General features: G+C 35.5%; 6 protein-coding genes and 2 pseudogenes across 8 annotated transcripts, besides 2 other annotated features; 3 read left to right on the top strand and 5 right to left on the bottom strand.

Annotated features, from left to right (window-relative positions):
• Nucleotides 1-5,655: 5,655 nt before the first annotated feature.
• On the bottom strand, nt 5,656-6,186 carry NCS54_00873200 (Hypothetical protein; the record flags this gene model as incomplete). Its single annotated transcript, XM_053154105.1, has 1 exon — nt 5,656-6,186. One exon carries the CDS (start codon nt 6,184-6,186, stop codon nt 5,656-5,658), a length of 531 nt encoding a protein of 176 aa, XP_053010080.1.
• Nucleotides 6,187-7,239: 1,053 nt separating this feature from the next.
• NCS54_00873100 lies at nt 7,240-8,671 on the top strand (annotated as a pseudogene). Its single transcript has 7 exons — nt 7,240-7,279; nt 7,347-7,528; nt 7,588-7,627; nt 7,681-7,748; nt 7,800-8,188; nt 8,247-8,314; nt 8,370-8,671.
• Nucleotides 7,240-8,671: a sequence feature.
• A 3,454-nt stretch (nt 8,672-12,125) lies between these two features.
• Nucleotides 12,126-13,187, bottom strand: NCS54_00873000 (Oxidoreductase; the record flags this gene model as incomplete). Its single annotated transcript, XM_053154104.1, has 3 exons — nt 12,126-12,240; nt 12,290-12,806; nt 12,857-13,187. 3 exons carry the CDS (start codon nt 13,185-13,187, stop codon nt 12,126-12,128), a joined length of 963 nt encoding a protein of 320 aa, XP_053010079.1.
• A 3,971-nt stretch (nt 13,188-17,158) lies between these two features.
• Nucleotides 17,159-20,794, bottom strand: NCS54_00872900 (annotated as a pseudogene). The gene is made up of 7 exons: nt 19,783-20,794; nt 19,301-19,731; nt 18,332-19,253; nt 18,140-18,258; nt 17,988-18,089; nt 17,819-17,932; nt 17,159-17,767 (listed from the first exon to the last, which is right to left on the bottom strand).
• Nucleotides 17,159-20,794: a sequence feature.
• A 1,340-nt stretch (nt 20,795-22,134) lies between these two features.
• NCS54_00872800 (Fungal-trans domain-containing protein) lies at nt 22,135-24,258 on the top strand (the record flags this gene model as incomplete). Its single annotated transcript, XM_053154103.1, has 4 exons — nt 22,135-22,176; nt 22,247-22,350; nt 22,422-23,205; nt 23,266-24,258. 4 exons carry the CDS (start codon nt 22,135-22,137, stop codon nt 24,256-24,258), a joined length of 1,923 nt encoding a protein of 640 aa, XP_053010078.1.
• Nucleotides 24,259-47,723: 23,465 nt separating this feature from the next.
• On the bottom strand, nt 47,724-48,768 carry NCS54_00872700 (Putative oxidoreductase YhdF; the record flags this gene model as incomplete). Its single annotated transcript, XM_053154102.1, has 4 exons — nt 47,724-48,060; nt 48,111-48,476; nt 48,525-48,644; nt 48,707-48,768. The coding sequence occupies 4 exons, from the start codon at nt 48,766-48,768 to the stop codon at nt 47,724-47,726; spliced, it is 885 nt and encodes a 294-aa protein (XP_053010077.1).
• An 822-nt stretch (nt 48,769-49,590) lies between these two features.
• NCS54_00872600 (Hypothetical protein) lies at nt 49,591-50,656 on the bottom strand (the record flags this gene model as incomplete). Its single annotated transcript, XM_053154101.1, has 3 exons — nt 49,591-50,166; nt 50,220-50,337; nt 50,403-50,656. The coding sequence occupies 3 exons, from the start codon at nt 50,654-50,656 to the stop codon at nt 49,591-49,593; spliced, it is 948 nt and encodes a 315-aa protein (XP_053010076.1).
• A 2,327-nt stretch (nt 50,657-52,983) lies between these two features.
• Nucleotides 52,984-54,074, top strand: NCS54_00872500 (Hypothetical protein; the record flags this gene model as incomplete). Its single annotated transcript, XM_053154100.1, has 2 exons — nt 52,984-53,317; nt 53,377-54,074. 2 exons carry the CDS (start codon nt 52,984-52,986, stop codon nt 54,072-54,074), a joined length of 1,032 nt encoding a protein of 343 aa, XP_053010075.1.
• Between the last annotated feature and the right edge of the window lie 10,423 nt (nt 54,075-64,497).

The following is a 64,497-nucleotide window of genomic DNA, read 5'->3' as shown; positions in this document are numbered from 1 at the left end:
CCCTAACCCTTGACCCCGACAGCGCTTGACCCCGACAGCGCTTGACCCCCCCGCCCTTCACCTCGACCCAAACCTCAGCCGTTAGCCTTTACTACTCCTCCCTACCCTACTTCCTGCTTCCCCTTTAACAAAGCTTTGCCTTACCCTAGCCCCTGCCCTTGACCCCGATAGCGCTTACCTCCCGCCCTGTTTAGCCCCTGACCTTAGTAGCGCTTACTCTTGTCTTACTTACCTAACTAACTACTTATACTAGCGGTTTGCCTTTGCCTGCTTTATATTACCCCTTACGTTAGTGGTTAGCCCCTTCCCTCTCCCACAATACTTTTATCTTTACTCCTTAATTCTTTTCTTACCCTATACCTTGCCTTACTTCTCTCCTACCCACTAGCGGTTAGTTTTACCTTCTTACCTCTTACCTTATACCCTTTATCCTTTTCTCTCCTCACCTACTTAATTAAAACTTACTAGCACTTAGCTTTACTTCTCTAACTCTTCTCTCTTAGATAGTAGCGGTTACCTTTACTTTCCTAACTCTCCTCTCCTAGACCGCAGTAATTACTTTTACTTTTCTAACTCTTCTCCCCTAGGCACTAATAATTAGCTTTACTTTCTAACTCTTTTCCCTTAGACACTAATAATTAGCTTCACTTTTCTAACTCTTTCTTCCCGGATATTAGCGGTTGGCTTTACCCTTTTCTAACTCTTAACCCTAGAGGCTACTACTCCTTAATTACCCCCGTCCTTATTCCCCCTTCTTCTTTACCCTTATAAACCAATAAGCCTTGCTCTCTAGTAACCTTTATAACCTCCCGCTTACCTCTTAACTTTCTGGGTTAAATGAAAACCTAAGGTTAGGGTTAGGGTTATAGGTAAATACCACTACCTCTACCCCCCTCTATAACCTCTTATAAATACCTATTTCTCTCTCTACCCCTTTTTACTCTTAACCCTTTATTTAAATATAACCCTAACCCGATATTAGGTTAGGCTTAGGCTTAGGCTTAGGGTTAGACTTAGGGTAAGACTTAGGGTTAGGGTTAGGCTCTAACTTACTCTTTAGTTTATACTTACGCTTATGCCCTGCCCTTACTCCCCGCCTCCCTACTAACCCTGATACTTATACTTACCACTACTAGCTACCCTCTTAACTTTCCTAATTAATCTAAAAATTTACCTTTTAGCTTAGGGTTAGGGTTAGGGTTATAAGTAAACTCTATTTCCCTTATATCTCTCTCGCCTTAATCTAGTTAATCTAGGGCTAGTAGTAAGTAAAAGAATAATCTAGCTAAAAGTAATAGCTATTGCTAAAAAAAAAAAAAAAAAAAAAAAAAATATTAACTACTTAGCTAGCTATCTCTAGAGCCTAACTCTTATTAAGAACCCTAGAGTTAAGCTTACCTTTTCTTTATTTAGCTAAGTTAACTATAGTTAAAGCTTTTTAATTATTATTATTATTATTATTAATTAATTAAGTTTCTTTTTTATAATAAAATATATTATACTTATCCTATATTTTATTACTTAAATCTTTTTTTCGTCTTTATCTTTTTCTTCTTATTTATATTTATATTTTACTAATATAGATATATTCTTATACCTTATTTACTTTATCTTTGCCCTCCCTAGGTAAGCTTTTAATTCCCTGCCTTTTATGTCTTACCTAGACGCCCCGTTATAGTCTTCTAGATAGCCTTATCTTCTAGCGCGATCTTAAGCTTAGTAACTTTAAGAGCCAAAGGCGCTTTAGCTTAGTGGCCAGAGTGATCCCTCTAACTAAGGGATAGACCCGGCTTTAAGTCTCGGAAGCATCTAGCTAGCCTCAATAAGCTTCTTCTTTGCCTATTATAATACTAATGCTTTTACCTACCCTAGATTATTATATCCTTCTCTTTTTCTTCTTTTTTTATTTCTTTTATATTTATTTCTTCTTTATCCTATTTATGCTATCTCCTATAAGCCTTTTAATTATATAGTTAAAGCTAGTAATTATCATTAAGTCTTATTTATATCTATAGTTAGGTACCCTTAGTTAACTATTGCGTGGGTAATATGCCCGCTATAAGAGCCAGCTCTTATAGGCTAATAATGCCCTCTTCTTATTTATTTACTGCCCTCTCTCTCTTGCACTTTTTCTTTTTCTTTTTCTTTTTCTTTTTTTTTTTTTTTTCTTTTTCTATTACTATTATAATATTATATATTAATCATATATAGCCGGTCAAATATATTATACTATACTAGTATAAAACCTTATATATGCTTAGGCGAGAACATATTATGCGGGGAACATAGTAGTTAAGTAAGTCCTTAGGTTTATCTCTACTTAAGTACTAGATCGAAGATAGCTATAGCATTGGTTATCTCTCGCCCGCATATTAGCTTGCTATACTTATGGCCTAGCTAGTCCGTATAGTTATCCCTACCCTTAAAATCACGATTAGTAGCATCCCGGACTTATAATTATATATCTGCCTCTGTCACGGCGGTTAACGCCATAGGGATCATAGTATGCTTCTACCGATATAATGCTCCTTTGGTCTTATAACCGTCCCGACAGAGCTCCTGCGATATATGATAGTAGAAGTAGCTTAAGAAGCGTGCCTATAAATCCTTCTTATAGTTAACTAGGCCCTAAAAGTCTATATAGCTAGAGAAGGATAGATCCTTCTCTGTCGTAGTACCATAGGTACCCCACTAGTGCCTAGCTTCCTTAATGCCGTTAAATATCTAGTAAATACAGTAGCCTATCTTACTAAGCTCCTCTATCTCCCCTAGGGCAGCCTTGAATCTTTCTAAAGCGAGGGCATCGCGCCTCCTATAGGCATATAATGCTATGATACCCTGCGAGGGTAGCTTACTCTTCTATAATAGCTCATCGCGACAGCAGTTATCGCATCGGACGGTATCGAGATCTTTATAGTCCTGTAGGTCATCGTCTAAGCATTGGCCTAGGAGGCGGCGGCGGCAACCTTATATCCGGATTAGCCTGTGTACCTTATGCGTACTTAAGTCTAGGTAGCTATCGCGGAAGTAGTCCTTAACCGGCTAGTCCTTCTCCTCGATAATTATCTCTGCGGTAATAGGCTCCCCGGCTTGCCCGCCCCGCCCCGCCTCCTAAGCGTAGTCAATAATGCTAAATAGGGCCTTAAGATGGATAATATAGACGATGCCTATAATATCAATGCCTGTGCCTAGAGCCGTGGTAGCTATAATGTAAGGGGTTTCGCCATTGACCTATGCCTAGAAGCCCTACTCGCGCCGGGCAATAAACTACGCATAACTATTATTACGCTAAGCATGATAGTAATGGCAGCTAAGCTGCCGGGTAAGCGCCCTATATTTCGCGTGGCTGGTGTAGTATATAACCCCCTTCTCCCCTGGTGATAGACGCGGGAGCTAGGCATCTACTAGCTTCTTTACCTCTATGACGCCCCGTCTATTACAGACGCGAAGGACAGAGTACCGCACGTTTAGCTAATAGCTCGAAGCCTATATATAGAGTAGAGCCTAGAGCTATATGGCGTCTTTAAAGTCGCGTTAATAGAGCGGCGGTAAGGTCCTAGTGAGGAATATAAAGGGATACCCTAAGCTCCGCAAGAGAACGAGGCACTAGAGCTTTATATGGTAGGTTTTAGCGGCTATGAATGATAGATGGTACTTATTAATGACTACTCGGTCTAGCCTTCCCCTGATACTTAGATTAGCGGCCCACTATAAGAAGTTATTAATAATAGCTGCCTCGGCTAAGATTAGTATAACCCTGGGCTAAGATTTACGCGCCTCGGGCCAGGACTTGTAGTCTAGATCGGCGTCGACGCAGTATGTGACTAGCTGCCTCTTTAACTCGGCGAACGGAGCTACTACGATGGTTACGCCTATACCTACTAGCATAGCCGGGATTATAAAGACTAAGCTCTTCCTGCTACCCATTAGCAGCATGGTAACCAGCGGGCTTTGCTTCGCCGCGGCTAGCCTAATGGCCTCTTCTTACTGGGGCGACTAGAACTAGGCAGCGTTATTACGTAAGATAGCTCGGAGTGCCCGTAGGATTATATTATCCTTCTCCTTGTCCTCTATTGCTATCATGCCTGCCCTTAGCTTCTCAAGCGAGGCGATCTTAGCCTGCTTTTAGGGAAGGTAGCACTTCTCCTCTCTGCTAGGCTCGACTATATTCTTCTACTTCGAGGATAAAGCTAGCAGCGGCGGCTCTAAGGCCAATAGCTGCTACGCGTTGTAGCCGAGGAACTTATGCCAACGATGACTTACTTAGCCAAATATCTCTAGAGACTTAGCTATTAAACGCTTTAGTATATTAATCATAACGCCATAGTTGGCGGCTATCTAGCCGGTGTAATAGGCAGCTAGATCATCCGGCGCCTTATATTACTTTAACTCGTTATTATTGTCGCTGTCATTAAAGTCTGCCCGCGTAGCCCCCCGGTTATGGGCGTATTTCTTGCTAATAGCGATAGCAATATAGCGCTAATCTTAGAGCGTAATCCTATGGCTGATATAGTGGGAGGTCTACTTCCCTATAGCCCTAGATATATAACTGCTCTCCTATAGCCCTATCTTGTTATACTAGATAAAGTCGCTTGGCGGTGCTATCTTACTATATAGCTCTTATCTATCCGCCTCCTAGCGATTTATTAGCGGTCGGATATAGACCATATATATCACGAGTAGCTGCCTGATCCTCTCTGGTAGGAAGCGGGGGATTACCTTCGGCGAGTCGAAGTGGGCTAGAGATTTATAGTATTAGGTGACGAGCATAATATCGCTGTTAATAATAAAGATGTTGCGGTCCTTATTAATACTATTAACTAGGCGTAGGCCTATGATCTCTTTCCCTCGGCTAGGCTAGCTGCTAGTAATATGGGAGAGGAGTAGTAGAAATTCCTCGAACTTTTTTACTAGCTTTAGGTACTTCCTAATACCCGCCTATTTCTACTTGCCCGCTCGGTCTAAGAACTTTGCCTTCCGTGAGCCTATAATGAGGTCCTTAAGTATCTTAACCTCCTTGCCTATGAGGTTATTAGTATGGATAAAGGACCGGCCTCGTCTTATCTAGGTGAGATTATCCTTAATGCCGGCTAGAGGAATAATAAAGCGCTTATCGTCGCCCTCCTTAAATATTAACTAACCCCATAATAGGTCCTCGGCGTCTTTTATTATCCTAGCCACTATATAATAAATCTTCTCTATTAGGATCGGCTTACCTATAAAGTATATTATCTCGCCGTGCTTGCTCTAGGATACTATTAGCCGGCTACTAGTCTCCTGCGCGATCTTCCTTCTATATAATAGCAAGCTAAGCATATAGCCCATGGGAGAGTATATTGCCTTGTAAAGCTAGGCGTCTCGAACCTGGGCGAACTATTGCGCGAGGTCTATCATCCCGGCCCGCTCCCGGGTAAGTATGGCCCACTCTCCTAGCAGCGCCCGCCCCGTGAAAACAAGACCCATAAGTATATAGGTAAATAGATAGGCAGGTCAGAGCTGCCCTGTCTCGCCGTTGATTCCTAATATGCTGATGAAATGCCATAGTGGGCTCACAAAAGGGTCCCTATCGAGCCGCTGCATCTAGAAGTCCGCTAGAATCTATAATATCTCTTCCTATAGCCCCTCGCCCAACTATTCCTTATCCTGCAGATGCGCCTAGAGTAGCTCGAGGCTGGCCCTTTGTGCTTGCGTGAAGCGAAAGCCATGTTCGGCAAACAGCGCATCCTCCTCTAGCGACAGCACGTTAAGGCAATAGCATAAGAACCGCTTCACATAGACCAGGTAGCGATCCATACTGGTCTTCTCCTGTAGCGGCCCAAATGGTTGGCTGTGGGCATCGTGAGGGTGGGGGCTGGCCAGGAGCAGGCGGGTCATCAGGGGCATGCTCTTTAACCCGCCGATGCAGCGGTCGAAGAATAGACGATCTAGAGCCGTGGCCATCCGTCGTAGCTCGTCGTCGTCACGGCCGGGTATCCTGCTGCAGGCTTGGATATCCACCAGATTCCTCCCGGCGAAGTGGGCTGACCAGCCGGTCCTCTTCAGCCAGTTCGTCGTCTCGTGCCTAAGGATCCCTTCCTCCATGACCTTCTGCATCTTCTCCTGCTCCTCCTGCTGCAGTGACCACCCTTGGGTGATGTCGGCGATTATCATCTGATCTTCCGGGTGCGTCTGCTGCCTATCGGCCATCGTCGCTCTTCTCCCCTTGCCCACCGGCGTCGGAGGATCTCCTGCTGCCGAGACAGCATCATCGTTACCGCTGGTCGAGATGCTGACGCAGAAGTAGTAAATCGCCCTCTTTGGTCCTGTAAAGAAGGTCTGCAGATAGACGCTGGTCTAGAGGCCCGCCTGTGCCTTGGCTCCCTTTATGTTGTGCTCCTCGTTGAGGTGAACCCGTAGGCACTTCTAGCTCGGCGTGAGGTGCCTGCAACCCGGCCAGGTGCAAGCGAAGCCCCGGTGAACAACAAGACCCTTGACGGCCCGGGTCGGGTTTGACGCACCGTGCTAGACGAGCTGCTCCAATGCCGGTCCTTGCAGCTGTAGACCCTTATGGCGGTGGATGATATCGCTGCGGGCCCGATGGTCGATGTCTGGGTGACGGTCCCTCAAGTGACCCTCGAGGCTGCAGACCGCATAGCCGTGAAAGGCGCAGATCAACGACCGGTATTCGCCATTATATATAAGCCACCCTTCTCCCGGTTTGGTGGCTTCTGCATGAATACAGCTGGCGGACTCTCCTGTATCTCCTTGCCGCTCCGGTCCGTTGCCGCCGGGCGAGTCTGTGGGACGCCCTCGGGCCATTGGCTGCGATCTGGACTATGTCGAGCCCTTCCCTACCTCTCCCTCTGGTTCCTCCTCCTAGGATACTGTACGTGCTGTCTTTGTTTCCCTTCTTTCCCTCTTTTCCTGATAGTCTCTCTCTCGAATGATTGCCGCTGGCTGGGAAACTGCTCGGTCGTCCTTAGTTGCGCTCATTTTATGGACTCATCATGGTCCATGTGAAAAGAATATCGCTTATTCACCCGGTCGGTCGTGAAAAGGCTGGCCTTGGAGACGCGTTCCGTTGTATTTCCCTCCTTTGCTTGCTTTTTCCTCAACCCTGAAGTTGCCCTTCCCTTATCCTGATTGGCTGCAGCATGAAATGGTAGTTTGGGACTGGTAGTTTGGCCCCCCTGTCCGCGTCCCGGACCCACCCCCGCGTGCATCCCTGCATGGCCATTGGTCCGTGCCCCTGACCCCGAAATGGTAGTTTGGCCCAAACTACCACTGGCCTCCCGGTTAGGTGAGTTACCATGATTGAACCCGTGTCGGCATCAAAATGGAGGAGCGGAGCTGACCGGGCTTCACAGCGACCCAAAACGCCACCGCGACCGCCTGCCACTACCCTCGCCGGGATGAACGTCGCCAATTTGACATCTTGACAGATACGTTGCTCATATTAACATCCATTGTTGTTGGTCTGCGCTTCTTCGAGCGGCTTAAATTTGGCCCCGGGCTCTGTGCCGATGACTACATTGTCCTTTTCTGTCTTGTATGTTAATTTTATTAACCAGCTTCGGGCTTCCGGACGTCAAGTTGACGGAACAACAGTGCGTCGATATTGCGAATTCTGTTGTCTGCACTTATGGGCGTAAGTACACTCCCGTTATCCTTACACCTCACCTCAGCTAAACGATTGTCTAGTTTCACCGAATGGATTGGGAAAGGATGCCTGGACTCTCGAACCCGACCAGATCACGGGCTTTCTGCGCGTAAGACACCCCTCTTCCCACCACAATATGTCAGAACATGTACCAACACAGCCAAAGTCTCTCTATGTAGGCCAGTCGTTATATGCCTGCGAAGTATTCGCAGTCAAGCTCTGTGTCCTACTATTCTACCTCCGCATCTTCCCCGGCGTGCTCGTGCGACGACTGATCTGGGGAACTTTTATCTTTTCTGTTGTCAGTCTTATTATCTTTGTCACCCTGGCGCTGGCACAATGCCAACCGGTGAGTTTCTACTGGAAGGGCTGGGACGCGCTGCATGAGGGGAAATGCATTGGCATAAACGCTTTAGCCTGGGCCATTGCTATCGTCAGCATCGTCCTAGACCTTTGGATATTAGGACTTCCATTATCACAGATTATTTACCTTCAGATGCACTGGAAGAGAAAAGTCGCCGTGGCTTCAATGTTTATCATTGGCACTTTGTACGATCCCCAAATCCCCATTGGCAACAGAATAAGCTACTAATATGCAAATTCCTAGTGTTACGGTAGTGAGCGCTCTTCGACTTCGGTTTCTCGTAGCCTTTGGAAACTCCATCAACCCTACCCGTATGTTTCCCTTTAGATTTGGATTTTTGAGCATTGATACTGAAGATTCCGACAGGTGATGGCTACGCCACCTGTTACTGGTCCATTATTGAACTCAATGTCGCCGTTTGCTGCGTTTGCATGCCCAACCTGCGCCTGCTGCTTCTCCGAGTTTTCCCAAGGCTCGGTGGATCGTCCGCCAGACAACTGTCAGAAGCTCAATACGGCACCGCAGCATCTCGAAGGAAAAACAGCAGGGCTGCTGTTTCAGGAGACCAGAGCGACAATGACCTTCACCCGCCCGCCTACTACAGTTCGAACCCGTCCATCGACCGATCGAGTACTACAGAGCTAGTTGAGCTTGAGATACGCCCTACAAGTAAGGGCATGAATGTGGTCTAAAAATAGTCTATTCTAAAATATGAATTTGATGTCAATAATTTTCCTTTTTTTGCATGAGCCGGACGTTGGATTTGCTTCAGGCCGCACCCCCGCCACCCGAAAATGGACTGTTGTTCTCTGTACCCTTCTAGTAGAGCGAGTATGCTACTGAAAGGCCCCATCTCAAGGATTCATGTAGTGGTGTCGAATAATAGAACTGTTTGATAATAAATTTACTTGCAGTATAAGGTGAATTTCTTTAGGTAATCTCTAGATGCGGGCTGGTATGTTTTATCCAACTTCTGAAGTGTAATTTAGTAACTTCAGCTTCAGATCGCTTTAATCACGCTATACTTACAGTTATCGATCTAAAAGTAGTATAGAAATTAAGGGTTGAAATAGGCTTGATTTCTCTAGTTCCTTCTTGCCGCCTCTCGGGTCGAAGTATTGGCCGGGTACTGGGCGACTGCATGTAATTCCACCTGGTGCTGACAAAATATGCAGCATTTTTACGACTACATGTAGGGATGCGCGACATGGCATTAGTTATGCTCCCTATAAGCTACTACCACACTTGCTAAATCCTGAGCTCATGGAAAGCTCAACTCCCTTAATTAAACCACAAACCACTACTCAGACTTAACCAACAAGGTAGAAGTGGGAAAGACCAGGGAAAGAGTTCCCTGACTTAATAATAATCACAAATGGAAATATCACTTTCCCACTGTCTAGCTGACATCCTGCAAGCGAAAGTCGCGCTTAACGGTCAGAATATTAAAACCGGGTCTTAAGTAGACCTTTGGTGCTTAATCTGCCGAGGTATATATAAATATCTAAAATCCGCCTAGCTATTTATCGCCGTCATATCTCCGATAATACACTTAAGATAGGATTAGTTCCGATTCTGAGAGCGGAGATAGGGTAGAAATTCATGGTGATTTACCAGATTTGTCATCGCACATTCTGAGCGAATCTAGCTCTTATGTTGTACTCCATTATCTTGCAGGCTGGCGTTGGTGCTGAAAAAGTTCCATAATGATGCCGTTTATTAGAACTGTCAATGCTGGAGAAGATAAGGAAGACCAATGTAATGTAAGAACGTGCGGGACCTAGATATAAAGGGGAGCTTTTTGGCCCTCCAATTGATTCAAGTCTTAGCAGTCCATCATCATGCAATGGAAATGCGTATTGCACTGCGCCTACGCATCCCTTATCTGCAATTCAATTGCAGCTCCGACGGCAAATGAAATAGGCCCACACCAAATCGTGTTTGACAACGATTTGACGGTGTCCCCAAGTGCCGGCAAAGCCATTGTCCTATTATCGAATATCACAGCCGAGGAAGCTTCATCTCGCTGCAAAACTCTGGGCGAGTCACTTCTGTCAACTCCTACCGATAGTGAGGATCTGCAGGGTCTGAATGACCAGCTGAATTATTTTTCGTCCTCAAATATCACCTCTCACCTGCGATTGTGGACCGCCTCCGGCAGCTCTACTTGCTTTGCCTACTCGCCGCAGACTTCAGATGTCATTGAGCAAGAATGCGACAGCACTTTCAATGCTTTATGTTCAAACAGTGGAGTCCTTTCCAATGATGAGAACGATCCAACAGACCTCAAAGTGGTCGTCAATTCTTCTGGATGGGAAATAACCAGATTTCGTGACATCAAGACCTTCAAATTCCTGGGGATACCATTCGCTGACTCGACTGCGGGTTCGAATCGATTCGCTCCGCCGGTTGCATTTTCTGGTCCCAAGAAAATACAAGCAACGACATATGGGAACGTTTGTCATCAACCAGAGAACTCAACGGGAACAACTTCACGTTCAATACAGTCGGAAGATTGTTTGAATCTCAACATATACAGTTTTTTTTTGCCAGGAAAAAGCGGCCCAGCAAAGGGAAAAGCCGTTGGTGTCTGGTTCTACGGCGGGGAGTACGGATAGCTGTTCTTACCATTCGAACTCTGCTGACAAAGATCTATAGCTATATCTACGGCAGTAATTCATTGCCACATGATTATGGGGGTCATTTCGCTAGTCGCGGAGACGTCGTGATGGTCACAGTCAATTATCGGCTTGGGGCTTTGGGGCAGCTTGCCTCGAAGACATTGCTTACTGGCAATTTTGCAATTCAAGACCAAGTTATGGCTCTGAATTGGGTGAAGAATCATATTGCCGACTTTGGTGGTGACCCAGATCGAGTGACAATCTTTGGGTGGTCTGCAGGATTACAGAGTGTGCATGCATTGCTATTTTCTTCCGCAGCGACCGGCCTGTTTTCCGCAGCCATAGCCCAAAGAGATCCAATCGATCTCCCATGGTTCAGCGCTGACTTCTATCACAACATTGCGACACCGAATGTAGCCTCAGCTGTTGGCTGTCCTACTTTGTTGGGAAAACACGCTATGGTCAATTGTCTCCGTTCTGTTGACGTATCTAGGTTCTTAACAAACTCGACCTTAATCAACGTTGCGGCGGCGATTGATGCTGTTGAAATTGCTGTTCCATATTGGAAAGTCAGCCCAGTTCATCGAATATTTCTTGCCCCACGTCGAAAATGTTATCGATGGCCAATTCTATGATTTGCTGGCCAACGGTACCTTGCCTAACCCGGTTCCAACCATGTTTACGCAGGTACAGGAAGAAGCGGGTTTATTCGTCAATTCAATCATACCGAACATTGGGTCCAGTGGTGTTCTTGACTTCCTCGGGCTCGCGCTGACTGTATCTCCTACCGCGGCATTGGACCTGGCGGCTCACGGTGGTTTTGACCCTAGTACGACTGATCCAGATGGGGTCCGTGATTTCCTAACCGAAACGTTTACTGCAGTGAGTCGATCTACCAATACTCGACAGTATATGACTGACGCAGGGCAGCGTGAATGGTTATATCCCCAGGAATACCTTCTAGACAGATATCACTCCATCTTTCCGGCAGTCTATCAAGCATTGTTGACGGATGGTCACCAATTGTCGACAGTCTATATAGGCAGCGCCCCAATGCCGGAGAGATATCTTCAGCAAGGCTACTCATGCCACGGCTCAGATCTTCTTCATACATTTGGAACGCTCAACTACGCGACCGAGAATATGCAGCCATATTTCAGCAAGGACGACGTAGAGTACTCGCAGCTAATGAACGATATTTGGTCCGCTTTCATCAAAACTCATGATCCGAATCCGTCCAAAGCATACCTAGAGCTCCGAGGCTCATCATACAATTACACAAAGAGTGTTTTTGAAGGGTTTTCTTTGCGAAAATATGTTTCTTCAAACGATACAAACTACTTGGGTAATAAAGGTCATATCGGTCATAATTAGCAGCAATCGGAAGGAGCTCAGTGTTATGTTTATTTCGGACTAACATCAAGTGGTCCAAACATTCTAGACAAATCTAATCTTCTTCTATTTCCCATGTATTAATGGCAAACTTGAAACCCGTCTAATTTCAAGGAGCAGTGTAACCTCCATCAACCATCAGATTGGCGCCCGTGGTGTACGTAGACGCGTCTGAAGCCAGGTAGAGATAGGCACCTTGTAGCTCATGTGGCTCGCCCTCACGTCTACTTCAGAGTTAGCCTAGATTGAGGGTTCTGACTGGGAGATTCTTACCCTAGCGGAATATTGTCCTTCCAGATTTCCTTCATCTCGCCGGGAACAAAAGTAGAAATATCCGTGATGATATACCCCGGAGACACAGAGTTGGCCCTAGCGAATTGTGCCCATTCCACGGCTAGGCTCTTGCACATATGGATCACCCCCGCCTTGGCAGCGTTATATGAGGCCTGAAGTTGAGGAATATTGACAATTGAGCCACTCATCGATGCTGTAGCGATGAAGCTTCCCGAGGTATAGTTAATAAGCGGCTGTCCCGATGTTGTTGTTCCTTCCAGCTTCTGCCGGCGCCAATGTTTCGCGGTGAACTTGGCACAGAAATATGTTCCGTCCAAGTTTGTCCGGACAACGTCCCTGTAGTGATCCAAGGGGCCATCAATCATAGGACCCTTAGTCCACGGGATCCCGGCGTTGGCTACGAAGATATCAAGCCGTCCGTTAAAGTCTTGGACCACTTGATCAATCGTCTTCTCGATTTCTCCAGGGTCCCTCACATCTACCTGATATGCTCGGCCTGATATTCTGTCAGCTCCATGCGCCAAGTGCTGATGGTGGATTCCTCACATTTTATGTTGTACTTGCTGGCGAGGGCATCGGCTGTTGCCCTAGCCGTCTTGTTAGTGCTGTACCAAATGGCGACGTTGGCACCCATTTCAGCAAACGCATGGGCGACAGCAAGGCCGATTCCAGCGCCCCCTCCAGAGACGATAGCAGTTTTGTTCTCGAGTGAAAGTCGTTTCAACAGAGAGCCGCCATCGCCGACCCTCTTCTCGTTATGGACAAAATGCCCTCCGTTCAGCGGGTTCAGAGACATGTTCGCAGCTGAAGAAACTGGTGGTAGCGGTATGGCAGGTGAAGGGTTCTGTGGCGGAAGCAAGTCGACAAAGGCGCTCATGCTCGGGGTTTAAATAGGTTGTGGGAACTCCTCAGATCGACCGCGATGGAGGTTTCTGTTGTCTGCGGATTGAGGCCAGCGGAGTCGGTTCCTACATAGGCAAGTCCGTCCTCGAGGCCGTGAACTCGGCATTAGACTCGGAGTTGTTTAACTAACAACAGACTAGCCACATTCAATCAACACTGGAATGGGATTAGCCTAGACCTTGATGATCTGTCCAAGTGCCAGTTTCACATTATTCAATGCCAATGCTTCCGGATGGGCTTCCTTTTGATACAGCATCCGCCATGCTTGGGAGCTAGTTGGAAGGCGTTCCTGATACGCGCTGGCAGCGCAGCAGCCAACTCCTTCGAGAGCTCATCAGCCTCCAGGGACGCCAACAAAACTGTTATCGGTTTGACCCTGCGGGTTGTGTCCTCTTGATTTCAGCGGCTGTTGCGGATATTCCAAAAACAGTAATTCCGATACTCTCCACATAGGGCATGTCAATCCAACTCCCACCGAACTTCAGCCCGTGGGGACTGGGTTGAATTCACGAAGGCCGTTGCCAGTGATAGATGTGGCACTAAAATCAGTGAACAGCCTTGCCGAAAGATGTTGACTGGGGGAAATTAAGTGGTATGTATGAAGCAAAAACAAAATCAATAGATATAATAATACATTTAGGCTTTTTTCCACACGGCTTCCCACTGATGGTGAAGCATTATCATCCAAGTCACAGGCCATCCAAGACTTTCATTTTCATGCGAGCCGCCCTAGCCTTTTTTTATTAATAAGATATTCCTTTTAATATAAGATCTTATTAATTATAATAATTCTAATATTTATTATTAGTTTATATTAAAGAGGTTTTTAATATTAACTTTATTTATTAGGGATAAATTACTATAAGGCTAGCCTATAAATAGTAATAAATTATAATATTTTTTAATTTCTTAGATTTGCTCCTTAAGGCCTTTTAAATTAAGATAATTTATTAAGATATTTCTTAGATTACTTTTTATACTAGCTTATAAAGTAAATAACTATCCTAGGGAGTAATAAAGTTTTCTTAATTCTTTTATCTTAATTTTATATTCATTATTTATTAAAAAGAAAATTAAAGAATTATGAGATAATAAGGCTTAATAGCTAGATTAAGATAAAATTATAACTTAAAGGTAAGTCTCTAATATATATAAGTCTTTAATTTACTAAGCCCTCTATAATAGCTCGGCTATAGAGGTTTTAGAAAGTCCCTATATATATAATATCTAGCTAGGGCTTAGCTAATTAGTTAGCAGTATAATAGCTACCTTATATCCTTATATTAAGCTTAATTTTATTTTTATAATATTATTTAATTATATTTATAAGGTTATAATAGCTTAAAATAATAAGTTTCTTAATTTTTTATTATATTTTTTATATTAGGCCCCTGTAGCCTATAGCCCTATAGGGCCTGATTACGCTGTGATCCGTTAACTAAGACAGGCGCGGCAGACCTTTTAGACTAATAGCCTAGAGGTATAGGCTATTAGGGCCTATATTTTCTTTTGCGTAATATTTTATAAATCTTATTAATAGTTTTTTAAGTAATATTTTATAAATAGCTTAAAATTATATAAGAGTTTATTTAATTCTTATTAATTTACTTAAAGAGATATTAATATTTATTTAATTATTTAATAATAATATATAAGTTAATTTTTAATTAAACCTTATTAATTATTTAAAGCTTTTTTTTTATTATTTTAATTTAATTAAAATCTATATTTATAAAAAACTTTTTTAATTTTCCTAGGCCTTTTTTTATTATAACCTTTTATACCTTATTAAATTTCTTATTTAATATTAGGGCTAATATATAATATAAAGAGTCTTAGTTTTTTATATTTAAAAATATTTATAAGTTTTACTTATTAATTAAAGTTTTATAAATATTTAATTATATTTTTTCCTTTAAAGATAAAAAATAAATAAAATAATATTATAAATAAAAAGTTATTTAATTCTTTAATTATAAGTTCTTAATATAAAATAAAAAAGACCTTATTAATAATTACCTTGGTATTATTCTTAGCTATTATATCTTAGCTAATATTATTTTTTAATATAAGGTTAAGGCATTTATTATTTTAAGTAATTAATATAATATTTATAGTTATTATTATTTAATTAAATAATTCTAAGGTATTATTATATATTTCTTTTTATACTTATAAAAGGGTTAAGGGTTTTTATTATAAGGGTTTTTTTTTAAATATTATTAAAATTAAAATAAAAGTTATAAGAATTTCACTTTTTATTAGCTACTAAGTAAATATTTTAATAATTAAGACTTTTTATAATTATATTATAAGTATTTTTATAAGTAATTTAAATAAATATAGCTTATTAGCTTTAATAAAAAAAGGTTTCTTATATATTAGCTATAGGTTTAAGATACTTACTTTTTTTATATTTATAATAAATAACTTCTTTTTATAATTAATATTTATTTTATATAAGGTATAAAAAGCATTTATATTAATTTTTAATATTTAAGGTATAAAAAGTATTTATATTAATTTTTAATATTTAAGGTATTTTAATTAAATAGTCTTAATTTTATAAAAGTAATTATACTTATAATTTGTTAATTAGTAATATAAAAAAAAATTTTTTTATCTAATTAATAAATTTAATTAATTAAGGTTTATATTAATTATTAAAAAAATAAAAAAATTATAATTCTTATAAAGAGATATTAATTTATTTATAAAATATAATATATTATTTATAAGTAAAACTTAAAATATAATTTTCTTTATATAACTTTTAAAAAAAGAATTTTATATATTTTTTTATAAATTAAATATTATATAAAATAATAAGGGTAATTAATTAAATAAGAGCAATAAAAGTTATTTTTAAGAAGAAGCCTTAAAGCTCTTTTATTTTTAAATTAACCTTTAAATAAAATAATAATAATTAAAGGTTAAAGGCTATTAATTCCTTTTTTATATATAAGAATTTACCTAATAGTTTAAAATAGCTTAGGACTTATTTTTCCTAACTTAATAAGTCTATAGCATAGCTATTTAATTTAATTATTATACCTTAGTCTTAAGATAAATAGTCTTAATATTATTTATAATATTTAACTTAAAAACTATAAATATAGCGCTTATAAAGTAATAAATAGATATATTTTATATATTATATTAATTAATTATAGATATAAATAAAACTTTTAAGTTATAAACTATAAAGGTTTTATATTAAATAAGGTTTTTTAAAGGTCTTTAAGTTAATTTAAGAAAGAATTATTAATAATAATAAAAGGCATATAAAACTTAGTAAAGAATACTCTTACTTAGGCTTATAACTATTTTATAGAGTGCCTATAATTACCTTAAAGTATAAAAAATAATAATTAAAAACGCGTTATTTTTCTAAAAATAAAGGCATCGCCTAATATAGTAATATAAAAGCGCATAGCCCCTTTAGTGGGGGTGCTCTGACTAATCAGAGCGCGCTATTGTTCAACACCAGCTCAACGCGTCTGCACCCACGAGCAAGAGTCGCGAAGGTAGAGGAGACTCAACCCGCAAGCTGTAGGACGACGGGGTATTAAAGTGGCAATAGGACACACCCAAAGCCTTGCATTCATAAGAAAAAAGGTCCCAAGGGATTTAAGTCACTATTGGTCCAGCTGCATCAAATTTTTTATATATGGCAATTACCCACCCTTAACAACTCTAAACTCAACGTTCATGCAAATCCAAACCCGAATTTCATACCATATATATAAGATAACTCCGATTACTGATGGGGTTTTACATGGTTCCCTCTTCTCATCCTTCACGCTTGCCTTTCCAAACTCTGCGAAGTCACCCAGCCTCCCGTTTTGTCGTTGCCCCTACCCCCGGTCTGTGTCAACCGGTTCTCCTCCCTCTAATTGCGACAAGGCCTTTCTGTTTCGCTGACATGTTCCCAAGGCAGGTGTTCTAAGCCCGTTCAACGATGATTGGCTCAACTGTAGATGACTTCTCCTTGTCTTGTGTTTTTTCCTCCGAGGAATCGCTGTCTTCTCCACGACCCAATTTCTTAGATTGTTTAAAAAGCCTGGCAAATTTGGAGCAACCATTCGCAAGAAACCTATACGAGATGACAAAGGGTGGAGCCACAAAGCAGACAACCTTTGCAAACCACTCATCAGGGAAAATGCGCACGACCACACCCCATGGCAGACTGAATGCCGCGACGAGGATTGAAATAGCCCACTGAGGACCGTCGAGACCATCAGGATCAATATCGAAGACTCGGCTACCCACGAAGACAATGGCAACTTGTAGGCCGATCATGATGAGGTTGATAATAATAAAAAACCAGTTTCGGTGGACTCCCACGAAAATATTAAACCTGTTGTCGAGCCGACGGCAGTTTAGCTCGTTGAAGATTTGCATCCAAACGAACATATTGAAGATGATAGTATCAAGCTGAAGCTTGTCACTTTCAATGCTGACATTGTACTTGAGAATGGCGCCGCCGGCGAAATAAAGGACGAGGACAACAACGAGCTGGAAAATAGATTGACCGATGATCATTTTCCACATCTTCGGTTGTTAATATTGTCATAAATTAGGTGGAGGTGATGATGGACTTACGTTCATGGTGATGAGCGGTGCAGACTTGGGTTGAGGAGGCCTATCGAGGATGGCATCTGTGGGGGGGTCTGTGGCCAGAGCCAGGGCAGCCATTGTATCCATAATCAAGTTAATCTGTTGAAAGTCAATATTCAACCTGGGTATGCGCTGAACTTGATTGCCGACTTACCCATAGCAGCTGCACGGCTTTGAGAACTGGCTCGTAGTCATCATTGTACATGGAAGTAACAAACGACAGGATGACCGCAGTGATATTGACAGTGATTTGAAACTGTTGATATGTCAGCTATGTATATGGTTTCTCAGATAATAGTAAAATACCTGCAAAAACTTCTGTACAGCGTCATTAACAGCCCGGCCCCATTTTAGGGCAGTGATGATCGAGGCAAAGTTATCATCCATAAGGATAATCTCGGAAGCCTCTTTCGCTACTTCGGTACCTGAAATATCGTGTGATTAGCTAGCTTCCGTAAGCCCATTCGACAACGGGCCAATAGAGTCGGCTCAACATACCTGAAATACCCATAGAGAAGCCAATGTCGGCAGCCTTAAGAGCGGGTGCGTCATTTGTGCCATCGCCTGTCACAGCCACGGTTTCTCCTAAGGCCTTGAGACGTGTAACCAAGATGCGTTTATCGTCTGGCGATGAGCGGGCTAGAATCTGTAGTCGGGGGATGATATTGTCGAGTTCCTCCTCGGACAGTTTGCGGAATTCAGGACCTTCCATGATAATGCCACCATCAGTAAAGATGCCGCATTCCGTGCCAATAGCTCGGGCAGTGACCAAGTTATCTCCTGTAACCATCCGAGTCACAACGCCAGCACGCTTGGCATTTTGTACAGCCTCAGGAACGCCAGGGCGGACCGGATCCTGGATGCCAACGACACCAAGAAGAGTCAAGTCGCTCAGGCTTTCAAGATCAGGTACCTCCTCAAAGTCCTTGTACGCCATTCCAATGGTACGGAGAGACTTGCTTGCGAATGCAAGGATGGCTTCCTCCGCAGATTTGCGGTCCAGGGGTTCAAGGTCACTGGTGATTGGGTTTACCTGCTGTGTGCAAAACCCGACGATGATCTCGGAAGCTCCCTTGATGAGTAATCTGTAGCCAGATGGAACCTTGATGACTGCGGTCATATACTTCTTGACAGAGTCGAAGGGCTCGATGATGACGATTTGTTCGTTTGCCCTGGTTTCCGAAAGGGACTGCATGCCAAGATGGTCCCTGGCAAGCTGTAGTAGCGCAGTCTCCGTCTTGGAGCCGATGAATGTTGTCTCTCCTTCATGTGTCCCTTCAAAAGCCGTCGAGTTGATGGCTACTGACTGAGTGATGAGTTTTTTGGTATCCTGAGACAAGCTCGAGGCCCACGAAGAAGTATCATCGGTAAAGCTGGAATCACCAAAGCGGCCGGCGGTGACGGTCATTTTGTTCGTAGTCTACAAATTATTAGCAAGGTTTGTTCCTCTTGTCTAAGGCGCCTTACCAGAGTTCCTGTCTTGTCTGAACAGATGCAAGTAGCATTACCCATAGTCTCGCATGCCCTGAGCACTCTGACGAGATTGTTCTCCTTCAAAAGGCGCGTCGTAGCAAAGGCTAGCGCGAGGGTGACAGCAAGAGGCAGACCTTCAGGCACAGCCACAGCAATGATAGCAATGGCCACGACCAAAAGGTCAACAAAGGTCGATGCTTTCTCCTCCGCCGGCCTGTCATCCCCAGGGAGATGTGCACAGAAGCGGAAAAGGAGGATGAAGAACATGAGCACTGAAGCACCACCACCGAGCTTAGCAATAGCCACTGCTAACCCTTCTAGTTTCTTTTGAAGGGGCGTCGACTCAATATCCGTCCGAACTGACATCATGATTTTGCCAAAGCAGCTGTTGATCCCGACCGAAGTACAGAGGAATGTCCCCATGCCTAGCCACAAATTAGTTACACTTCATGGTCCCTAGTGTACGTGTGCCTTACCTTCAAGAACCCTTGACCCGGAAATGATGAATGGGTCAGGATCTTTGCTGCTATTCCAATCTGGTGCAAAGACCTTTGCGCCGGGCGTCTTTTTCAGGGAATCTGACTCGCCGGTTGCAGTTGATTCATCGCATTTGACATTGTGCCCATCGATAAAGATGCCATCAACAGGAATCAAGTCACCCGGCTCAAGGTAAAGAACATCTCCGACGACCACGTCGACAACGTTGACAAGCATAGACTTGCCGGACCGAAGCACCTTGACTTCTCTATCGTCCTTCTTGGTGTTCAGCTTGACGAAAGCCTTTTCTTTTTGCCAGTCATTGTGCGAGGCGATTACCACGACAATGACAACAGCGGACAAAATAGCAACGCCTTCAACCCAATCAACGGGCGTAGGGTCGCCAGGCTTGTGGGCTACACCAAAGGTCTCGTAGAGGCCGAGCGCAAGGGATATGACGCCAGCCACCAATAACATGATCAGAACTGCTTCTTGAAGAGTGATCCATGCCAACCTCCAGATTGACTTGGGCTTTTTCGCTGGGAGCTGGTTGCGCCCATACGTGCGAACTCTTTCAGTGGATGGGCCGTGCGAGGAAGTATGCTGTTCGAGCTCATCCACGCTGAGACCAGCTTTGAGGTCTACACGGAGACTGCGAGCGAGGCCCTCGAGACCACCAAAACCCTTGAGCACATCGAGTGATTTGGGGTCTAGTAATTGGCCGAGTTGATCGGGGCTATGAGGGAATGGCCTGTTGGGGTCTCCGAGGTCGACACCTTTAGGCTGGTCCGGCTCGTAATACTGCGGTACATCTGACAGGTAGCTGCTAGGCGCAACAGTTGTCCCGTCAGTGAAGGAGATGGTGTCTGCGTTGCTCGTCGACCGCTGGCGTGGATCCAACAGTGCCTTTGGATCGAGTAAATTGTTTGACATGTTGCAAAAGTATAAGGTAGGCCTTCCGACCTTATCTGGGGCCCTGGATAAAGGGAATGAATCGTTGTGAAGGGAGTCGGCTCAAGAACCAGTGAGCTATGGTGGAGAAGGCATCTTGGTCAATACGTGGGGCGGTTTATGTTATTATGTACCTACGTCTACCTGCCTGTCTCTGCAATCGCAGATCGAGGTAAAGCTGCATCGCAACCATGTTCGAAAGCTTAGCTCAAGTCTCAGCAGGGGAGCTGTTGTCGAGATCAGCAAAGGGGGGGGTCACGGGGCTCCTCTTCCCAACCAATGACTGCACTTGGAGGGATCTGATAAGCGCCACGTTGGCGGTTTTGACAAAGTTGGAGAAAATGTGCATTACATAAGCGGACACGGAAATCCGTCTTCTTGATCGAGGGAAGATCAGCGATTACGGCACGGACCACAGCGTCCATGTCACTAACACATCCAATGATGGAGCAAGTTTGATATTGGTAATCGGCGACGGAAATGAAGAGCTTGGGCCATATCTTGTTTGTCTTGCATGCACTGCCTCTCCTCGATGATGCGACGCGGTTAACCGAGCCTAATAAGTACCGAGGATCGGTTGTATTATCATATCCCCACCCATCACTTCGCCTACAATTAAGCTTTGGACATCAAACCGGTATTGTGTTAACGTGAATATACGTCAAGGCAAAGGGACAGATGGAGATTGAGATGTGAGAAAAGAAAGAACCAGGCCCGATAGCGCGACAGGCAAGGGCTAACAAAGAAGGCTCCGCACGCCTTTCTTCCCCATCCCTCGGCCCAAGACTGACTTGTCACATACAAGGTTTGGTAAAGAATACTCATACACTGAGACGCCTTGTATTATCTATATTACACTTGACTGCCCTCTACTTCTGCTACCCGCTGTCAACCATCCCATTCCTCAAAATGCATTTGCTTCTGTGCTACGAGCTCAATGATCTCTTGTGTATGTCGAGACTTGCGAAAAGGTGAAACGCCGTCCCATGTTCAACAGCAAAAAGAGGGTGAGGAGTACTGTGTTGGTTACACTGTAGAAAATGGGAGTGTGGGTGCTGAGTTGCCATGCGCCATGATACTGTAGTCTCTCAGCTGTATCCGTCATTTGATGACGATATTTGTCGCACCCTTTTTTGCACGAATCCAGTCAACATGTCCGTCCATCATATTAATTGAGTCCGTCGGTGCTGGCTCACCAACTCCACGCGCAAGCTGTTCCAACCGGGGCCACTCTATCCATACCCTAGCTCCTGCGCGCTCGGACATTATGCACCGATACGGTGTGTCATCGGACTTCCGGGTCTCCGATACATTCATCCCGGTCAAATTTTCCATCCTTTCGTTTCCGTCGGCGCTCCGTCTTTCCGATTACCTCAACTTCTTTATGCGGGGGCGATGCAATGCCTCCCCGGCGCGCCTGCGATGTCTGCTACAAGCGAAAGGTAATTAATCACATGTTCCATCGTCCAAGTGACACTGGCAGAGAATGTTTGAATAACGCCAACTTGTTAGATTCAATGTATCATCAATACTCAGGGCGATCCCTGCGACTGGTGCGGGAGCCAGGGCGTGGCCTGTACCTTTGACAGAGTCATTCAAAAAGACCCAAACAAGAGGTAAGCTTTCTTCAAATGACTTTGTTTATTGCCGTGATAGCATAGTTTGGGAGCCTGACACAAGACCCCAGAACCACATCCGATGTCGTCCAAGAACTGTCCCGACGAGTAGAAACGCTCGAAGAAGCCCTCCAGTCTGCACTATGTACGAATAGGCCCGTTGGGGGCGCTTCGCCTTGGCCAGAAAGGTCATTTCCCGAGAGGCCATTTGCCGAACCATCGAGAAACCGCCTGAGAGCATCTCCCGTCGCTACGATCCTCGGCCAACCGTCCCCCATAAGCCCTTCCGACCTTGCTGCGAATACCACGCGGGCCCAGACAACTTCGCCCAAGTCTACCTCCAAATTGTCGCGATGTCAAATCGGTAACAATTGGTACTTCAAAGGGATAGGGATTTTGTCTGAGCGTGGTCAGCAGTGGATATCAGATGGTGCAGGAGAGCGTGTGTTTCTGGAGAAGTTTGACCTATTCTCCAACCCGCTGGGGACTGCATCACCGTTTGGCCTTGCTATATTTCCCGAACGGCCGAGAATGCTGCCCTCAAAAGCTACCTGTAGGCATCTTGTTGAGGGCTTCTTCAAATCCATGACCTCTATCGTCTTTGCTATCCTGGAGAGAAGCCTCATTGAAGGAACAATTGCCAGAGCGTACGGTGATGAAGGAGCTGATCTGGGACGCCGGACATCAGCTGAGGCCTGTCTCTGGGCCATGATTGCACTTGTTGTACGCACGACAGACGCTCGGCAATTAGGTCTCAACGTCGAGCCAAACGATTGCGTTCATGAGGCCAACCGCTTGTTGACCATCATCAATGACAATACGAACTTGGACATCTTGCAGGGCACCCTTCTTCTGGTAAGGAAACGTAGAACCACCAAGTATTGTCACTGAGGCTCACAGCTGACTTCCAAGTAGTGGGCATGTCAAAAAATGAGAGGACAATGCCGAGAGGCTTCCGTCACCTTCAGAAGCGCATGTCGCATGGTATGTGACCTTGGCGGCCATTTCCCGCTGTCACGACTGGCTATCCTTCCGCAACATGTTCCCACATTCGACGACCAAACAAAGCTACATATCCGAAGGTTGTTCTGGATGTGCTACTGCTATGACAAGGATATCTCGTTGCGTACCGATGAGCCGCCACTACTTACTTCGGATCACTGCGATGTAACCGAGTCCGAGGAATTCAGCAACCAGTCACGGGATACAAACCTCGCAAAGATTAAAGAAAACGCAAGTCGACTGCTCTGCTCGCCCCGAGCTTTTAAATACACCGAGAGTGAGCTTCTTGCGCACGTTCGACAACTTGACGACGAGCTTGAGGAATGGCGATTGTCAGTTGAACCACCCTATCGTCCTAGATTATCCATCCTATCAGACTCGTCTTTCTCATTGCCCTCAACCATGAGCCTAGAGAACTGCACGTATTTCATCAATCTGCAGCTCGACTACCTTTTTACTATCATCAATATCCACACGTTGGTCCGAAAGTGTGGAGACCTGGAAGAGAATCTGCCTGATGACCTACACAGCGTCGTGCACTCGAGCGCCGATCTATCGATAGAGGCCAGTCGCTCCATTTTCCGCATCTTGGACACTGTCGTCGACTTCTGGAAAGAGGATTCAGCATGGGTCGTGTCCCACTATGCCCCGATGGCTGCCATGCCACTCTTTATGAACATTCTTATACACCCTCTTGGCCATACAGCGGATAGCGACTTGCACATCTTGTCATCGATAAGCAGCATCACGCGCAAAATTCCAGCAGAGAGGCTTTCGATAGAGGAGTTAGAGCATATCCGAGAGATAAGCGAGTTCGTGATGGAGCTTGTCCGACTTAGTCATAGTGCAGCTTGGAAAGTGAAAAGGGGAGAGAGGAAGCATGACCTTGACATTATCCATGAATAGGAAAACTAAAGGCCACTGGGTCTGCGTGTAGATACCACTTTCATGTTCCAGAGGCATTTGACTGACTTCAAGAGAAAGTCAAACATCCGTGACGTTTTGGTAACGTTTTAGAATCAAACGCGAACGACGCGATCTGCCTTTGGTGTGATATTACGTGAAGGTTTATGTTTTAAGGTTTTGCTAGAGCCTCGCTTCCTTACCCGCCCTCTAGGAGCCTTTTATTCCTTAAGATACTTATACAATTATCGCAATATTATTTCATGGAGGAACTAGGCTTCATTTGTCATGATGGTGCAAAAATTGCCGATTTCTTGACCGGAGTTACGGTTCCAACGGAACGACAGGTGCGGCCGGTTTTCGAGATGACCTTTCCTAGAGGCGCGGATGATATTCTGCAACGATACCATCATTCACCCATCTACGCGGAACTTATGGACCAAGATCACTACTCTGACAGTCAAATCGCCCAATGCCGAACTATGGAGTTTCAAGCATGCATTGAGCTCGAGACATCCTCTAGCACTAGCCAGCACACCGTCAACTTCGCCGCTCAAGTGTGGACTTGCATTGCTCGATAGTACTAGATCATTGGTGGCGACTTGCCTACGTTTTTTATGAAGCAGGGCGCCTCACTGATCCAGGCATTGATGGCAGGGTCCCTTTATTACAATGCGCCCGACGGCAGCACTGGACTATTTCTCAAAGGAGGCGCTCTCTTTTGGTCTCTCCTCTCCCACTGCCTCTCAGCCATATCCGAGGTGGTTGATTCCTTCACTGGTCGCCCCATTATCATCAAGCATACGAGGCTTGCTCTGTTCCACCCAGAAGCTACCTGTGTGGTCCAGATTTCCGCCGACATACCCATCGTTTTCCTTCAAATCACACTTTGGTCTTTGGTTGTCTACTTTATGGTTGGCCTGGCTACCTCGGCGGGTGGGTTCTTCACCTACTGGCTCATCTTGATTACCAACAACCTCTGCTCGATCGCTCTGTTCAGGGCCGTTGGGGCCGCCTCCGGCTCTTTCGGCGGGGCATTCAAGATCTCAAGATAAGTCATCTCCGTTTTGGCCATGTATACCGGCTACCAAATCACTAAGATGCAGATGCATCCGTGGTTTGACTGGTTGTATTGGCTCAACCCCCTGGCGTATGCTTTGATGGGAAGCGAGCTGCACCTCAAGAGCATTGAATGTGCAAGTACGAACTTGATTCTGCACGGGTAGGGTTACACCAGTATTGAGAATCAGGCTTGTGCTAACATTGGGGAAGCGAAGTCCAGGGCTGTATCAGTAACTGGTGATGATCACCTGGCATTACTATCGTATCAGCACTCACATATCTGAAGGAACTTTGGCATTCTTTGTGCTTTTTTTTTTGGGTATTCCTGGTTGGCGTTACCATCGTCGCAACCGGTTGGTGGTGCGACCCTTCGTCATCCGCGACCCGTCCTCATTCAGTGCCTCGTTGGTCATCCCCCGAGAGAAATTGGCTCAGCATCACGAAAGACGCATCCTGGATGATGAATCTCATATTGGAGGTAAGACGTGCGATACAAAAATTTTGGATCATGAGATGTTTCAAGATTCAGACTAGACTCTTGATGAGCAGTTTGCCCAGAGCACGGCAATTTTCACCTGGAAGAATCTCAACTATACCGTTCAAACACCCTCTGGCCCAAAGAAACTACTTGACGATGTCCAGGGCTGGGTAAAGCCGGGGACACTAACTGCTCTGATGAGTTCCTCGGGGGCCAGGTAAGACGACTTTGCTTGACGTCTTGGCTTAAAGAAAGACAGACGGAAGGATTGAAGGTTCCATCTTAGTCAACGGCAGACCTCTTCCCATCTCGTTCCAGCGTTCCACTGGTTATTGTGAGCAGCTCGATGTCCACGATCCTTATGCTACAGTTCGTGAGACACTTGAATTCTCGGCTCTCCTTCGCCAGCCTCGCGAGGTACCCCGGGAAGAGAAGCTGCGGTATGTTGATGTTATCATCAACTTGTTAGAACTCCATGATATCGCCGAGACCCTAATCGGACAACCTGGAATCGGACATTCCCTTAGCGTCGAGCAGCGAAAATGTGTGACAATTACTATTAAGCTAGTCGCTAAATTAAAAAATCTTAATCTTTCTTAATAAGCTAACCTCGGAACTTAATAGGCGAGTAGCATATTATACTATCTATTTTCCTAGTAATTTAATTAGGTTACTTATTATATTTATATATTATATTTATTATTATTATACCTTAAAACTATTACAACCATGACATAGGCCAGGCGGGGAAGCATAGTAGAAACACTTTGACTTAGCAAAGGACTAAAGGGACTAAATATCGCTTATATCGGTCTTAGGACTAAACGTTAAATATATTAGTCTTACCCTAGACTAAACCCATAGAATATCAGTCTAAAGAAGCAACTATAAGTATATAAAACATACTTATTATACTTTCTTATAAAGTAGCTACCTTAGCTATTAATATAACTTAGTTATACTTAATACCTTTAAGTATATTACTAGATGTAACTTATACCTACTATTGCTTAAATTACGCCTAATACTCTCTACTAATATAAACCTAATATAACCAGTTTATCCCTTAGGAAACATATAATCGTCACATATTAATAGCTCTTATTTAGTAATATACTATATACTCTAAGCAATACTATTACTATAGCACCTAATACTAGATCCCCTTCTACCTCTCGCAGCAAACTACCTATTACCCCCCAATAGGGATAGCCCGCGACTAAGCCAGAGGAACCTAATATCCTAATAGATATAGATAATAACAATAAGGAACATATCGTCCCGGCCTTACATAAGGACAAAGTCCACAAACTTAAGAACAAATATAACTACCTAACTACCTAGCATAATAACCTCTTAGAGGGTATATAAAATAACGCTAAAATTACTTAAGAGCGACTTATAAGCATAGAAGCATCTATAAACAATATATAAGAATACTTCCGCTAAGCCATAAAATAGTAATAGTAATAATACTAGTAAATAATTAATAAATAATAAAACTAGATTAATTAACTTACTATACTCTAAGCCTAGCAAAATAACCTAGTATAATAATAAGTCTATGATCTTAGTAGCCTAATATTTAAACATAATGCTATTAGTACTACCTATAAAGATATTAGCGAGATTATTAAGCCTAAGGACCTAGAGCTATTTAATAGATAAGCTATTTATATTAGGACATTCCTTATATCCCTTAGGGCATACTAATAGTATTTCCCTACTAAGATAGCTAGTATAAAAAGTAAGGTCTTATATACTAGTAGATACCTCATAGGTAGCGCACTTACTTAGTTTAAGCCTAAGCTATATGATTTTCTTAGAAATAAACCTACTAAAGAAATATAACTCTTTTTTTTTAAATATAAAAACTTTAAAGATATAATTAGGCATAACTTTAAAACTATTAATAAAAAATAATAAGCTATATAGAAACTTAAGAACTTATAATAAATAAAGGCTACTTTGACCTATATAGCTAAGTTTATATAAATTACCTTATTTCTTAACTAGGGAATAAATACCCTCTAGATTATATTCTATAAAGGACTTAAGGATAAGGTTAAGGATAAACTCTATAAAATAAAAAAACCTAATAACCTTTAGGATTATATTAATATAGCTATTAAGATTAATAACTAATAGTTTAAATAATATATAGAAAAAGCTAATAAGAGATAAATCTAAGGCAATAAAAATAATACTAACTAATCCTAAAAAAGGAAATAAGCTAAGGGTAATATATCCTATAGGACTTATATAAGACCTATAGAACTTAAAATAGCCTAAAAGGATAATAAAGATATTAAGTATTACTACTATTATAAAAAGGGTTATAAGGCTAATAAATATTAAAAGAAATAATAAGATATTAAGGAAAGATATTACTAACTAAAGCTATAATAAAACCTCCTAGAAGGTAAGAAGCACCTAAATATAACTAACTAAGATAATAACCCCTAGATAGCTATCTATACCGCTAAAACACTAAGAATAGCGCAGAAAGGATATAATAAAATAAGACTCTAACCTAGAGAAATTACTATGCCCTACTAAGTTACCTACCTAATAGAGGAATAAGCCACTAGTAACTATATAATTAATAATATCATAAAAGAATAACTCTATAAACTAATTAAGCCCCTAAAGGTCTACTAGTTATACCTTACTAACCTAGATATATAAAACCCTCTACTAAAACTAGATAATAAAAAGAAAAACCTTATTAATAAATAATAAATAATCGCTACTACTTAGTTAAATAAATATCATAAACCTATTAACTATAGTTAATATTCCGCGGGAGTATAAATATAGTAGGAATAAAATACTATATAAATCCGCAAATAATAATATAATTAATATATAGCACTCTAAGAAGATAACTATAAGGTACTAATCCGCGAAGGGACTAGCGAACGCTATTAGCTTAGCATAGCTACCTAATATATCTAACTAGCTAGAGAATAATAAAATATAGACAATATAGAAGATATCTACATATAGGCATACCACGAGGAAGTAGCACTAAACCTAAGATAGCCTAAACCCTATTATAACCCATAGGATAACCTATATATAATATCTATATACCTATAATATAAAAAAATCTCTTAGGTATTATATAAAGACTACTACTATAGCACATATATTATAAATAAATGATAAAATAACTATTTTCTAATTTAACTACCTTAACCTAATACTAAACCCTACCTAGCCTATAAAACCTTCTAGTATAAGGTAAAGGAATAATATAAAAAACTTAGTATTACTATACTATGCTTCTACCCCTTAAAGGAAAAAGCTATTAGCCTAAAGTAATAAATTACTATCGCCACATAGCGAACTATAATAAAGCAAGGGGAAGTACTAGATAGGAGCTATCCTAATACGGAAGTAACCCTTTACTATAAAGAAATATACCTATAATATAAATAATAAGTACTAGCTATATATAACTAGCTAGAATATATAATAAAAAAAGAATTTAATTTCTTAACCTACTAAGGAAATGCTATTAATAAGGAATAATATAAAGGTATTTAACTATACCTTAGAAAAGACTATAGACCCATAGATAAGGTCCTATAAGAATACGCTAAATATATTTAATATAGAGACCTTAATAAGGTTTACCTAGAAACCTAATAGCTAGATTATAACTATAATAATAATAAGGCCGCAAAATAAAGTTATTAGGAATAGATTAATAGCTAAGCAGATAACTATAATTACAAAGCCTATATAAATAGTAAATATAAGTTTAACTATTTTAGCTACGCAATATTAAAAAACTAAATAGCCTATCTAATATAAGGCAATAGATAGATAAATAGAGATAGGAATTACCCTAGAAGGCCCTTTACTCTATAAATAGAGCATATAGGCAACGCTGCCTAGAACTAAAAGTATAAGTTAAGGGAGAATAATTAAATACTTTAATAAATAGCAAAGCTAAGCAGAACTACTTTAACCTAATAATAGCAAATAGGCTTAAGCTACTATAGAGGTATAAATAAATGCCTTACTTAGTTATTAACCTAGAAGGAACTTCTTTTAATTATAATAATAGTATTATTAGTAGTAAGATTAATTACCTTAAAGTTTTTATTAAAAGAAAAAACTAAGGGATATTATTTAATATTATACTAAATAAGCAATATAATCTTATACTTAGGTACTTATAGTTATGTTAATTTAACCTATGTTTTAACTAGAGAACTAGCTAGGTACTTTCTTTTAATAATAAGATGCCCTCTACGTTAGATAATAACTTAGATATAAGATCTCAAACTTCTACTAGAGACGCTAGAGAAGTTAGGCAAAAGTAAATATAAGATACTTCTCTACCTAAAGGGATATAATATAAATACTATAATAGATAGAAATAATAAAACTAATAAAGAATTATATATATTATATAATAATTCTATAGATTAAAAGAAAACCTTAAGTAAGCTAAGAAGATATTAAAAAAAGAATAACTTAAGAATATTTTACTATAATATTATATCTATAAGAAACTCTTTATAAAAGAACTTAAAATAGGTCTACCTAAATATATATACTATAACCTTAAAATTAAGTTTATTAATAAAAAATAACCTAGCTTTAATAAACTTTACTTACTTAATAAAGCATAACTACTAATATTAAAGGAATATATTAAAGATATATTATAGAAAGAATATATTAGGGAAAGTAAGTTATTTATTAGATATCTTATTATATTTATCCTAAAAAAGAATAAAAAGCTTTAACTCTATATTAACTTTAAAATACTTAATGCTATTATAATTAGAGATTATATACCGCTACCTCTTATTAGCGAGTTAAAGGATTAACTTTTTAGGATAAAATACTTTATAGCACTTAACCTTAAAAGAGCCTATAATCTTATTTAAATTAAAAAAAGATATAAATAAAAAACCGCTTTTTATACTAAGTATAGACTATTTAAGTACCTAGTTATGCCTTTTAGACTTACTAATATACTTATAGTATTTTAATAAATAATTAATAATATACTATAAGAATATCTAGATATATTTATTATATACTACCTAGATAATATCCTTATCTTCTCTAAAATAGAAAAAGAATACACGGAATATATCTATAAGGTATTATAAATACTATAGAACGCCAAGTTACTAGTAGAACCCGAGAAGAGCAAATTCTATGCCTTAGAAGTAGAATTCCTTAGATATATTATCTCATATAATAAGATATATATAAACCCTAAGAAGGTCTTAGTAGTTAGGGATTAAAAGGAACTAATAAATATTAAGGAAGTATAAGCCTTCCTTGGCTTCGCTAATTACTTATTATAGATCCCTTAGCTCTAGCAAGGGGTTAAAGTACTACTAAAAGCGGAGGGTAGATAGCTAACTCTGGTAGTTATCTCATTAAAAGAAACATAAGTTATAATATAAAAGAGGTATATAAAGGTAATCTAAAGTCTAAGTTATTAATTTTATTTAATAGCTATTAGATCTAACTATTTGAGAGTTAGACTTATTATATGGGGTACCCTTATGGCTAGATTATATAATAATTACTAGGGGCCCTAAAAGCTTTATTATCTTAGTAGACTTTAAGTCCTTACTCTTTTTATCTTTCCCTCTTAGATCTAGTAATAATATATTTTATAATAATATTCTAGGTATTCCTTAAACTCTATAATTCCTTTTATCCCTTTTCTATAAATGCCTAATTTCTTAACCCTTTTATCCTTCCCTCTTAATCTCTAAGGCTAGTCTAATATCTATTTTATTCCTTATCGAAAAAATCCTAATCCTAGTTAATCTTACTATCCTTAGGTCCCCTGGTCTTATTAGCTAGCTTAGCGGGTCTAGTAGTATACTTCTTGCTGGTTTTGGTGGGTAATTAGCTAAAAGGAAAGGCCTTAGCGATGCCTCTATGGGCCCTAGTGCTGCCGCGGGTAGCTAGGTATTATAGCGCTAGAGTTCTATGCTTATTAGTTAGATCCTTTAGAACCGGGGTTAGCTTTGGCTTATAAATAGGCATCGCCTATTACTTAGCCGTGAGCTATTTTTTAATTTTAGTAGTAATAATCTTTTAAAGCTTAGCCTTAAATCTATTAATAGTCTTATTAAAGTTATTAATTATTTCTTTTATGCCTTTATATATAATAATTTAAGCTATTTAGCTATTAATTTCTTAGTAATAATAGGTAAATTTATTGCTTAACTTATTAATTTTCTTTATTATTTATTTTTACTTATTATTTATTTAGTATATCTTTTTAATTAGTTAGTTATAGAGATTAATTATATTTATCTTTAGCTTATTAACCTCTTTTAATATAATAATTAACTTAGCGGTGGTATTAGCGGCGACTATGGATATATTATTATTAACTCTGGTCTAGTTGCTATTAGTTCTAGTTTCGAGGTATCCCTTAATCTTAGCTATTTAGGAATAGTATATAGTTTAGAGGTATCCCGAGATAATTCTATTAGCTATATTATAGGGATTAATAAAATAAATAAGCATAAGGTTAGCTTAGTTAAGGAAGAATTTAATATATTACTTTTTATTGCCCCGGCTAAAGTTATATTTGCCTATGAGGTAGGCTTTTATAGTATCTTATATATGGTTCTTAGTTTTGCGCACTAAGTTAGATTTTCCCTTAGTTCTTTTACGCTTAGTTCTAGCGGGCTTATCTTTATTATTAGGCTCGCTATTATTATAGTATTTATAAATAAGGTTCTTAAGATAAAGGTATTATTTATAATATAGGTAAGTATTATTAGCCTTAGGGTAATTAAAACTAGGCTCCTTTTTTGCCTAGTAGTTTAGGTAACTTAATTAGAATTTAATATTAAGGCATTAAAAAATATCCTGCTTAGTTTAGACCTTCTTTATGCTAGATCCTTTAGTAGGCTTATTAATTTTAAAGTTAATATAACTTCTTATCTAGCTAAATTTATTCTCTTTATTATTATTATTAGTAGTATAGTTATTTATTAGCTTATTAATTCGCTATTAGTATTATTAGTGAGATATGCCTTTAATATTGCCTTAGGGCGCATTAGGAAGCATATATTAGCTGCCCTTTTTAATAGGGCGAGGGGCCTTAATTTCTTTAAGGTTAGATTTATAGTTAGACTTAGAGTTACTTATAATAATATTAAGGTTCTCTTAATTAAGATTATTATTATAGTTGCTAAAAATATTACTAAAATTGGTTATATTGCGTTTAGTTATAGCAGCAGCGCTACTCTAGTTAATATTATCTTATATAATTTTGTCTTATCTAGTATTATTTTTGCCCGCATTGGTTATAGGGTTGCTAATTTTACCCTCGGGGCGGGTAGTTTTAGCGTTAGGCACTGGAGTTATTATTATAGCTTATGTTAGATCTAGCGGCGGCTAGTTAGTTTTGTGAGAGCTAGTTATTAGTATTATTGATTTTAGCGGCGGGTATATAGGTTTATTAGTAGCTAGTTAAATTTAACCTTATTAGTATAATTAGGGTTTTATTAATATAATATAAGGTAGAAAATTAGAAAAACTTATGCGGGGCTAATAGGTTTTATATATTTATTCTATCGCGGTAAATTTAATTATATTTATTAGTTGTTTTTGCTTTATTTTTGCTTATCTTTAGCGCTAGGTTTACTTACCTATTATATCGCGTATTTAGGGTTTATTCTTCTTATATAAGCGCTAGATCTTATATATCTGCTTCTAGTGAAAGTTCTACCTTAATCTTATCTTTATAGAGTAATATTAATTATTAAAATTAGTATAAAAAAGAATATAATTAAAAGTAAAAAGGTTATAAATAAAGAAAAAGTATCTAAGGTTTATAATCCTATATTATCTCCTTTATTATTATATTTAATATAGTTTATTTATTATTTTCCCTCTAAATTAAAGGATTTAAGTATATTTCTCTTTTTTTTCTTAAATTTATTCTCTTAGTCTACTAGATTTACCTTATTCTATACTTTAACTAGGCTTCTTATAGTATTCTATAATTTAGGTTTAGCGATCTAGTTATTATCTTTTATAATAAAGCCTATCTATCTAACTAATAAATCCCAAAATAGCCTTTTATTCCTTTATTAAATTTATTATTATATAATCCTTTTTACCTCCTAATAGTTTATAACCTCATTGTTATTAATTATAATAAGAGCTAGCAGGGGAATAATATATTAGTAAGGGTTATCTCCTTAGGCTAATTTCTATAGATAGGCGACTAAAATAATTAAATAAACCTTCTAATATTCCGGGAAGTTAAGCTTAAAGGCTTACTATCTAATTTTGCATATAACCTTATAGGGTCTAGCTCTTATAGGAAACTATTTTTTCTTTAGCTTCCTAGGTAGGTAATATCCCTTATATAATTATAAATAGATAATATTACCTTCCTTAATATTAATTTCCTTATGCTTTGCATTATATTAAATTTTAGTAAGTAATACTAAAGTATTAATAAGGAATTCTGCCTCCTTATAGTAGATCTTATATAACGCTTCTAGTACTTATGCATTAATCTCTTCTTCCTTAATTCTAGAGCTAGCCGCGAGGTTAATAAGTCCTCGAGGACAGAAGCCATAGATTAAGTCATTTAGTGCCCTCCTGATCATATTTAATACCGCGTTATTAAGGTTATGCTTGTTATAGATCCCTTGGCTCTGGCAAGGGGTTAAAGTACTGCTGAAAGCGGAGGGTAGATAGCTAACTCTGGCAGCTATCTCGTTAAAAGAAATATAAGTCACAATGCAAAAGAGGCATATAAAGGTAATCTAAAGTCTAAGTTACTAATTCTATCTAATGGCTATTGGATCTAACTATTTGAGAGCTAGACTCGTCACGTGGGGTACCCTTGTGGCTAGATTATATAACAATGCTATAGTAATAGCAGTAATATTAGCCATAGCGTATCTAGATCTATTACTATATAGTATCTAATCGCTGTTTTAACTATTTAGTTCTTTCTTTTTAAAATCCTATTGGTTTATAGATAATATATTACTAATATAAGGAAATTAACTCTTAGAAAACTAAAGATAGCTCTCTAGATCTAGGATATAAATTTTAGATCTTAGTTATTAATAATTTATACTAAGATGCCCTAATCTAGTAATAATAGCATTTAGATAAGCATAATCGCCTAGTTTTCCGCTATATATAATATATGCCTTATTAATAATATTATCTTTTTTAAAAATATATAATTAATAGGGGCTAAGTAGTTAAGCTTATTATAGCTAGTAATAGCCTAAATTATCTTAGCCGCGGCTATTTCCGGTAAGTCTATAATAAAATTAAGGGTAATTATATAAAAAGGCCGTAATATTATTATAATTAATTATAGCTCCCCCTAGGTTAGCCTTTTACTTATTAAATTCTTATAATATACTAAGTAATAGGTAATATAGTTATAAATTATTTTTAATATCTAGTAAAAATAGATAGGGTTTAATTCCTATATTATATAGTTAATTTTAAAATAATACTTATTATTATAGACTAGCTTAAGGATAGGTTTAATAAGCAGCTATAGGATATATAGCCTCTATTTCCTTTTATATCTTATATAATATAATAAATCTCCTAAGAGCTCCTATGGTTAGAAAGGAACTATCTTTAGTTATTAGTTTTAATGCCCTAGGCTCTAAATATCCCTAATATAGTCTTATATGCGGCCTAGCTTTATATCCTTATTATACCCTTCTACGATCTATTAGTAGAACTCAGGGGTAAGTCTAATCTATATTAACCTTACTTCTATTAGTGCTACTATAAAGTCTAGTTTATTAAAGCTACTTTTAGCTACTTTCTGCACTAAGTAATCTTTAATTAATAATCTTAAAAGTATATCTAAGATAATATTAAGTATGCCTAATATATAAAAGATCTATAGGTTAAACTAAGATAAATAATTAATAGCTTTAATTAGTTTTAAGTTAGCTTTATTAAAGTCTATTATTTTTAGCGAGGTATAGGTAATAATACCCTTAGTTACTATATAATCTATAATAATATTAACTAGGTATTAGCTAGATTATATTAGCTTTCCTATCTTTTAAATTACCTAGGCTAATATAATAACTTTAGCTTTTATAGATCTATATTTAGCTTTTACCCCTAAGGTTAAGTAAGAGAAAAAGCTAATAAGCTTTAATTTTTTACTTAATATATCTTTTCTAGGGATTACTTTCTTATTTTATTTTTTTTTAATCTAAAAAATAAAAAGCCTAAATCTATTCTTATAGGCATTAATTTTAAAAAATAATAGCTTCTTAGGGTTATAATACTATAATATAAATTATTTAGTAAGAAACTATTATATCTCGCTAAAGGTATTTCTCTCTTTTTTTATAAGTATAAAAGCTACTATTAAGGCCTTTAGCCTCCTAATTAGTTTTAATATTTTAGCTAGTAATTTAGAAATAGCTTTAATATCTTATAAAAGCTATATTTTATATTTAAGGAAAGGGCATATCTATATATTATACTATAGTATCCCTTTTTATAGGTATCTAGCTATTTTAATATAAGTTTTAAGGGTAATAAGGTTAATTAGGTATATTATTTTAGTAAAAATATTAAGTTAGTTTTATATCTTATAGAGATTATCGCTATTAACTATATATCTAAGTAGCTTTACTATATTATACCTTATAAAGAATTTATTAGTAGTGATTTTTAATTAGTTTTTATTAAATAATTTTAATATTACCTCTAGGTACTTAAGATATTTCTTAAAAGTATTAAAAAAGATAATTATATTATTAATATAAATATATATAAATATATAATATTCTAGGAATATATTATTTATAAATTACTAACTAAAGGCAAGGAAGTTCTTAAATCTTATTAAGGCTATATTAGAGACTTCTAGGCTATAATTAAATATAATTACTATTTAATTATAATATATATTATAAATAAGTAACTAATAGAAAAACCCTATATTATTAAATATTAAAAAATACTTTTTTCTTTTTATATTTATTATAATATCCTTTTAATTTAATAAAGGATATATATTAGGGATTATAATATTATTTAGGGGTTATAAGTTAATTATAACTTTGCCTTTCTTCTTATTATTTATAGTCCTCTAGATAATAAATATAAGGCATATAATTAATATTAGCTTATCTAAGTAATATATCTTTTTAGTAATATATAATTTTCTATAGACTTTATTTAGAAATTATTAGTCTTTAATCCCTATTAGGTAAGCTCTAATAATCCTTTTCTAATTTTACTAGCTATTTACTAAGTTAATCCTTATTTTTTTTTCTTTAAGTATAAGGATAATACCTTTATCCCTATAGATATTATATCTATTTATTAACTTAAGGAGCTTTATTATTTATTTATTATTAAGGTTAGTTATTTTAATGCTAAATTTATTATTTATTAAGGGTATACCTTTAAGGCAACTAATACTATAGTTTAAGAATTTAATATTAATTTATATAGGGTTATCTCTATTAGCTTCCCTTAGTTCTTTAGTTAGCTTCCTTAATAATATTTTAATTACTAATAGGTTTTCTATCTTTAGTCCTGGCTAGAGGTCTTAGCTAATTATATTAGGGAAGTCTATTAATCTAGAGTAGCTAGTAATAAAATTTATAATCTTATTGCCCTTATAATTATAAATATAACTAATATACTTCCTCTGGGGGATTTAAATATCCTTTTCGCTAGAGTTATAAAAAATAGCTATCCTAAGGGTATTTTTATTAATTATTATATTAAAAAAGCCTTTATTTTTTCCTTTAAAGTAAAAGGCTTTATTTCCCCCTCTAGGGCTATATATATTTAATAGGTTTTTATAAATAACTAAGATAAAGGTAATTTTGCCTTTTTTTATTATTATTATATAGGCGCTTTTTATTACCTTATTAAATAATAAAGTCTTTTTTTTTAAAATCTCGCCTTAGATAATAATATTATAAATAGCTCTAAAAGTAATACTAGGGTTAATAAAATTAATTTTTGCCTTATACTTATATAAAAACCTTATTCTTAGTAATATATAAGGATAAAATTAGTTAATTATATTAGCTATAACTATAAAGTAAGCTTTAGCCTCTATCCCTTATATAATCCTAGAGAGATAAAAGTTAAAAGTAGCTAATTTTATAATATTTATAACCTTATTTATCCTACTAAGTATTTTTAGCTCTTAATCTTTCTAAATTACCTTTTTTTTATATTTTATAAGCTATTTTTTATTAATTATAATTACTAATACTTTAATATTATAATATATCTAATAGATTTTAGTATTTTTAATTTTTTTAAAAATAAGAGAGATCTAAAGGTAAATTAATACTTTTTATTTAAATTAATAATTAATATTAAATCTATTTATTATATTAATAACTTAATTATTATTAATTATAAGATTAATATAATATATTTATTTTATATTTATTATAATATAGGATTCCTCTTTATAGTTAATAATCTTAGCGTAATATACTATACTTTTATTACTTTCTCTAAATTCCTCCTCGCTTAGGGTATTTTCCTCCGCGTAGTATACCCTCTCGGGCTTATCTTAATTTTATACTTCGCGGTTTTAATATTACTTATCTTAGCTAATACTTTAGGGCTATTAATAGTTTATAGGGTATTCCCTTTTATTAGTTTCTTCTTACTCTTAGTTTTACCTCTCTTATAATAAAATCTCCTTTTATTATTCTAACTTTATCTTAATAAATTCTTTATTATATTCCCTTAGGAATCCTTAATTATCCCTTTGCCTTCTATTTTCTTATTAATTCTATACTCTTAGTTACTAGGTTATATTATTTAGCTATTAAGGGTAGAATTAATTATTATAAGTATTATCGCTGATTTTATATAGCCTCTAGCTATATAATAAGTAGTTTTAGTCCCTATAGCTCTAGTTCTATAGGCGATTATTACCTTATAGCGCTAAGTTTTCTTAATCTAACTCTTTTTTTACTTTTTCTTTAGTAATATAGGTATATCTTCTATTACTTTAGGGCTTTTTTCCCCTAGTTTTACTTTTATTAATATATAATACCTTTAGTCTTTTATATAAGGTCTTTTTTTTTTTATTTATTATATTAATATATTTTAATTACTTATTAATTATTATTAGCGCCCTATAGAGTTAATATAATTTAAGGTATAACTTAGCATAAAAATAGGTAAATAGCTTAAAATTAATTACCTTTTTTATTATTTTAGATATATTAAATATCTTTATAGAAAAGTCTTATAATAACTTATTACTTTTAATATTATTAAGGTTAAAATAAGCCTAGTCTAGCTATTTTAATACTTCTTAGAGTTTTATCTTAAATTTAGTTTTTATTATATTAAAAAAAGTATTAATAGCTAAGATATAGCCTTATCTTTTCTTATTATTAAGTAGCCTTTATTATTATATTAATATATTACCTCTAAGGAGTCTCTAGGTATTCTCCTTAATAAATATAACCTACTAAGTGCTACTTCTTTTTATATAAGACTAAACTAAGTTAACCTATAAATAGGTATTAATAAAAATAATAATAATCTTATTATAAAAGATTTCTACTAAGGGGTCTTTAGATTTATTTTTTAAAGGCATATCTAGCTAAAATAGGCTAATATTTATTAGCTTAAAGCTAATATTATTATTTTTTTTATTTACTTAAATTCCTTATTTTAGTTATATAATTTTTAATAGATTTAGTCTAATTATAAATAAAGTAAGCTATTCTTAGGGTAATTTTATTATTTAGTATTATCCTATTAGGTTTAGCTATAATAAGGGATAACTCTCTTATAGTAATATTTAATAAGGGGGTATTATAGCTATTATAATATATAAAAGGTATTATTACTTAGTAGGATATATTATTAGAAAGGCTAAATATAATATCTATAGATATAGTTTATTTTACCTTTAGTATTACCCTCTTATATAAGACTATAGTAATATTTCTAATAAGGGTATTAAAAATTATTTTCTTTTTAATAAGTTTAGTTATTATAACTAGGGCTATAGGCCTTATATTAGTTAAGGAGGTATTAGTTTTAATAGTCTTAGAGTTATATTTACCTATAACCTAATAGGTTCTAAGTCCTTAAGCTTAAGTCTATACCCCTTTTTAATAAGTTTTAATATCTATTAGGTAGTTAAAGAGCATTAATATATATCCTCTATTTCTTATCTTATTTTATTTAAAATCAGCATTTACCTCACTATACTATAAGACCCTTATAACCCTATTCTAGCTTAGTTAGTTGCCCCTAGCTAAGATTAAGGTATATAGCTATTAGCAGCTAAATCCGATGGGTTTATAGCTAAATCCTAGCGCTATTATATCTCTAGTTGCTTATATAGTTAGTAGATTATAAGATAATTCTATCTTCTTAGTATTAGGTTAAGCAAAAACTAGTAAATAATAGTGTCCTTAGCGGTAAGGTATTTAGCATTAGGAGTATTAAGGCTAAAGCTTTATATAGGGTCTAATAGCGCTAGTTATTTTAGGGTCTTTTACTTCTCTAGTATTAATACTAATAATATTAGTTCCCTAGGTTTTTCTAGTTATTAGAAAGGGGCTACCTTCGGCGATCTAGCTACTATATTTATTAACTTAAGGGTTATATCTACTAATAAGTTATAAATTAAGAGTTTATTATTTAATAATAATATTCTCTCTTATTTAGCCCTCTTAATAATCTTTTTAGTAATTCCCTAGGCTTCTCTAATAAAATAGGGATTTATTATATTCTAATAATATAATAGTAATTTTATAATTAGGGCCGCTTTTCTATAAAAGGTATTAGATCTATTAGTTTTTTAGTAAGAAAGCTCTATAAGGTTTTTAAGTATTATTAGTTTAATAAAAATATATTTTTTATATTAAAAAGTTAGGTTTTATAAAAAAAAAGTCTAAATTTATTATAAGTAGCTAAAATCTGCCTTTATAAGCTTCGCTTTTACTAATAATCTTATAATTATTTTATATAATAACTACTTAAATAAGTCTTACCTCAATAAGCTTAGGGTTATTATAAGGCTAATTAATTTTATCTAGCCTAATACTAGGGATATATATATAATAGGTATTATTAAAAAAAAGAATTAAGGCTTCCTTTTAGTATTTTACTTATTTTTAACTTTAGGTCTATTAAATAAAGCATAGGTTAAGTTAAAAGAAGTATTAATTACTACTAATTATTATAGATCTCTTAGCTCTAATAAGGGGTTAAAGTATTACTAAAAGCAGAGAGTAAATAGCTAATTCTAGCAGCTATCTTATTAAAAGAAATATAAGTTATAATATAAAAGAGGCATATAAAGGTAATCTAAAGTCTAAGTTGCTAATTCTATCTAATAGCTACTAGATCTAACTATTTAAGAGCTAGACTCATTATATGGGGTACCCTTATAGCTAGATTATATAATATTACTACTATAAATTCCTCTAATAATTTAGGAAGATTATTATATTACTAATTAACCTTATAAAAAAAGATAAAATATTTATATTTAGGGATAAGGTAAGAAAAGCCTTTAATATAATTAAAAAACTTATCCTAAGTAAACTAATACTTAGGATATTTAACCTATCTTAATAGATTAAACTTAAAATAAATGCCTTAGACTTTATACTAGGCGCCTAGATTAGATAACGAGATAATAAAGGACTTTTATACCCTATTGTATTCTATTCCTATAAGCTATATAGAGTAGAACTTAACTACCCTATTTATAATAAAAAATTCCTCGTAATAATTAATACCTTTAAGGAATTTTAATACTATCTCCTTAGAAGTAAATACTAGATTAAGGTATATATAGATTATAAGAATATTACTTACTTCGCAAAAACCTAAGAACTTAGTAGATAATAACTATAATATATAAAATACCTCTTAGAATTTAATTATATTATTATCCATATTAAAGGAATAAAAAACAGTAGGGCAGATACTATTAGCTAATAACCTAATCTAGATATAGGAAAGATTAAAGCTAAGGAGTAATTACTATATTTTATACTAGAGGGATACCTTAAATAGAAGTCTATTAGATAAACATAGAAGCTAGTACCCTTATTAGAGTACCTTATACTTATTAAGAAATATAGATAATGGGTTATAGACTTTATTGACTACGCACGAGGGTATTAATAAAAAAAAGATAGATTATAGACCTACGAAGAAAAACTCTTTATCCCTAATAAAGCATTTTAAACTATATTTAATTACTATTACTACTAAGTTATATATTATAAGAACCTAGAGGAAATAACCCGGGCTATATAATAATATTATAATGACTATAAACTCTAGGCTAAAGTATAAAGAAGAATATTCTAATGCGAAAGATACTATAAGGTAGCCGCATAAGTAAGCCAGAAGTAGACCTATCTCTTAGAAAAGGAATATAAGGAATAAATTATCTAGTAATTTTATAACATAAACTATAAATACTTAAAAAGACTAGTAAGACATATTAATAAGTACTTCTAAGGAGACTTCCTAGAAGAATACTATAGGTAAGCTAAGGATTATATTATTTATAAATATATCTAAAATAAGGGAAAATACTAATTTATAAAAGAGATAGAGTTATAAGGATACCCTATTAAATTAATATAGCTACCTATATAGTAAAATAAGGTAATCTACTCCTAGAATAAATCTAGTAATATAATAAATAACTCCTAGAAGATAAAAAGATAAATAAATAATAAATTCTAAATAAACTATACTATAAACTTATATATAAAATATATAATTACCTGCTATATAGATATTAAGGAATTAATAAAACCCTAAAATAAGTTAAGATAATATTTACTTTCCCTAATATAAAGAAAATAATTATAATAGTTATTAAATAATATAACCTCTATATAAAAACTAAGGCATAATACTATAAACCCTATAGAAAACTATAACTACTCCTAATTATATAATAGCTATAAGACTTAATTATTATAGACTTTATTATAAAACTACCCCTATTAGAAAAACTAGTTATTAGAAACTTTTATAATAATATTCTTATTATTATAAATAGACTTATAAAATTTTCTTATTTTATACCTTATAAAGAATTAATAATAGCTAAAGAATTTATATACCTTTTTTATTTTTATATTATTAAAATATATAATATATTACTTAAAATTATTATAAATTAAGGATTATTATTTACTTCTAAATTCTAATAAAGCCTTATAGAATACTTAGGAATTAATTATAAACTCTTTATAGCTTACTATAAAGAGATAAAAAGGTAGATTAAATATATAAACTAAATACTAAAATAATACCTTTAATATTATATTAATTATAAATAAACTAATTAAGTTAAGAAGCTATTAGCTATATAATTAGCTTATAATATAGTAATAAATAAAAGTATAAAGATTATATTAGCTTATATTAACTTTAGGTTTATATTAGATACCTATTAATAAATAAAAGATATAGTTATTAACCCTAAAGTAATCTTTATTAGTAATTAATTAAAGAACTTATATAAAGAAATATAAATAGAACTTAAATTTATTAAAAATAAAATAATAAAATATATTAATAAGAAAAGAATTAAGGGATTAATTTTCTTAGAGAGAGATATAATTTATTTTATAATAAAAAATATTAAAATAAAATAATAAAATAAGAAACTTAACTATAAGTATATTAAACCTTATAAAATTAAGTAAAAAATCTTAAAATATAATTATAAACTAAACTTATTACCTAAGGTTAAGCTTTACTTAATTTTTTATATTTTATTACTTAAATTAATAAAAAAAACTATCTAAGTTAAGACTAATAATAAATTAGAGATAGAAGTTAATAAGTTAGAAAAATATCTTATAGAAACTATCTTTAATATAAATAAAATTAATAATAAAATAATATATTTTATTAAATAAAAAGGCTACTTAGACTTAGAAAATATATAAGAACCCCTAGAATACCTTATTAATATATAATACCTTTTAAAAAACTTCTACTAATAACGCTAAGTATAGGCTTATTAAGACTAATAGTATTCTAATTAATTAAATTAATAGCCCTAAAGGAGTATACCTCTATAATAATCAATAATTCCTTATAGAGCTTACTTAACTCCTCTAAGGCATAAAGGCTATACTTAAAGGCCTTATTACTATATGCCTTAAGTAACCTTTTTTATTTCTGGATATAAGTAAGCTTAGCTATTACCTCCTCTAAGGTAACCTCTGCCTTAGCCTCCTTATCTTCTAGATATTTATGCTCTTAGATATTTTTCGCGACTATAGAAAATTAGCTAACTGCCGCGAGGAAGTATTAATATATACTTATAAAAAGAAGCCATATTAGCCCTATTATATATAACCTTTGCGTTAATATAATTAGAATAATAATTAGAATAATTAGAGATTACCTTATAGGATAAGCCCTAGTAGAAGTAATAAGTATAAGGTATAATTTTAGAGCTAAAAGCCTTAATATAAGTAGAAAGACTTTGTGCTTTAGAAAGTTTTTATAAAGAAGTATGCTTAGAAACTCGGCCTAATATCGCATTAGTAGAAAGAGATTCTTATAAGTTAGAGTTACTTATTGATAATACTTAGTCGCTAAAACTAGTCTTAAGAATAAGACTAATAGAGAGGGAACCTTATATTATAACTATAATATAGGCTAGGCAAGGAAGTATAGTAAAAATACTTTAACTTAGTAAGGGATTAAAAGGACTAAATATTACTTATATTAGTCTTAGGACTAAATATTAAATATATTAGTCTTACCCTAGATTAAACCTATAGAATATTAGTCTAAAGAAATAATTATAAGTATATAAAATATACTTATTATACTTTCTTATAAAGTAGCTATCTTAGCTATTAATATAACTTAGTTATACTTAATACCTTTAAGTATATTACTAGATATAACTTATACCTATTATTGCTTAGACTATGCCTAGTACTCTCTGCTAATATAAACCTAATATGACTAGTTTATCCCTTGGGAAACATATAATTATTATAAAAACTTTAGTTAATATAAAATTAATAAGCTTTTTATTAAGTTTTTATTTAAAATCTTATTTTATTTATTAAAAAACTTATAAGTTAAGTTTCTTATTTATTAATTTTTTACTTAAACTTATTTTATAAAATAAAAAAGCTTTTATAATTATAGTTTTTATTATTTTAAAATAATAAAAATTTTTAATTTTTTATTATATAAAAAAGAATTATTTTTAATATACCTAATAAGGTTACTTAAAAGTTATTTTTAATAATTAATAAAAACTTATTTATTAAATATAAAAATAATATAAAGCCTAAGTAGATAATAATTAAAAAAAATTAAATTAATTTTTAAAGGTCTAATAATAACTATAAGGCTATATAGACCTTTTTTAGCTTTAATAATCTTATAAGATAAATATACTTTAAGTAATCTAAGATAACTTTAAGTTTTTATTATATTAAGGTTAATATATTAAAAAAAAATATTAATATAATTTTATATTAATTTATTTCTAAGCTTAAGTTATCTAATAAGAAAATATATTTAATAATTTAAATTATTATTTTATATTATATTATTATTATTAATAATAATAATTAAGTAATATTAAAATAAAAAGTATATAAAACTTTTTTATTTTTCTTAATTAATAATATATTCTTAGTAAGATAAGATTTATTAAGGTAAAGTATTAAGTATAGAAATATCTATAGAGTATATTTAATATTAACTCTTATATTAAAAGGCATTAACTATAATAGCTTAATTATATATATAACTATATTTCTCTTGCTAGGTTGCCTTAATCTACCTTTAGGTATACTATGAGGTTGAATTACTCTTTAATACTATCCGTTTCCTCCGCACGCTCGCCGACGCCGGTCAAGGAGTATTGGTTACTATTCACCAGCCGTCTTCATAGCTGCTCTCCTAGTTCGGCCGTCTCCTTCTCCTGGCAAGGGGAGGTAAAACTGCCTACTTCGGAGACATCGGGGACAATGGATAGGTTGTTTGGCAATACTTTGAACGCCACGGCGCGGCTTGTCCCCCTAGCGCCAACCTAGCTGAACATATGATCGAAGTTGTATCTGGTCGAATTTCTGACATAGATTGGAACCGGGTCTGGCTTGAGTCTCCCGAGCATATAGAAGTCATTCATGAGCTCGACTCTCTCCTTGAAGTAGCCATGCGGAATGAGGTTAACTACGATGACGGGCACGAGTACGCTGCGCCTATGAACGAACAGATTCGAGTTGTTTTGTCGCGCATGAATCTCGCCCTTTATCGCAACAACGCCTACATCAATAAAAAGATTCTTCTCCACGTCGGGCTAGGATTATTCTATGGTTTCACATACTGGAAGATTGGCGATGCCGTCAGTGATCTCTAACCCCGCCTCTTTACCGTCTTCGTCTGGCTATTCATTGCCCCAGGTGTTATCAGCCAGCTGCAGCCACAGTTCATTAAGCGCCGTATTATTTATGACGATCGTGAGAAGAAAGCACGCATCTACTCTTGGAAAGCTCTTGTTACCGGACTGATTGTATCGGAGCTGCTATACCTGGTTATCTGTGGAGTTCTCTACTTTGTCTGCTGGTATTATACCGTTGGGTTCTCTACTGCGTCGGAAACTGCCGGTGCCACCTTCTTCGTCGCCCTCGTCTACGAGATGCTCTATACGGGTGTTGGGCAGTTCATCGCTGCACATTCCCCCAACGCCATGTTCGCATCTCTTGCCAACCCGTTGCGGGTGGGCGCGATAGTTTCATTATACGGAATCTTGGTTCCGTATGATCAAATCGTCGTATTTTGGAGGCACTGGATGTACTACCTAAGTCCGACCACCTATCTGATTAGAAGTGTTCTTACCTTTACCATCCTCGACACCGACGTGACGTGCAAGAAGGAAGAACTCGCTGTGTTTGATCCCCCACCCAGCTCAACCTGCCAAGAGTATCTTGATCCATACTTGGACGAGCATGGGGCCAACTTGATCAATCCGAGCGCCTCCTCGGGCTGTCAGGCGTGCCCCTACACGAAGGGCAGCCACTACCTCCGGACCATCAACCTCAACGACTATTACTACGGATGGGCAGGTGTTGGTACTGTTGTGCTGTTTGTCTGCAGCTCTTACGGTTTGGTGCATTTGCTGATGAAGTTGCAGTCGTCTAGGAAGCGTGAGTAAGCATGGATTACATTTGATTTAGGCGTTCCGAGATGCATCATAGCCCTTCAAGGACAAGCTCTAAAGAAGGCAGTTTCTCTGCGCGCATGGTATTAGAATATAGAAAAGAAAACTACGTATAGTAGGCGCTGAAGGCTTGGCGGCCACCGCAGGCAAACTCGGGATTCATGGGGCAGCCGAGGTCACACTTGTCGTCAGGAAGCACATGGGAGACGGCGAGCGCAGTAGCACATCTCATCTTTCAGCAGCATTAGACCCATTCCGTTCCGTTCACACTCCCCATAGTACTTGCGAGGAGAGTTGTGGCGGAACCTCGTGATTGTAGCGTGCTCTGGAAGCTGGCTGAAGCAGCCCCGAGAGGAGTAGGACCTCGAGTTAGGTGGCGTCACTGGTCGCAGCGGGCGAGGGCGAGTAGGGCTAAGTCCCAAAGGACTCTGACGAGCATTCGTGTGACAACCCGTCACAGCTGCGGGTACCTTGACCGCTGCGCCACGGGGCAGACGATTGAGCCATAATCGCTATTGTAGCAATTAGAGAAGGTGTGACAACTGCCTATAGGGCTTATAGCGCTGTTACGAGGGACCAAGCCGGAACAATTCGTGATGGCGTGATTAGTATAAGCCTCGGGGCTCTTACGATTAATATTTAATACCTAGGTAATTATATTAAATTATAGTATAATATTATAACTCTTATTATACCTATTGGTCTAGCTAATGCTTAATCCCCGAGAGGATAAGCATGCAGAACCTGCCCATAGTAAAGCTCTGAGTCTTTAGAAGCAAGAAAAACATAGCTGGGTGCAACCTCGCTCGGCTGTCCAGGACGACCGAGCTGAGACCCCTGGCCGAACCCTTCCATCTGCTCTGCTGGTCTGGACGACGGCTGAAGGGGGGTATGCACAGGGCCCGGAGCAACCGCATTTACCCTGATGCCCTTTGAAACGAGCTGCTTGGCGAGGGACTGGGTAAAGGACGTGATTGCGCCTTTGGTGGATGCGTAGTCGACCATCGAGGCTGTGCCCCTAAAGGCCACCGTGGACGTCGAGTTGATGATTCTGCAGATGTTAGTCCTGGAAGGTGAAGACAGAGACCGCCATTGACTCACGAGCCGCCAGTCTCCATGTGATGAAGAGCATATTTGGTAATGGCAAACATCTGCAGAATGTTGCTGCGAAAGGTGCTCTCGACCTTATCCAAGTCTATATCCTTCAAGTCACTGCACATGATCTGCTTGGATGCGTTATTGACGAGAATGTGTATTTTACCGTACTCGTCGACGTGCTTCTGGACCGCCTTTTGGCACGTCTCATTGTCCATGAGGTTGCCGGCGATGAGCACGCACTTGCGGCCTTCTTCCTCAACCATCTTCTTGGTGTCCTCGGCGTCTTTTTGCTCTTCTGGGAGGTACACGATACTCACATCTGCACCCTCACGCGCAAAGAGGACGGCGACAGACCGTCCAATTCCAGAACTGGGTCTGTCAGCAGCGTGAGGGAGAGATTGAGTGTCAAGAACCTACTCTCCGCCTGTGATCAGAGCCTTACTATCTTGGAGCTTGTTGGCAGCTCGGTATTCGTGGAACTTGTCTTTGCCTTCAAGCTTTGTAGACTCGCTGGTCGGCTTCATGTCCCTCTCTGTGCTGCAAGGGCGCAGTTAGACAAGCGGGTAAGATGGAGCACCAAGAGAGCAGGGCGGACACACCCTGGAAGGTCCTGGGCCTGCTTCTCCGGAACAGGCTTGAATTGACCACCTTCTGCAGACATTTTTGCGCAGACGTGGAATGAAGATCTAAAGATGTATGGTCTGGTGAGTATCCAGATAAAGGTGGGCTGAAGAACGCGTCGACGGACGAGGAATGGAGAGGCCATGCGAGAATGCAAGGAATGATCTTGTTTGTTTTCTCTGACACTCGCAAAAAAGTCAATCAATCCGGGCCAGTTGCCTTGATAATGTATGGGCCGCTGATACCCATGACGTCAAAGTTGCCTCAGGATTGCAGTGTGGGGTGAAGCCACCATGATGCTATTGTGAGGCAAAGCTAAAACAACAAAGAGCTGCATGTGCGGCTATATTTACATCATGAGTATTTCTCAATTACCATTTTCGACACACAAATGGATGTGCTGCGTCACCCAAGCTGTCGTCTGTCGTCAACATGAGAACATTGACATTGCCAAGCAAGTCTCCCTCGATACCGAGGTATCCTCTCCATATTTCTCCGAGAAGGTGTCTCTTATCAAAAAATCCCCTTGTTAATCATGATGTCGTAGTCATCCTCGAACCAGAAGTGGCTTAGGAAAGACCAGGCTATGACTCGACGCCCAAGAGTAGCTTGGAGTAATGCCTTCCCATGTCCACCCAATAGTTCTGGCGAAGCTATCTATGTCAATTCGTACGCATGATATCTTAGAAACTCTAGGCATGAAACTGGTTGAGCCCTCTGAGAAAATTAAAGACAGCCCACAGCAGTTATCCCTTGGCAACATGCCATCTTCAACGCGCATAGTCAGAAGGGCGACTTGTGCAAATACTAGTCCACCATTGAAACCGCAAGCCATACTTGTCTTCCAGCGTGGACGTCTAGCTCACGATCTATAGTTGACAACCGATCCAAAAGTATCAGACTGCCCCCAGATGCCCTCTCTCAGACAAGAAAGCTGCACAATCTGCGAATGGTCCACGAATAGGTTGACGTCGCCCCCAAACTCTCGAACGTACCAGTTAAACACCTTCGGATCCGCAGCCTCAAACATGACCTTTTCCCCTGGCAGCTCCTTCAGGACCTGTTGGATCACGTCTGTCCTCCAGCTTGCAACATTCTCCGTGATGCCCTCGCTCTCAATCATGATGCGTTCGACGCCCGCGTCGATGAACCTTTTTCCCATTGTGATCATCTTAGAAGGATCTGACGTCCCCAGAGACGACAGCTCCGAGGCTTCCGTGTCACCTCCTGCTCCGAACTGGATTCCGCACTCTGGTTTGGCGATGAGGCCTTCTGAATGGACCTTTTCGACTATTCGGAGCCAGTCATCTTGTGGGATGGACAGGAATCCTGCCGAAATCTCGACCACATCGAAACCAAGCTGTTTGCACTTCTTCAGATACTGGTCCACAGCCCAAGGTGGATCAGACTGTAGAAGGATGTGCTCCATCCAGCCACCCTATCACCAGAATATTAGGCAGTGCACGCGTTTGACGGAGGTAGCATAGATACCGTGGATACGTAGACGTCGTGTTGGTGGGCAAGGTCAATGAGTTCCTTGAGCTTATCTTCAGGGAACAAAGCAAAGGAGCCGCCAGCAAACTTGAGGCCATCTACATGATGCCCCATTCTAGCACCTGTCAGTTACCAAAGTTTGTCCCAATACTCCCTTGTTCTAGAAAGAGAGAACCTTACGTTTCGAGAACATCTTGCAGATACCGTTTCCCCATAGCCGAGTAATAAGGACCCCGAATCTCTGTGACGCCAATCGACCTGGGCTTTGGCGGGCGCGCATTGTGACGGACGAACCCAAACCCATTCTCCATCTCTTCCAAGAGAATGGGCCCAGGAGCTCGTAGCGAGCGGGATGTTGACAAGGATCGAGAAAAGACCCTTGGCACACAGGCCGAAGCTCGCCATGCGGCCTTGACAAGACTAGTGGGTGACATGATGGAAGCAGTAAAAACAAACTTGCCGATAGTAACTGGGGTTCTGATTGAGTTTGACGCCCATTGCCAGGGAGTCGAGGCCACGAGTGGAACTCTATATCAATAACCGAAGTCGTACAATGATATCATGATGATGCAAATTTGTAAACTGCTGGGATTGCTGTCTGTGGTGTTAAAGCCGGCATAATTGCGTCATATGGTGAACGGCGAGAGATTATCAGATCATTAACTTCCTGATTCCTCTATATGCCCATCCCGCCACACGGGTTAAGGAAAAACGAGATACTATGGAATCAGTGATAGAGAAAAGGCTATATTGTACAGTTTTCCCTGATATCTAAGAAATTAATATGAAATATTACTAGGAACTAGGAAAAGATTAACTTTTATGACTCAGTGCACCTCTATCCCATGAGTGCCCACAAAGCTGCAACGCGTACCTCGCCCCACCTTGACCACGTGATAGCCTTAGTACAAGCGGGGTACAAAGCAGACTTGCTACGGCTGCCGCTTATGCAATGTCGCGATTTGTAACGGCCAAGATTGTTGGGACTTCTATCACTATGTAATTTAGGTGTAGCATTACGTACCTTTCATTTGATGCATTTTAATTGGCCCCGATCCCTCGTCGTGACTTAGTCGCAGCCTTGTGGGCACTCATGGGATAATAACCCAAGCAATATTAAAACAGATCTCCACCATGTTATCATGATGGTGGTGAAAAGATCTTACGAGTTTCTCAAGGTCGTTGAGCAGGTAGATGCATTACTTCTCCAAGATTCTCCCGAGCTAGTCTGTATAAAGCTTGCTCTGCATGGCTTCTCTTCCGCATTGCACACCCCATCATGGACCCCGACGTCGTCAAGGAGTTTTCCACCTACCTCAGTGGCTATTTCGCCGGAACAAGGGCCGGAGCCTAATATATACGGCTCAATTTTGTGAGTGACCTCCCTGGCAGGCTACTCAATGCATATGGGCGATTACACGCCGCGCCTTGACGACATCATCGAGCTCAGAAGGTAACAGGAAGAGGCCAGGCTTTCAGCTCAAAAGTCATCAATTTTGTTACCTTATTAGAATACCTCTGTTTGGACTACGGAGCGGCCGAACTAAGTTGTCTCTTACCCAGCTAGAGCAGGCTGTTCTATCCGTGCTATGTCCTACTAGGACAAGAGCATCCTTAGCTTATGCTCTCATAAGAATACTAATTAATAAGGTTTAAGTTTTGTAATATTATTAAACTACTATAAGATATTCTTAGCTTAAGTTTAGTTATATAATATAATAATATTTAAGATAGGTTACTAGTATTGCTTTACTATTTAAGTATTTTTTACTTCTTAAACCTATAGTAGGTATATAACTAGGTTTCTTAAATAAGTATTTTAATAAATAGCTATCTTAAGGAAAGATATTACCTTATAATACCTTAGTTATTAAGATAGTATTAATATAATAAATATAATAATGAAATAAGCTTGCTAGTTAGGTATATTATATAACTAAAAATATAAATTTAAAGGTTTTAAAATAAGCTATTTAGTTAATATATTTATAAAAAATTAAGTTTAAATTCTTTATAAGAAGATTAATTAAATAGTATCTTTTTACATATATATAATTAATTTATGTAATATTTTATATATATATATATATAAATAATAATATAACTAAGCTTTTTTTTAATAACTATATAAAAATAAAAATCTTAGAAAAAATCTTTTATATATTTTATTATTTAAGTAACCGAATTTTAAGTATTTAGCTATTTTAGGTCTAGTTTATATATTTAAGATTTTTTAAAATCGCGATTTAAGGTATAAATCTTACTAACCGGCAAGCTTATTTAACTGGCATGCTTATCATGCACCTTAGAGAGCCCTCAGATACAAAGGCAACGAGGGAGAACAAAGAACAAGGAGAACGGACACAAGCACAACTATCAATACACTCAAGATCATCTTAATATCATCTTTCATCATCAGTGACCTAGTGAGGCGCTGTCTGACAAGTGGCGACCCTTGCGGAAGGCTGGCCTCTGACCGCTCCCGTCGCTTAGAAGTGTAGCTTCCAAGGATGTATCGGCGCGCGGGTGCCCACCTATTATTAGTCGCGCATTTGGGGGTAATGTTTACGTCAGCTACACGTCAGATTCTACAAAACAGGGAAGAACGCTAGGAGACTGGAACAAGGAAACATTTAGTTAAAGATAAAGATCATCTCAACTCAAACTGCCTTTTTGGAGTGACGGCTATTAACTTGAGAAATATTCGCATCTTTAACATTAAATCTACCCCAGAGAATTACTTCCCACAGTACCAGGCAACATGTCCGCGCTTATCCTTGAACGAGCGGCACGCCTTATCCCAACCAAGGTGTCTTTACCTGTACGTGCATGGAGGCTTCAATTGAGACCCTGTCGAATTGCCGGGCCACTCTCCCAAAGGGCAATTCACACCTCGCAACAAAACAGCGAGAAACCCCGGAATCCCGATCCCAGGGAAAATCCCGCCAACGAACTCAAGCTACCACGGGCCACAAATGTCGGCCGGAAACGATTCGCCGACTTTGACCTGGCGGGCAAAGTTTTCGTCGTGACTGGAGGCGCCCAGGGACTCGGTCTCACTTTGGCGGAGAGTCTTGTTGAGGCCGGTGGAAAAGGTTCGCAAATCGCTCATACCACCTGACTAGAACGCGATAGTGAGCTTACTATGAGACAGTCTATTGTTTGGATCGAGCCGAATCACCGGATGAATGGTGGGGTGAGGCGAAATCAAGAGTCGTGCCCGAATGGGGCGGCTCCCTACACTACCGTCAGCAAGACGTCAAAGACGAGGACGCCCTCGACGATCTTATGGCCACCATCGCGGAGGAAAACCACGGCATAGACGGCGTTATAGCCGCAGCAGGTGTTCAACAGATCACACCCTCGGTGGACTATAAAGCCAAAGACGTAGCCAACATGCTCGACATTAACTACACGGGCGTCCTCATGACTGCTCAATCAGCAGCCAAGCAAATGTTCAAGTACAAGCGCCGGGGTAGCATCTGCCTCATTGCCAGCATTTCAGGTCTCAAAGCCAACAGAGGCCTGGTCTCCCCCGTGTACAACTCATCCAAAGCGGCTGTTATCCAGCTTGCGCGAAACCTGGCAATGGAATGGAGTCCCATTAAGAAAGATGGGACTGGCGGAATCAGAGTCAACTGCATCAGCCCTGGCCATATCTTGACCCCGATGGTGCAGAAGAACTTTGAAGAGGTACCGGGGTTGAAAGAGGAGTGGGAGAGGGAGATTATGATGGGTCGGCTAGCGGAGACGCAAGAGTTCAAGGGAGCTGCGCTATTCTTGCTGAGCAATGCGAGCAGCTATATGACGGGCAATAACCTTGTCATTGATGGAGGGCACTCATCTTGGTAAAAGGGCACGGAGACAATGCCTTGAGCGATATTGGATATTAGCGAGAAGAATAGCTAAGAAGTATGGCCTGGGGAGACTAGATCAAAGATTAAGGGTCGATATGTATGGCAGAATACCTTAGAAAACATAAATAAAGGATTATAGTTAGAGTTACTCTAAGATAGGATAGCGATTAATATAATCTACTTAACTTAAATCTTTAATAAAGTAAGTTAAGTATTTAATATGTTTTTAGCTAATTAGATTTATTAATATAAGTTTTATATTAAGTTAGTTAGGGTTATATTAATAATTAATTAGTATTTTATATTATTAAATTATATATTATAAATAATTTAATAATACTATAATATTAACTTTAGTTATATATACCTTATAAGGTTAAGCTTATTAATAGATATAAGTTATAGTATAATATACTTAATAAGTAAGTTAAAAGAATAAATAAATATATAAAAAATTTATTATTTTATATTTTTTTTAGTTAATTAATTAATCTCTTATTATTAAGTAATATATTTAATAAGTAAGTAATATAAATAAATAAGCTATATACTTTTATTAACTTATATAATTAAACTAAGTTTATTATAAATATTATAAGATTAAATACTTAATTATATTAATTTTCTTATTTTTTTATATATTTATTTTTTTATTATTCTATTTTTTTTATTTTTATTTTTTATTTTTTATATTATATAGCTTTATATAAGCCTATAAAATAATAAGTTTATATACCCTAGGCCTTTTAGCTAGGTAATATAAAATAACTCTTTATATTTTATTACTAATATTATTATTTTAATTTTAATAAGCTTTAATATAATATAACTATTTTATTTACTTAGCTTTATATAACCTAAGAAGTTATAATTATAATAATTTTAAAGCTTTCTTTATAAGCTACCTTAGAAAATAGTTTTCTTAGAGCTAATCTATAAGGGCGCTAAGAATCTTCCCTTATTAGGGTTAATAAGAGTTAATAATATTATACCCTTATAACCTTACCTTAATAATAAATCTAATAGAATCCTAGTAATTAAGAGGTAATAAGTCTAGATTAAAATATATATAAAATAATTAAAAAAAAATAAAAGTATTATAAAATAAAAAATAAATATTATTAGAATTATTATAATTATTCTTAAATAAAAACTTATTAAAATATAAATAAAAGCCTAATAAGTTAGGGGAAATAGGTACTAAGCCATTTTAGGCTATTAGGCAATTTCTTATATATAGAAAAGAAGTCAGAGGCCTTAGACCTTTAACTATTATTATCTTTTTTACTAAGTAAGTTAAGAAAAGGGAGCTTTAAGGCTCTCTTTTCTAGTATAATTATTATTATTATTAATTAATTAGTTACCCTTATTATTTTCTATAATATTAAGATTATAGAAAAGTATATAAAATCTCTCTTTAAAAAGTTATTAAAAGAAAGATATATTAAAAGATTTTTAGCTATATAGTTAGTATGTTTTATTTTCTCTAATAAATCTAATACCCCTATATAAGATATTTAATATTTTTACTTTTATAATAACTAAGATATATTATTAAAAGTAATTTAATTAATTAAATAAGAGAATATATTTTTATACTACTAATTAATAAACTATAAATATAATTACTATTACTAGCTTAAAAGGCATAAGGCATTAAGAATTAATATAAAAGTTAAGAAATAAGTAATTAAGGAAACCCTAAAAAGTTATTTAATTATAAGAAATATTAATTATAAATAAATTTTACCTCTTTTTAATCTAGATTTAATAAAACTATTTAATTAAACCTTTCCCTAAGGACTAAGATTAAAATAAATCTTTTTTATACCTTATAAAAAGTAAATATAAGGAGATAAAGGAATTTACTTATAATAAATAAGGAAAAAAAGGATATTATTAACCTATAGCTAGTATAAAAAGTATTATTTCCTAATAAAATAAGCAACTTAGTCTTTCTTAACCTACCTAAGAATATTCTTATTAAGTAATAATAAAAGGTCTTAGCTATTAAAATCCTAGTTTAGGCAGCTATAAGAAGTAAGACCTTTATTATTAGGGAAATCCCTGGGAACCACGTGACCAGGAAATCCCTAAGAAATCCCCGGGAATTCCCCGAAATTTAGACCTACTTTCCTAGAGACTTCCTAGAGAAATCCCTAGGAATTCCCCGGGAATTCCCTAAAGGATCCTTAAGGGAAACCTAAGGGAATTCCTAGGGAAATCTCTTATAAGAACCCCTAAGTAGATTAGATAATTTATTATTAAATTCTTACCTTATTATTATCCCTTTTAGAAATCTATACCTTCTCTAAGGACTTATAACTTCTAAGAGGCCTAATAAGAGATAAATAAGTATTTCTAATAATATTCTCTTATAAATAATAATAATTAATAATACTATTATTTACTACTAAATCCTTATTCTCTCTTATTTATACTTAAAGAGGAACTACTTAGAAGGCATTTTTACTTAGTATATAAAACTAGTAAATACCTATAGAGCTTTTTAGATCTTATTATTAAAGAGCTTAAGGAATATAAGGACTTATAGGTAATAGACTCTATTTATCTTAAGAACTAACTTTCTTGAGGTATCTCTCTATCTATAATTAAATAATAATACCTTAGGGCTATAAAGTAAATAATTTTACTTACCTCTTAGGAAAAATAGCTTATAGCTATAGCTAAGAATATAAAATAATAATAAATATATTATTAATATATATATATTTAAGAGGACTTATAAAAGTAAATAAATAAAGATATAGCCTCCTAGCTAGAATAATTACTTATACTTCCTAGGTATTTCCTATTATTAAGACTAGCCTCTCTAGAAATAAGACCTTATTATAAGTCTTAAGAAACTAATAATTCCCTCGCTAATTAATTTATATAATTCTCCCTAAACTAGAACTACTTAGCTCTAATCTAATTTAATTAATTTATTAAATTCTATTTACCTTTATAGGCACTTAGACCTAAAACTTAGTTTAAATAAACTAATAAGTATAAGAACTTATTAATATTCTTATTACTTTTAAAAGGTATCCCTTAGGTTACCTCTTAGTGCTAATTTTAAAACTAATTATTATAAATTAAATTAAAAGAGTTAAACTCCCTAGGCTTACCTATAGCGGCTACCTAAGTTATAACCTTTAAAATAGTAAAAGGTCTAAGAATAGGACCTTTTAGTAACTATAATAAGATAATAATCGCCTAATTATAAAGGCAAAATATAGCTCCCTAGTAAGCCTTAGTTATTAATAAGGGTAATTAAGATAGTATAAAAATATAACTATTATTATAACTAGGGAGTATATTAGTAAATAATAATAATAACTAGCTACCTATTAATTCTATTCCCTTAGATTAAATCTATTAAAGCCTAAGCCTAAATAATAATAATAATAATAATAGCTAGCTATAGCCCTTACTAGCGCTATATACCCTTAGCCTAGACTAAATAAAATAACTAATAAGTATTATATAAGGATCCTACTAACCCTAAGTTTATTTCTATATTAAGGATATAAGAAAATTTTAATTAGCTAATAATTATAACTAGACTTATAATAAGGTAATTATTTAAGGCACTTATATAATTTTCTAAAGTATAATATAATTTATTAATACCCTTAACTAATATTATACTTAAAGCTAAGAGTATATTAAGGCCCTTATACCTAATATCCTATCCCTATTCCTTAGGATAGCGCTAGAATAATATACTAATAATATTAATATAAATAAAAGATATATATTATAGGATATATAGAGCTTCTAGAGATAGAAAGACTTTCTCTATAAATAATTCCGCCTGCGACTAAATATAGCACTTTAGGCCCTACTTAAAGAAAGATTTACTATTAATAATATCTATAAGGAATAAGACTTTTATAGCTAAGTAACCTCCTTAAAGTATATAGAAATAAAGGCTAAGTAGCCTAACCTATAGTTAGTTATATAAGCCTATATCTAGCTTAATAACTACCTAAAGGAAAGCTTTCCTTAATCGCAGCTAATAGACTCCTTTAATAACTAGATAGAGGACTATAAATAAAAGATACTAAATATTTATATCTAGGTAATAATAAGAGATTAGGCTAACTAAAAGAGTACCTTAACCTATTAACCTATAGCCCTAGCGATTATATAGACCCCTTGCCTTCTTAATTTAAAAAGAGCTAATAAGGATACTAGGCAGGTTTATATATCTAAGGCCTAAATAGGCCCGGGTAACTACTATAACCTAGTAAGCCTAGCTAAGGGCTACTAACCCTTAGATTATATAGGGAATATATATAATGCTATGCTTTCCTAGAATAATACTTAGTAAAATATTTCTTAAGCCCTTATATTAATAACTTAAGTATTTATTGCTATTAAAAAAGCATAAAAAGATATAAAAAATAGATATTTTCTTATTAAGGAATAATAAATTACCCTATGAGCTACTATTAAGAGTAAAAGAACCTATATATATTTTGCCTAAGTAATATTTAATTATAATACTACTAATAAACTAAATAAAGAGATAATTAACCTAGTAGTAAAAGCCCTACTAATAGCTAAGATCCTAGAAATTATAAATTTTATACCTAATAAATAATAAGTAAAATCTATAATAAAAGTATATAGTAAGCTAACCTCTATTATTATAATAAAATATAAGCCTATATATGCTATACTAGGACCTAGCTAATTAGCTATTTATATATTTATATAGATATAAATTATAAACTCCCTAGGCGATAAAACCTAGAGAAAAGTCTATATTAATATAAGAGCTAGATATTTAGTTATTAAATAGGACTTCCTCTCTTTTTTAATAGATATATAATAAGACCTTACCTAAACTATTACTCTTTATAGAATAAGGTAATTTTATACTATTAGATAGGCTAAGTTTACCCTATATATCCCTAGAATAAAAGATAAGTAGCCCGCCATAGCTAAAGCTAGAATAGGCGCCTAGATTATAGACTAACTTAGCATAGGATTACTCTTAGGATAAGAATTTAATACCTTATATAGACTAGATATCCTTAATAGCGAGAATTATATCCGCATTAGATTAGCTAGAGGGATTCTAGTCCTAATAACCCTAGGCTAATCTAAATAATTCCGCGCCTAATAAATTAAAGCCTAGGTAGCTATTAGTATACTAGCTTATAATAAGGTATATATCCCTATAAAAGTATATAAGGTAAAAAGAAGTAATAACTTCTTCTTTAAACTATATATTAAAGGTAATATATTAGTAATAATATAAGAAACTAATAATATCTTTTTTTATAATAAATCCCTAGAAGCCTAGATTATTTATTAAGGCTAGAAGATAGGTATCTTAAGGCTAGCTAATACTAATAAGCGCTTTAAAGAAAAACACTAGGTATAACTTCTAGTAGTATATAAAGATATTATATTAGATAGGTAGATATTCTCGTAAGTAATAGTACTTAAACCTAGCGAGGGACTTATTATGCTCCTCGTAGAAGGCTCTACTAGATATATAGCTAAGTATAAGCTAGCTTATAAAACCATAGTTCCCTAGGGACTAGATAGCCCCCCGTATAATAACTAGCTTTAATAATCTAAGCTAGATCTAAGACTTAAGCTAAGAATTACCTAATTAAAAAACCTCTTAGAGATTATTATTAACCTAAGAGTATAAATTTATAACTAAGGTAAACTAATTATTAATATAATCTTTGCGCTACTTATAGAATTCTTAACCCTATAAGAGGATATAAGACTAATTATTATTAATAAAAATAAGTAAATAAAAATCTTACTTATTAATAACTAATATTAATAAAAGCTTAGGTCCTAACTATACTTACTTAGCCTAAAGGCTAAGAAATTCCTAGATAAAACCTTTAGAGCCTTTTATAACTAGGACTAAATAGAGTTCTAATAAGAACTTATATTATTTATAAGCCCTATATTTATAGTCTAGCGGGTAATTAATAAAAAGAAGAAAAGAAAGGTTATAATAGACCTCTAAGCACTAAATAAGGCTATACTTACTAATATATACCTAATACCCCTATAAAGCGAAGTAATAAGCAAACTTAAGGGGAAATAATATATTAATATAATAAATACTAAATCCTTCTTTTATTAATTCCTTATCTATATAAAATATTAAGACTATTTTATAGTTATTAGCTACTAAGGGCTAGAATAATCTAAGGTTACCCTTATAGGTTTTAAAAACTTACTAGTATATATATAAAGGTTTATAGATAATATCCTAAGACTATACCGAGAGTATATTATAGCCTTTATTAATAATATTATAATCTTCTTAAATACTATAAAAGAATACCTTTAATACCTCTATGCTTTTTTTACCCTTTTTAGGGACTAAAATATAACTCTATTAGTAGATAAATCCTTCCTAGTATACCTATTAATATAACTACTTGGGTTTAAGGTAAATAATCTAAGATTATTAAATATTAATAAATAAGTCTAAGTCTTATATAACTTAGAATTCCCTAAAACCCTAGTTAATCTAAAAACCTAGATTAATATAATTAGATAGCTCTAAAGCCTTATTCCTTAGTTTTTTAACTAGATTAAATTACTATAAAGATAAAAAGTAAAGCTATTCTCTAAGGGATATAATTTAGGGGAATTAAAATCTAGTTAATAGCGCAAGGGGTATATTTCTTTAATAATATAAGAGAATACTAAGGAGAAAAAAAAGGCCTTCGCTAATATAACTAGCGGGCTAGCTAATACTAGCGCTATATAGCACTTTAACCTAGACTAAGAGCTTCTAGCTATACTAGATATATCTAAATAAGGGCTAGGAGCTATGATCTTTTATTTAAATCCCTCTTATGTTTAGAACGGGATAGATTATATCCCGGGCATAGCGATTAGGCTAATATTATACCTAAGCCGCGCCCTAAGAAGCACTAAGATATAATATTAGCCTATAGAACTAAAGACTATATGCCTAGTATAGGTATATAAGAAGTTATATATAATATTTTTTTTTAATTAATTTAGTAAAATATAAATCCTTATTAATTATATTACTATCTATAATATTATAAACTAGCTTATAATATTTTTATTAAGCCTATAAGTAAATAACTAATTAATCTAAGTATCCTAATACCTTAGCTAATATCCTATTATAATTTAATATATACTAGGGATTATTAACCTAATTAGGGATACCCTCTCGCGGCTACTAGGGGCCTAATTACTATTAGATAATAATAAAAGAAAGCTTAACTAAGGATAAAATACTAGGGGACTATATAATACTATTTATTATTACTTAGAAGTATTAATAAGCCCTATTATTAAGAATGCTATTTTATAGTAATATAAGTCTAGCATATAATAAAAAAGTATTCTTAAATAACTAAGAGACTAAGATAAATAAGATAGCCTTACCTTTATCTATTAGCATAGCTTATTATACCTAATTAAGCATAATAGCTACTACTAATTTTATATTCCTAACTAAACTATAATAGACCTAATATAAGATATATATAACTAGAAGTTCTACTTAGGCCCTAAAATAATAATAGAAAAACTTTAAAAATCCTTTATAATTAATTGCCTTAATTATAAAGTTAAAGATATATAAAAATAATATAATATTTATAAATAAAATAAAACTAATAAAGGTATATTACCTAGCGAACTAATACCTATCTAAACCCTATTAATTCTATTTTATATTATTATAATAGATTTTATTATAAGGTTATTAAATATCCCTAGCAAAAAGTAACTATAAATAAACCATAGCTTTAATATATTTAATGCCTTCCTTATAGTTATATATAAGTTTAGCTATATATCCCTAGTTATTCTAGGCTATATAGAGTTTATAGCGAAATAATAGGCCCTATCCCTAATAAATAAGCTAAGGAGGTATAACTAGGGCCTACTATAGGTAATTATATTAGACTAGGATCTAAAGTTCCTTAGCGCCTTCTAATAAATACTCTAGGCCGCTATAAGAACTAAGCTATATATATCTATAGCATAGCACCTATAGTCTAATAAGGCTATAAAATAGCATAACTAGGCTATTAAGATTACCTTATAATACTAAATAAATAATAACTTAGTAGCCCTATAGATAGTAGTAATTATATTATTATAGTTTATTATAAATAATACCTATATTAATATAATCTAAACCTCTCTTAATAAATTTATTACTAGGCAAAGAATAAATAATAACCTCTAATATATAAGAAATATAATAAACTAGCTTAATAGGGCTATACTCTAGGAATATATATAGCTATTAATCGCCTTTGCCTAAGCTACTATAAAGTATACCTATAATAAAAAGTATTACCCCTTTTAGTTTAAACTAAGGGACTAGGTATTATTATAACTAAGAAAAGGTTATAAAGTAATAGATAATAAGGTAGAGAAACTTAAGGAAAAATAAACTAGCTCTTATTATATTATTAAGTAAGTAAGAAAGCTAATATATTGCCTTAATATAGAGAATAACCTCTTTATTTACTTAGTAATCTTTATTATTTACCTCTTACCTACTAGGGATCTAAGGGAATAACTAAGCCTTATAATAATTAAGAAAGATATAAGGAAATAAAGAGATAATTATTAATACTTTAAAGTAAAATAAATTATTAATATAAGGCAAAAAAAGTTTAAATATAATAAGCCTAGGATAAAATACCTTATAGTTTAAAAAAGATACCTAAGTAACTTTAATAATTAGATTAATAAGGATATTATTAATATACTAAAAGTAATAGCTAAATTTAAATAAAGAAAGGATAAAAATTAAGCGCTTATTAATAAATCTAAGATATATGCGGGAAATATAGGCTAAGAATAAAGGAATACCCTCTATACTAGACTAAAGGCACTTACTATAAGGATATATAATAAAGGAACTAACTATACTAAGAATAAAAGAACTAATAAAAAGGGGGCTAAATTAGCCGTATAAATATATATAGGGGAATTCCTAAGGAAGTCTAAGGGATTTCCTTATAATTTCCCCGCTAATGCATAGTTAATATCGCTAGTCTAATAATTAGGCATTACCTAGGCACTAATAGTATATTTTTATAATAATAATAAACTAGCGCGCCTAATCCTTAAACTTTTATCTTTTTTTCTCCCTTAGCTCCTCTAAACCTATCTTTTCTTCTTTTTTACTAATATAGCTAGATTATAATAAATAAACCGCGGCCTATTAAGCGCTTTTCCCCCTATAATACCTAAGCCTACTTAGCTAAAGACTTAACCTACTATGCCTTATTCTCTTATATTATTACTAAACTAGCAGGTAATCTATTATATAATAAGTATATCTAAGCTATTTAGATCTATAATTAAGAAGCTCGCATTATTAATACCTAGAAGGCTAGTTATTTTAGCTACTAGATTAGCCATAACCCTATTATCTATACTTTATTTTAAGCTTAGGCTATCTAAGACAGCTATAACCCTATTATAAGCGCCTTAGACCTATAGTAAGGACTTTACTTTTCTTTTAGAAACCTTTATTATAACTACCTTAAGTACCTAGAGGTAAAAAAAAATAACCTTATTGCCTATAACTAGCCCTCTATACTAGTCCTATCTACTCTATATAGATAGAGGACTATTATATATATCCTAAGTATATGGTTTTTTAGGGATTTCCCCGAGATAAATAATAATAGCAATGAGCTAGAAGTTATCCCTACCTCTATATTTGCAATAGCATAAGGATAGCCCTATAGCCTAAGTAGATAGTTTAAGAAAAAAGATAACTAGCTCTAGGGTAACTATAAGCCTAAGGAAAGGAATATTACTAGTAATATACTAGGGTTAGCCGAGATAGCCTATATCCTTTCCGAGGCTATTAACTAGCTTACCTAGCCCTAGGTCTTTAATAACCTTATTATAGCCACAAAGGATTAGCTAAAAGAGCTTAGAGAGGCTAAGGGCATTACTAACTTTTATAACTAGGTCTAAAAGTAATATAATATTAATAATACTTAGCCTTCTACCCCTATCTTTAGGTCTTACCTTTAATTAACTAAGTAAACTAACCGCACCTCTAGAAACTATAATAATATACCTATTCCCTTTGGCACTAGCTATTTATAAGCAAAATCATCTAAGAGAGGCTACTCTGACGAGATAGAGGATAATAATAATAATACCCTAGCGTAATTTATTAAGCATTAAGCTAGGCAAAACTAAGGCGTAGCTATAAGTAGTAAAAAGAAGTTCCCCGCGGGATATATTATTATTAAAGACTAGTATAGCATAAATAACTAACTAATAGCCTACTTCTAGGTTATTTTTACTAACTAGGCTATTTTTTTCTTTAATAATATATATACTAAGGGCTTTAATATTACCCTTAAGATAATATAAGATAAAGCTAGGAAAAACTT

This window comes from Fusarium falciforme, chromosome 6, assembly GCF_026873545.1.
Source record: "Fusarium falciforme chromosome 6, complete sequence".
Lineage (NCBI taxonomy): Eukaryota > Fungi > Ascomycota > Sordariomycetes > Hypocreales > Nectriaceae > Fusarium > Fusarium falciforme.
This window is presented reverse-complemented; position numbering and strand designations above follow the sequence as displayed.